Below are 72,089 nucleotides of genomic sequence, written 5' to 3' on the forward strand. Positions count from 1 at the left end.
CTGTTTTACATCACACTGTTTCCTTGCTGGTGCATGGCCGCCCATAGCCTGTGTTTGATTTCAATAATTGGCTGACTGTATAAGACACAAACAGATAGATGAGAGACACACGTCACTCCTTGACTGGTCCTTGTAGTACTTTCAGTCTGTCCTCTAGTCTATGCATTCTTTGTACTGGTGTGTGAAAACGAAATCATTGACATGTCCATTATTAATTCTGCCTCCCCCAAACTTCTCTCTTACCGGTGCTTGATGTTTATGTCCAACTGTGTCACAGCACTGGCTGGATGGTGAAGATGGTTTCCTTTTTCATACATGCCATGATTGGGGTGGTGGTGGTGGTAGTATAGTAGTAGTAGTAGACACTGGCAGGGCGGCAGCATTTCCAAAAAAAGAAAAGGAGACAGTCAATCGCCTTTGAGAGACTGTTAGAGGAGTAGTTGAATGAAGTACAGTACAGAACTTACCGAGCAACAATAATATGCTCAAATATTTGACAAAAAAACTGAATGGTGGTTAGGAGGATAGCCTACTAGACAGAGTTACAAACTATAGTTGTGTCGAGTCACTTGACTAGGCCTACAGTCTAACAGTTAGTGCTGTATATGATGAATGACAACAAACAAATCCAATCAATGCCGGCAATTCATGCTGAGGTATATGTTCCTTTGTTAAATAAAATAACCTCCGAAATATCCTACTCATGGGTGGCCAAGCAGAAGAAGATCATCGCTCTGCCTTGAAATTGAAGTAGTGTTGCTTTCACCACATCCGCCCCAGCAAGTGTGTGATTAAGTATTGGTGTACATTTAATTTAGTTACACCTCGACAATAAGTCACACAGCCCGGGGGAAGAGGGTTAGGGTTTGTTGAATGGATGGGAAGGGGGTTTTTGGGAAAGGTTTGACATAGAAAAACAGTATGCATACATAGACAAACAAACGACAATCATTGAAGACTACCATATCCATATGTTAAGGGAGAAAAAGGCAATGCATGCATGATGATGAGAGACCCGGATTACATACACTTCTAGTTCTTGTTCTGTTCCGGCCTTAATACTTTTACAGATAGCAAATAGAAATTTTAAATATTGGTAGGGAAGAAACGTAAACACAGAGCAAACCTAATGATGATAACAACTCTAAGAACACACTGTTGTAAAGATTGTATACAAGATATTAATCAAATTATTTAAAAGAAGATAAAAGTGGATACTGTTACTGTCTTATCCCGGTCAAAAATGTGGACTGGATTTGCATCTCGGCATTCCTCTTGCTCCTCTCGTCCATCAATCTTGGGTGTGTCGCCTCGCCACTGCCCGGCTGGAAAAAAAAAGGTGATGGATTGGTAAGGTAATTAATATGCATTGTAATGTTTTACAAAGTTTAGGGCAAGGCCCGGCCTGTAATTGTAGATGGAAAACCAAAGGGGATATTGAGAAAGAAAGTGAAAACAAATGCACAAGTGATGGTGCAGTGCAACAAGAACACTTTCCGAGGTGGCATGTATGCATCATCTCTACTCTAGTCTGTTTCCAGCATTGACTTTCAACAGTAACAGGAGAGAGCAGGCCCACAGTGCTTAGCATTAGCACATCCTACGTTAACACTTTAGAGTCCTTTTTTTTTCTCTCAAAGAGTTGGACAAACGCAAAGCACATTATCCATTCCAAACATAGCATTTTACAGTTTAAGTTAGTAAAATCAATGCACTGCAGTCATCCCACCGCTACACTCTATTCAACTTCTACACAGACATTTGGGTCTGCTGTGGTTGTTGTTGACATGTTTACCTTTAGGCTTTTCTGTTTTATGCCACTCCTGAAACATCCTCCTGACTTCATCATCATCTCTGATACTTTTACTGACTGACTGAAGATCGGCCTGCAGTATAAGTAAAATTTTTATGACACAACAAGAGTAGAAATATAAATATTACTGACTTGAGTCATTCTTTATTGTGTACAGAAAGATAGATTACTACTAGTACACTTTGACATCACTTTGTGCACAACACACAAACAACGCAAACACAAAGACCAATAGCTCAGAGTCAGGTGTCCAATGCATGCCATTAATTGTCATCATTCATTACCTGTTCCTTCTCATCTTAAGTTAACGGGCCGTCTCTTTCGCCATCATCATCATGGACGGTGCTGTTGTGTCACAGTAATTTGCATTGCGCAGATTGAGTGAGTCCCCTTCCTGCATTGAATTAAAAGCAATGTATCACCAAGATGCAGGAGAAGTACACATTTCTTATTTGCAAGAAGGGGAAAATTAGTGTGTTCTGTAGAAAGTTGATTAGTGGCAGTGCACAATTACATAAATTCATGCGCAACACACACAACAAAATCTACATCATTCAGTCTGCGACTCTGCGTCCAATGCATGGCATCAATCATTACCTGTTGCATCTTATTTTCAGTTAATGGCCAGTCTCTCTCGGCTCTGAAAGGAGGATAGCTATAGTAGTCATCTGATTCATGGTCCACTTGTTTTGGAAGGACGAGGAAAGTTTGAATTTGTTGTTACCATCATCCAATCATCATTCATGAGGGAAATGGAATTGAGCAGGAGATTCAGTATGATCGAGCGGAGGAGCTGGATTCGGAGGACTGTACTGTCAAATGGCAGACACCTGAAACTTGTATATTAAATTAGAAGAGTAGAAGACGGTGATAATGGATTTGTTGCGATTCACAAGTTTATAACCGGAACGACAGACACATAAACAAAGGGGGAAAAAAGGGAGGAAGACAGTAAGTGCGAGCCTAATTGTCAGGGAAGTATAGCTCGTCCTCAAACTCTGGGGGTTCTTCCAGTAGTAGGTAATCATCTGACACAATACTTCCGTCACCTGAGCCGCTGTCCTCATCTTCCTCTGTTGATTCATGTACTGTGTAATTCGGTTGTATGAAGTGCTGATTCATTTTGATCATTGTTAACCTCTCCACGTTTTTTGGAGATAGACTGGTCCTTCTCAATGTTACAATGGAACCAGCAGCACTGAAAACACGTTCGGAAGAGAGACTTGCGACAGGGCAAGCCAGATAGCTTATCGCCAGCCTGCTGAGCTGCGGCCATTCAGACCTTTTACTATACCAATACTGCAATGGGTTTTGATCAACGTACACCTCTGTTGGGTCGTCCAGATAGGCCTGGACCATCCGCTCAATGTTCAGGGTTGCTGATGGTAAGCTTTTGTGCTGTTTTTTCTGTGCATCAGCACTGTGCTTACAATAGCCCATCTTTACATACCAATCCTGTAATGATGATGATTGTACTCGGCCTAATGATCCAGTTTTTGTTTCTGTAGTCGATACTGATGGTGAGTGTTGTGATTGTGAGCCAACCACACTGCCCTCAGCCGACGAAGTTGCACTTGATTCTGCATGGCCTGCTTCAGTATCAGTACTTGTTGTGGGTTGATGTGGCGGGCTTTTAATTAGCAGCCCTTCGTTTTCAAACTTAATGGCTGCTTCAGCTATACAACTTTTGTAGCGGGCAACATCATTGTCGGAAAAAGCAAGGAATGTCTTCACTAGTCCTAATTTTGCACGTGGATCCAGAATTGTGGCACAAATGTAATGTTCTTGTGACAAAATTTTATTTTGTATCCTTACATTTTCAGTTAAGTGCCTGGATAAGCTCTCCACCAAGTCATGGGCTTGCCTTCTGTCCTCTACACCTTTGTAGGATTCAGACACATTATTCAGCTCATGCTCTAGCATTTGCAACAATGGGATAGCTTGGCCCATTGTACAGTCCTCCTTGCTGACTTCACGTGTGAAGACCTCAAAAGGAGACAGCATCTCAGTCAGGCATTTAATTAGGGTCCATTGCTCCCTCTGAAGGGTCATGCCTTTAACACTAGCATCACTGCTTCTGTATCAGACATATTCATGGAGGGACCTGTGCTGTTCGTACAGACGATCAAGCATGTAATACGTTGAGTTCCAACGTGTTGCCACCTCCTGGATGAGTGCCTTGACTGGCATCCTAAATTCACGTTGGATGATCCTCAGCTGCTTCCGAGCTTTAAAAGAATGGCTGAAATGAGTGCATATTCTTCGGCAGATGGCCAGTAAATTGCTGACTATGGGCTCTTTTTTCAGAAAGTCTTGCACTATAATGTTTATGCAGTGTGCCAAACACGGAACCCTGAAATAGGAACCAAGTTCCATGGCCTTAAGTACATTACTGCCATTGTCTGTGGCAACAAAACCAATACCAACCCTCTGGGTCGCAGCCATTCCAAAACCTTGGTGCGAAACTCTTCTAAAATGTTTTCAGCCGTATGAGATTTCTCCATGGCGAACATGGCTACAGTTGCATGTTTCCGAGTACCTTCAAAAATCGCAGCTGTGTCACCAACACCTCGTGCAGATAGTTTATCTCTAACCCCCACAAAAGAGATCCAGTGTGCAGTGATGCACATGTAATCTGTGGCTTGGCAACTGCTCCACATGTCTGTTGTCAGGTGGATATTGTGCACAGCACTCTTCTCCAAAGCTTGTCCAACCAATTCCAGCACATCATGATGTAGTGCCGGAATAGCAATTCTTGCGAAATAGGGCCGGCTGGGAACTTTCCATTTCGGGCAGATGGCAGACACAAATTCAAGGAAACCCACCCCTTCCACAAATGAAAAAGGAAGAAGGGTCAGCGCTAACATTTTAGCCAGCTTTGCATTGTACAATCGTGCCATTGGGTGGTTGCGTTGGAACTGCCCCTCCAACCTAAACATGCTCTCAATGGTAGGCTGGCTTACTTTCCTTAGTGGTGCTGTTTTCATTAACCCACTAAGGCTCAACGACACAGATTGTCTCATTGAGGTACTCGCCGGTCGCCTTGGTGTCTCACCCACACTCTGAGTATGGCTCTTACTGCGGTGCCACTCTGATGTTACTGAGGAGGATGTGGGCGTTACCACTGCAGTGACTGCACTACTGGAGACAGGGCTAGAAATGCCTCCCTGTTCTTTACCTGCCACCGCAATAATATCGCTCCCTGATTCAGAATCCTGACCAACTTCAAAGGGTTTAGTTTTTCTACTTTCTTTTAACTTAAGTAGGTGATCCTCCCATACGATAGTGTGGTGTATTCTGAGATGACTTGCTTGTCCTCCGGTACCATAGTTTGTACCAAGCTTACCACGCCAAACACCTTGCCCACAAATTGAGCATATAGCAACGTTCTCCTCCTTGGCGCTAACAGAAAAGAAGTCCCAAACTGGGGAGGAGAACTTTCTGGCACTGATGGATGTGCCACTTTCAACACCAGATGAACTTGAGGGGGTGCTTGAAAATATGTGACCCTGTCCACCTACACTGTGACTTTTACTACCACTTCCTACTGACATGGTTGAGCTGGATGTAGGTCCCTACCGGCCCTTGGAAAATATGGCAGCTGGAGGTAGTGATGGTGTAACCTGTGTTGGTGAGATCCGTGCTACATCCTGCTCAGTAGCAGCCTTTCTGGATAGGGTGAGAATGTCGGTCTCCAATCCCTTTGGGGCGGGTGTAATGTGCGTGATGACTGGCTCGTCTTCATCAACATCATCACCCCCCTCTTCTACATCTACCTCCATAAATCTAAGTTTTTCTGGGACCTTCCTTTTCAGAAGCATTGTCTTGTGGCGAATATCACTCTCAGACCGAGCTGGTGGGACCCAAGTGTCATCACGATCATCAAAAGCGGGGCTTGAAGAAGAAGATGATGGACTAAGCCTCCTTTTCCTTGCTGGTGGTCTGGAAGACAATAGATTTTCTGAAACAGTGGTTTGACTTTGCTCCACTTTGTCTGCAGGAAGCTCGATTTCCTGAAATGCCCCTACGTCAGGAGCAACAACTACTATGGTGGGCTGTTGCGGCAGCTGCTGCTGTTCTTGTTGCGGCGGCTGCTTCTGTTCTTGTTGCGGTGGCTGCTTCTGTTCTTGTTGCGGCGGCTGCTTCTGTTCTTGTTGCGGCGGCTGCTTCTGTTCTTGTTGCGGCGTCTGCTTCTGTTCTTGTTGCGGCGGCTGCTTCTGTTCTTGTTGCGGCGGCTGCTTCTATTCTTGTTGCGGTGGCTGCTGCTGTTCTTGTTGCGGCGGCTGCACACTGATCTGCTGAGTTTGCGCCTGCGTTGAACTTGATTGTGTACTACTTTGCGGTAATGACATTGCTGCTCGTTAGTAGACTGGCTACCTCTGCGACACTAAAGCCCTTGGGCCTAGGTTGGTGGGGTTGGACTGCTGTGCTGCTCCCAGCTTGGTTCCCGGACAACGCTTTGGTGCCAAAAAAAAACATTGGCCGGCACACCACCAGTCGTGGTTAATGGCACTTCCTTTTTCTGTTCCTTCTTCTCACCGGCAACTTTCTTGGTACTGGACCTGGTACCTTTCTTTGGGGCCATCTTCTTCAGATGTCAGGCAGGATGCAGATGCACAACAAGTTCTGGTCACACGTGGACGTGATGCGCAGCAGGACTTCTGTCTGGCTGGCAGTACAACAGGTAGCCGGGTGATGCTGATGACACCTCCTACTCTGTCTTTTGTGCACCTTAAAGCAAATAAGACAGGAGAAGAACATCAGTGAAATGTTGCATTTGTTGTTGTGGTTCAGTTACTTAGTACTGTACTAGTGCAAACAAAAGATAGTCTAGCCATTTATGACTTTTTTTTAAACTAGAGCTATGTTATACTACTGTGTACAGCCACACACTACACTCTCAGGAAGGATAGGAAAGTTAATAATAACCACCAAAATAAAAATGTAATGAAAGTGGGGTGGACCATTAAATTATTTGAGCATCTCAGCATCCATGGAGCTGCTGCTGGCAAAGGGGGAGGATGGATGGAAGCAGTAAGCCAAATAGCCAATAGGAAAACCATGCAGACCTATGGCAAAAGCAGGACACTAATAACTCACAGTCAAAACACCAAAAAAGGCCACCACCCACATGGACACTCACAAATCACAAACAAGCCGGGGGGCCTCGGAAACACCAGGAGCTGACAAAAGGCCTATAAAAGCCAGGTAAAGGATGCATGCTAAAGCACACTGCTCTGCCTTTTTAATGCAACAAAATGGAAATACGAACATTCACAGGCCCCAAAAAGGTCTGCAGGGTGCATGCACTGCGCACCAACACACCAGACACATGCAACAAAAGCATGTCTTTAAGACAACCAACATCAAAAAAGCCACCCCAAAAAACACACTTCCCCAACTCAATCCAATGCCATCCATGCCCTAAATGATGTCTAAATTCAACAGATCACTCAGAAAACACTTGATTAATAAAGCTGTGGCTACCTGCTCTGATCCTAGTGGATGAAAAAGCAGGCCTGTTGGCAGACAAGGCCAGGCAAGCTTGCAGGCCTAGGCTTCAAAATGGCCACCAGCCACATGGCCAGGCCCAACAACATCACAAAGGCCAGGCAAGCTTGCGACCACGCAGAAAATACCGCGAACGGGCGGGAAAAAAACTTCCGGTGATCCCCACCCTCCCAGCATCCCGGACATCCAGTCTTGGGTTTGTGTAGGCTGGGACATGGCATGGCCTTGCTTTGTGAATGGGGCATACACATGATAGTGGCATGAGCGTTGTTTTTGAGTGTGGTTGTGTTCGGTGAGGGCTTGAGGGTAGGTGAGTGCATTTGTTGTAGTTGGGGTGTGGATGCCATTACCACCATGTTACATAAGTTGTTTGTGTACTCACCAGGCTCGGCAACTCCTTCGACTCCGTGAACTCCCATCGGCGGAAGCAGGGCCATCACCTTCTCCTCCCAGGGATGGTAATGTACCGGTCTGCGGGGCAACCAACCTCCTGTGATGTTACTCTGGGCGTAGTCCTCGTTCATTTTGCGCTCAACTGCCCTCCGCAGATCGTACCACTTGGCTTGGCATTCATTCCTGGTCCTTCTGATGGGCGCAGCAGCATTCACCCGATCGACGATCCTCTGCCACAGGCGTGATTTTTCTGCTATGCTGGTCTGTCTGATCAATGTTCCAAAGAGCTGTGGCTCAACTCTAATGACTTCGTTGACAAGGATGTCCAGCTCCTCCCTTGTCAACTTTGGATTCTTGTCTGTGGGCATGGTGTGGGGTGTGGGTGTGGATGGTTGTGGGTGTGTGGGTGTGAATGTGTAGGTGTGTGTGTGAATGTGTAGAGGGGGTATGTGTGAAGGAGGTTGTGTGATGGTGTGTAAGTTAAGGTGTATGGGTGCTGTTTGTGTGTAGTGTCTGTCAGCAGTGGGTCTGTTGCAAAGGCTCATGGTTTGTGAGTGTGGGCCCTTTTTATTGGTCCATTTGTGGGTGTGGCTGGGTTTGAAATTTTGGTGGGTGTGTTATAGGAGGTGGTTGTGAGTTTGGGCCTCTGTTTGCCTGTTTGGATGTGCCAGGTCAGTCTTTTAGATGTTTTTAGTACTGTAGATGTGTTTTGTGGTGTTGTGCGATTCGAATTGACCCTCCTTGTGCTGTTTTTCAGTGTCCTGGTTCTGTACGAGTCGTTTTAGCATATGTAACGTGCGTACATACGCGATGTTGTTGTACAGTGCTCACATATGCAATGTTGTTGTACAGTTCGTACATACGGGATGCTGGGGTACGGTGGTGGGGTATGGTGCATCCAAGTATGCGGCTGGGGTACGGTGTTGGGGTACGGTGCGTACAAGTAAGGGGCTGGGGTAGGGTGGTGGGGTACGGTGCGTACATGTACGGGGCTGGGGTAAGGTGGTGGGGTACGGTGGTGGGGTACGGTGCGTCCAAGTACATGCCTGGGGTACGGTGGTGGGGTATGGTGCATACAAGTAAGGGGCTGGAGGACGGTGGTGGGGTATGGCGTACATGTACATTGCTGGGGTACGGTGGTGGGGTACGGTGGTGGGGTACGGTGCGTCGAAGTACACGGCTGGGGTACGGTGGTGGGGTACGGTGCGCACAAGTAAGGGGCTGGGGGACGGTGTTGGGGTACGTGTGTACAAGTAAGGGGCTGGGGTAGGGTGGTGGGGTACGGTGCATACATGTACGGGGCTGGGGTACGGTGGTGGGGTACGGTGGTGGGGTACGATGCGTCCAAGTACGCAGCTGGGGTACGGTGGTGGGGTACAGTGTGTACATGTAAGGGGCTGGGGACGGTGGTGGGGTACGGTTCGAACAAGTTAGGGGCTGGGGTAGGGTGGTGGGGTACGGTGCGTACATGTACGGGGCTGGGGTACGGTGGTGGGGTACGGTGCGTACACGTACGGGGCTGGGGTACAGTGCGGACATGGGGGGCTACAATGCAGACATGTGTGGGAGAGGGGGGGGGGGCTGTACGACTCTTATCCCGGGCACAAGTTTACCCAGATACGAGTGGTACGGCCATCGATCCGTACGGAGCCTTTTCCATGCGCTTGTGTTTTCGGACGGCCGGTACAGATGGTACTTGCGGATCACTGACAGAATATCGATGACAAGAATATCGACCTACAAAAATATCGAGGAAAAAATATAGAATGCCAAAATATCGACTGCCTATCTACAAACAGGTAAGTACTAAAATATCAATTCCAAAATATTGTTGTAAAAAATATAGTTAGTCAAAATATCGAATTTTTTAAATATATTAAAAGTAATGTAAAATTAATGAAATAATAAATATAATTAACTAAAACATACTTACAAATACTTAAATAACTTTACATTTAATAAATAATTAATGTAAGTTTAAAAAAAAAAAATTTAATACCTATATATATTAACGCAATATTAATAAAAAATATTCTATATTTTTAGCGTAGGATAGCGGGCGGGTCAAATTTACTATTACCACTCCAGTAAGTCCAACAGTAGGGAAAGCATTGGATAGCGGGATGGTAAAAATTACTATTCCCACTCCAGAGAGTGCAACAGTAGTGAAAGCGCTGGATAGCGCAAGGGTAAAAATTACTATTCCCACTCCACAGAGTGCAACAGTAGGGAAGACATTGGATAGCGTAGGGGTAAAAATTACTATTCCCACTCCAAAGAGTGCAACAATAGGGAAACCGTTGGATAGCGTTGGGGTAAAAATTACTATTCCCACTCCAGTGAGTGCAACAGCAGGGAAAGCGCTGGATAGCGGGAGGGTGAAAATTACTATTCCCACTCCAGAGAGGGCAACAGTAGGGAAAACATTGGATAGCGTAGAGGTAAAAATTATTATTCCCACTCCACAGAGTGCAACAGTAGGGAAATCGTTGGCTAGCGTATGGGTAAAAATGACTATTCCCACTCCAGAGAGTGCAACAGTAGGGAAAGCGTTGGAGAGCGGGCGGTTCAAATTTACTATTACCACTCCAGTAAGTCCAACAGTAGGGAAAGCATTGGATAGCGGGATGGTAAAACTTACTATTCCCACTCCAGAGAGTGCAACAGTAGGGAAAGCGCTGGATAGCGGGAGGGTAAACATTACTATTCCCACTCCAAAGAGTACAACAGTAGGGAAAACATTGGATAGCGTAGAGGTAAAAATTACTATTCCCACTCCAAAGAGTGCAACAGTAGGGAAAGCGTTGGATAGAGTAGGGGTAAAAATTACTATTCCCACTACAGAGAGTGCAACAGTAGAGAAAGCGTTGGATAGCGAAGAGGTAGAAATTACTATTCCCACTCCAGAGAGTGCAACAGTAGGGAAAGCGTTGGATAGCGGGAGGGCAAAATTTACCATTCCCACTCCAGTGAGTGCAACAGTAGGGAAAGCGTTGGATATCGTAGGGGTAAAAATTACTATTCCCACTCCAGAGAGTGCAACAGTAGGGAAAGCATTGGATAGGGGGAGGGTAAAATGTACTATTCCCACTCCAGTGAGTGCAACAGTAGGGAAAGCGTTGGATATCGTAAGGGTAAAAATTACTATTCCCACTCCAGAGAGTGCAACAGTAGGGAAAGCATTGGATAGCATAGCGGTACAAATTACTATTCCCACTCCAAAGAGTGCAACAGTAGAGAAAGTGTTGGATAGCGTAGGGGTAAAAATTACTATTCCCACTCCAGTAAGTGCAATAGTAGGGAAAGCGTTGGATAGCGTAGGGGTAACAATTACTATTCCCACTCCAGTGAGTGCAATAGTAGGAAAAATAATAATTTAATATTTTATTAAAAATACATTAATTATTAATAGTAATAAAAAATGTATTAACATTATTTACCAATCACACAACCTTTAATAATTAATTATTTATAAATACCAATAAATATTTTTTTTATTAATTACCTATTAATAATTATTTAACAACCAATTAATGTTCAATAAAAAATTTTTATTAAATACATATACAAATTTATAATTAATTCATAATAAATTAATTATCAATATACAAAAATATTTTCAACAAATTTTTTATTTACAATTAAATAACTTCCCACCATATTCCCCTATAAACCCACAACGCAGTACAAATAATAAATTAATACAATTAACATAATTATCAATTAAACAATTAATAAAAATTAATTACAAAATGATACACATTAATTACCAATTAATAATTAATCAACAACCAATTAATTTTCTATACCAAAAATTGATAAATAATAAAAAATACCAATTAATAATTAACAGTAAATTAATTATTAATACACAAAAATATATTCAAGAATTACTTAATTATAATTAAATTACTTCCCACCATATTACCCTATAAACCCACAACCCGCACCGAATAATAAATTAGTACAATTAACATAATTATCAATTAACCAATTAATACAAATTAATTACCAATTAATAAAAATTATTTACCAATTATTACAAATTAATTACCAATGATTAATTAATTACAATAAATTAGTTATTACCAATTAATAATTAATTAATAATAATTAAATTACTTCCCACCCTATTCCCCTATAAACCCACAACCCGCTACAGAAGTAAAACGCAAATTTAAATTACAAATAATTAATAATTCCTAAAAATTATTATTTATTGTACTATAATTAAATTACTTCCCACCCTAATCCCCTATAAACCCACAACCCGCTACGGAATTAAATTACAAAAAAATTAAATAACATAAAATTCATTACTTTAAAAACATTCAAACATACATTCCAAAATTAATACATACTTTTAACACATATACTAACACTTAAAACACTATAAAAAAAAAATCGATATTTTTAACTACTATATTATGACTGTCGATATTACTTACTTCGATATTATGCAAATCGATATTTCTTACCTGATTTTCGATATTCTTCACCACTATATTTTGGTATGTCGATATTCTGTCCATTCTATATTTAAAACTCGATATTCTGTCCACTCGATATTTTTTTTTCGATATTTTGGCTGTTTATCCGTACTTGCGCGCTCGGACTTCAGTTTTACAACTTATATGTAAAAATGTCCTGGGACGTCTCGTATACTTTTCCCGAAATCATTTGTATGGATTTTTCACATACGAACCGTACTTCGCCGTTTGTACGGGACTTGTACGATTCGTACGTAAAAAAATACAGATGTGAGTCGAACTGTAATTTATTTTAACGGATCGAAATCGGCACCAAAATGTTAGAAACATAATAACAATTGTAAATACATATATATATATATATATATATATATATATATATATATATATATATATATATACACATATATATATATATATATATATATATATATATATATATATATATATATATATATATATATATATATATTATCTACTGGCGGTCGCTTGTTATAGTTAGGACCGTGTTTCCATAGGAAATCCGCAACATTCTATGTGGAATAACTTTGCCGCCGGTTGACGAATCCTCGCGAAATTTTCAAAATAGGTGGGGCGCTCCACTCCGCTCCTACCCTGAAAGTCTCGGGGGGATTCGTCAAGCGGGGGCTGAGAAAAAAGGGGGTCCCAAAACGCGTTTTTCCCATGCAATTTTCCATAGGGACCTTTAGTCCAAGGTACAGCCGAACGGCTGAACAGAATTACTTGAAATTTGGCAGAGAGGTAGTCCTCAGCTCAGGGATGTGCCTTTTGCATATATGGTGTCAATCTGTTCAGTAGTTCCTGAGAAAATCAAAAGTAAAATCACATAAATATCTAGGCGGAGCCTAACGACACATCTCATCGTGAGATCTGATTGGCTTTCAGTACTTCCTCCAAGAAGTGTTGGCAGCCATCTTGGGACCAATATACATGATAGCACCTCATTAAAAAGCATTGCAGTTAATAGAAGGTTTTAAGACTTTTGTTACATTATAAATCATTTGTTGATGGTACCATACTCATTTTAGGAATTGTGGTGTGTTCTAAGGTGATTTTACCATGTGAAAAAGCCTTCTGCTGTGATATCATGAACCATGTTTGAGAGAAAACTATTTTCTCATGCTTTTCCCACAGAGGTTTGGAAGGTGATTTATAAGCTAAACTGAGAGCATATTTTCTGTAAATTCACATTATCTTTCTCAGTCATGTAAGAATGAAGTCTGACATTCTCAGTAAAACATGTACATCCAACAAGGGCAGAGACTGTCAGTTGATTCCTTTATGTTCTACTGCAGCTTCCCAGAGTGCTCTAAAGAACAACTAGAGCGCTAACAGTCTTACTTATGACAAAAGTATGGCACACCTGAAGCCATCTTGATTGGACTAAAGTGGTAACACTTAAAACATTTAATTTACAAAGGAACAAAATGAGGGGGTTCATTTTGCCATATAAATTATGATTAGTGCTGCAGAAAGAAAAACTAGGGCACATTTTGACTTCTGAAATCCTCTTTTATTTCATAAAAAAATTCTGACATGCAGACTGAAACATGCACTTTGAATACCAGCAGCAGACTTGCCTGGTGAGCAGTAGCTTTACTACAGTGATCTAATGAGCAACTAGAGTGCTAACATTCAGAATTTATGGAAAATGTGTGACACATCTGAATGTCTTCTTGATGGTATCAAAGTAAAAAACTGAAAGTATTTCCTACTGAGGAGACTGTAGTAAATGAGGAAATTAGGAAACTTCATAACAAATAAATCTCCCAAGATGGCCACCAGAGACAAAAGAGCCCAAATGTAGCCCGAATATCACCCAGATGTAGCCCAAGTATAGCCCAATGACAGAATGTCCCAGAGTGTTCTTAAGAACAACTAGAGCGCTTACTGTCTTACTTATGACAAAAGTATGGCACACCTAAAGCCATCTTGATTGGAATAAACTGGTAACACTTAAAACATTTAATTTAAAAAGGAACACAATGAGGGGGTTCATTTTGCCATAGAAATTATGATTAGTGCTGAAGAAAGAAAAATTAGGGCACATTTTGAGTGACTTCTCAAATCCTCTTCTATTTCATTAAAAGTTCTGATATGCAGACTGAAACATACACTTCCAATACTAGCAGCAGACTTCCGTGGTGAGCAGTAGCTTTACTACAGTGATCTAATGAGCAACTAGAGTGCTAACATTCAGAATTTATGGCAAATGTGTGACATATCTGAATACCTTCTTTAGGGAATCAAAGTAAAAAACTGAAAGCATTTCCTACTGAGGAGACTGCAGTAAATGAGGAAATTAGGAAACTTCATAACATATAAATCTCCTAAAATGGCCACCAGAGACAAAAGAGCCCAAATGTAGCCCAAATGTAGCCCAAATATCACCCAGATGTAGCCCAAATGTAGCCCAATGACAGAAGTGTGCAAAACACTTATTTTTTGTGTATTTGCAGTTTTATATAGTGCAGACTTGTCAGGTATTGGAGTGCTTTACATGAGCATCGGTTACATCACACAAGATCAAATTCATTTTGGTTGTAGACATGGGGAGATTAAGTGATTTGACCAGAATCACAGAATGTTGAGCTGAAGCAGAAACTCCAACCTGGTTCCCCAGTTGCAAAGTCTGCAGCTCTGGAAGTAACACCACACCCTCTCCCCTTGGATGCAACATTTAATCAAGTGGTCAACTGGATAAAAAAACTAAGATTACAAATAATTTAAAAGTTCTTTGTCGCTATTTGAAAACTCAGAAAATATGTCCTCATTTTAGTTTTTTAGAGCACTGACCATAATTTTGATGCAAATAAGACCCTCTCATATATGTAATTTCTAAAGGAAATGCTCTAGGCAATACAGTTTTGATTACATCAAGATGACGTCAGGCGTTCCACACTTTTGTAATAAATATAGAATGTTAGCAATCTAGTTGTTCATTGGGATACTGTTGAGAGGCAGGGGCCAGAGGCACGGACTCTGAAAATTGAAGGCAGGTAGGAGAGTGCAGAGGCAACAATTTGACCACACTAGGCAGGCAGGAAGGGCAGTGGCAGCACAATAGACTATGGAGGGCAGTGGAAAGGGGGGCAGGGGCAACAAACCAACAATACAGGACTGGCAAGAGAGGCTGTGGCAATATAATAGACCATTGTGGGCAGAAGGAAGAGGCAGCGGTCATACAACCATACATGCCAACAGACCCGTTTCAGCCAGGAAACGTCCAATGTTTTTAAGCTCAAATGGGCTTTACTTGATCTGTTTCCTGTCTACAATCTTCTCTTTTTCAATGTAACTCAAAGGGGAAAATCAATACCCCAGTTTTATTTCAAAATCTCCCTCTTACCAAGTTCAAAATGTTCACAAGTATGGTACATTGGATCATGGTAGGCAGGAGGAATTGGGGTAGGGACATGGACTCGGATAACAGAGGATAGGAGGGACATTGAGAGGTGCACCAAACTGACCCTACAGGGCAGGCATCAGGGTTTTCAGCAGCACAATACACCACACAGGGCATGCGGCACGGGAGTGCAGCACAACAATCCATAGAAAGCAATAAGGAGGAGACAGGACCATGCACATGGACAACAGACAACAGAGGGGAAAGAGGCAATGGTAGCTAGCTGACCATAATGGACAGACAGGAGAGAAAGCTGCAGCATAACAGACCATAAAGGGCAGGAGGGACGGATCAGGGGCATTACAATGGAACCGACAAGCCAGGAGGGAGGGAATAGGGGTCTGCACATGGAAACAGAGGGCTGGGGGCAAGGGGGCAGGGCAGGAGCAGCAAGATGACCATGGAGGTCAGGCAGGATGGGCACTAGAAACAAGACACACCATGGAGAGCAACAGTGAGACTATGATGGCATACACACAGACCATGGAGGGAAGGTGGGAGGGGGTCAGGAGCAGCTAGCTGACCACACAGGGAAGGTGGGAGGGGCCATGGCAGCACAGAAGACCATGCATGGCAAGCGGGAGGGTAAGTGGCAGCACAATGGCTTTGATGGGCAAGAAGGAGGGTGCAGGCGCATGCACAAAGGACCGTGGAGGATAGAAAGGAGGGTCAGGACCTGGGCACAGACAAGAGAGTTCAGGGGAAGGGGCCTCACAAGAGACCGCGTGGGGCAGGCAGGAGGAGCAGTTGCAGCACAACAGACCAGGGAGGGCAGAAGGGTGTGGCAGTAAAATGGACAATGGAGGACAGGAGGAAGGGGATAGGGGCATGGCATGTGGACAGGCAGGGTGGAGGTGGCAGGGACAGGTTACAGTCATCTGACAATGCTAGGCAGGTGGGAGGGGAGCTCAACAGAACACTCAGAGTAGATAGGAGTGGCAGGTCCATGGAACATGGTGGTCAAAAAGGATGGAGCAGGGGCATGCACAAAGACATCGGAGGGCAGGGGGAAGGAGAATAGGGGCAGGAAGCTAAGCACAGAGGCTAAGCAGGAGGTCAATGATGGGCCATAGAATTGGGCAATGGAGGGCAGGAGGAGTGGACTGGTACATCATGCTAAATGGAGGGCAGTGGCAGCACATCAGACCATGCATGGCAGGAGGGAGGAGGCTAGTCCATGGATTCAGACAACAGAGGATAGGGAGGAGGTGGATGGGGCAGCAAGCTAACTGTTCATAGAAGGTGGCTATTAGGAACTTTATTGTTTTTAAAATGTGTGTCTGTGCGAACTACTTAAAATATGAACAAGTATGCAGCATAATCTCACTTTTATTCAGGAAGAAGAGGACGTTTGGGACTGTGACTCCGGGCTCACTTGGCAGAAACATCCCCTGACCCTCCACCCCCCATCGCAAAATGTAATGCCCGTGAAAAGGGTAGGTGGACGCAGTGTTATATAGAACATAGTCCTGAGAGCACGATTGAAAATGAAAACTAGATATAGTATATAGTATAAACTATGCACCAAAAAGTGTGATATAAGATGAACCGGGCCTTGAAATATAATATGCAATACATTGTGCGCAATGACAAATTCATTGGAGAGCGCGAGATAGCACAGGCACTAGCGCGTGCTATGCGATGTGCACCTTGGAGTGTAATATGCACAGGGCAGTGTTGTGTAACCTAAGTAGTCTCTAAAGTTGTAATATAAAATATGTGCTGGGTAGTGTAACATTGCATATGCACTGTGACAAAGATATGGATCCCAGATTATAATATGTATGGCATAGCGCTGTGCTTTTAACATAGGCATCGAGGAAGGCACGTTAGATGGGGCAATATAACCCGTGCGAAGGCAAGTGTGGCATGACATATTCACGGGGTGGTGTTACAGTGCACATGGGCTAGAGAGTGTCAAAGCATACGCACTAGCTGGTGGAATACAACACAGAGGTGTGTGGCACTCGGCGGGCACTGGTGGGTGTAACACAGCATTGGGCTCAGCCAGGAGCACGCTGTGACTCTCAAGTGAGGTTTGTCTCCTTTCCAGAGAGTAAAATAAAAAGTATTACACATCCGGCGGTGGATGTGTGTTTTATTAACCGTGAGGGGGTTTCTTGCATAGTTTGGTCGAATTTTTGTCGAATCCCCTTTGAAAGGCTTGGTGTGCATGTGTATTAAATGTGCCCGTCAATAGCTACCCATGTTTGTATAAATAAACGACAAGGGTGTCTACTTGGAGAGTACCCACCAGCGGGGGTGCCGGGATTAGGCACGGTAGGGTGTCAGACTTGTCAGAGCTTCACTAGCGGTGTGAATACATTCTAATCTACGTGGATTCATTGTATGCATAGTCGCCTTTTAATGAATATCACACAAATCGTCATGGTGATAGGTACATACGGTTTGTCCAGCATGTCCTAGGTGTTTCTATAAATATATATTTTTTTAAAATAATAAAAATCAAAGGCCGGCCCCGGGGGATGGGGTCCCCGGGGCCATAAGTGGCCTGAGGAGGGGGGCAACACAGCCCCCCTCCTAAAGAATAAAAAAAAAAAATAGGCCATGACCCGGGGGTTGGGGTCCCTGGGGCCGATTAAGGCCTTGGGAGGGCCAAATTAATTTTTTTCAACAAAAAAAATTAGGGTGCAGGCCCTGGGGGATGGGGTCCCCAGGGCTACTAAATTCGAAAAAGAAAGGGGGCCACACAGCCCTCCTTCTAAAAAAAAAAAAAAAAAAGACATGCATCGCGCCGGTGGCCACGCCCCCTCCTTGCAGGACTCTGCAAACGCGCCCCCTGGCCAGTTGTAAGTTGAGGAATTAATTCCCCTTCAATACTGAGGGTCCCTGAGGGCCAACCAGCCCAACAGGTATCTCCAGTATGCACCAGGGAGCTGCGTTGCAGACAGGTGTTCTGAGGCCACGCCCCTTTTTACACCTCCATGCAACGCAGCTCTGTGGCACTTACTGGAGGTACCTAGTGGGCTAGTTTGACCCTAGGGACCCTTAGGATTCAAGGGGACTTAATCTCTCAACTCAGAACGGCCACAGGGCGCGTTTACACAGTGGTGAAGGGAGGGGACGGGGCCTGAGGTGACGTGTGCAAACACGCCCTGTGGCGCATTTTTAAGTTGGGGAAATAACTCCCTTTCAATCCTGAGGGACCCTGGGGTCCAACTAGCCCACCAGGTGCTTCCAGTAAGCACCACTGCTCTGCGTTGCAGAGAGGTGGTGCAGGCCGTGCCACTTTTTACACCTCTCTGCAACGCAGCTCTGTGGCGCTTACTGGAGGTACCTAGTGGTCTAGTTGGACCCTAGGGACCCTCAGGATTCAAGGGGACTTCATCTCCCAACTTGAAACAGCTACAGGGCGTGTTTACACAGTGGGGAAGGGAGGGGACGGGGCATGAGGTGACGTGTTCAAACACGCCCTGTGGTGCGTTTTAAGAGGTAGTTTTAATCCCCTGCCCTATTATATACTAGGGGCTTACAGAGGATGTCATGTTAATCACAGGGGGACCCCAACGCACAGTGTGCCCTAGTGTATGTAGGTGTTTTCACTGTATTCTGAGTGTCTTTTAACATAGCACTGGCTCTAGGACTGGTTAGTCAGACTCAGTTACCACCAGTATCCGTCTGAAAAAGTTGAGGGTACAGGATGATTTTGCAACAAGGCTTCTTTCTGCTCTTCTGTTTGTTCTTTCTGCACGTTATACTTCTTCCTGCACTTTTCTTCGTCTTTGAGGACTTCTGTTGCTTCTTTCTGCATTTCTTTTTTTTCTTTCTGTGCGTTTTTCCTTCTTTCTTCACATGTCCTATCTCTGTAGGCATAGCTAGAAATTAGCATTTAAAAAACCTTTGAAATTCACTGAAAAAACCATAGGTTTCAGGCACGTTATAGCTAGGAATTAGCATTTAAAAAACCTTAGAAATTCACTGAAAAAACCCTAGGTTTCAGGGGCGTTATAGTTAGCTGGACTTTTCACTCGTACAAAACCATAGAAATTCCCACGTTATAGTTAATTCAGCTAACTATAACTCGCGCGCCCGCAATGCACTGCTGATGACGTCACATATTACATCACTCATGACATGGTCAGTGACATCACTCATGACATCACTGATGACATCTCAAATGACAAATCCTTGTGATAGAGTGGCAGACCTCCTCTCCCCCTAATATAACCTTTGATACACACATTCAAAAATAGAGACTAAAATTTTCAAAACAATGGACATACCAATACCAGCTACAACAACCTCTTCAGTAATTCTAAGATCCACATACACATCCACTCATTCACCAACAGTCCTATACAGTCACTCATACATGTACTCACTCATCATATGTACTCATACACCTATACATCCTGTTACACAATGCCACTCATACATAGAGTTACTCACACACATAGTCACTCATGCTAATAAAGAATCAAACATACATTTACTTGCATATACAGTTATACACACACCACCACACTTACTTCTACGGAAACTTACACATACATGGGTGCCGATTCGGATCCTAGAAAAAATTTCCCCGTACGACTCGTATCCGGTCTTTTTACCGTACGAATCGTACAAGTGGCGTACAAACTGCCAAGTACGATTCGCATGGGAAAAAGTCCATACGAATCGCATTGGGAATAATTTCCCACACGTCCTCGGGTCGGAAAATGTGTCCGACACGTCCCCGGACGATTTACCATACAAATGTGAAAAGTGAAGTCCGACCGCACAAGTACGATCCATCCCGTGCGTCCGATGTTACAACCGTATGGAAAAAACACCATCCGCACCGAACTCCCATAGCAACCATGGAGACATGTACCCGCATACGCGCCGAACACCCCCCCAAGCCCCCGTATGTACGCGCCCAAACACCCACCCAGCCCTCGTATGTACGCGCCCAACCCCCACCCGTGCATGTACACCCCCGTACGTATGGACCGTACACCCACCCGTGTATATACACCCGTGTACTTACGGCCCGTACCCCTACCCGTGTATGTATGGAGCGTACCCCCACCCCACCAGTGGATGTACGGACCGTACCCTCACCCGCGTATGTATAGAGTGTACCCCCACCCCAACAGTGAATGTACGGACCGTACCCCCACCCGCGTATGTATGAAGCGTACCCCCACCCCAACAGTGAATGTACGGACCGTACCCCCACCCGCGTATGTATGGAGCGTACCCCCACCCCAACAGTGTATGTACGGACCGTTCCCTCACCCGCGTATGTATGGAGCGTACCCCCACCCCAACAGTGTATGTACGGACCGTACCCCCACCCGCGTATGTATGGAGCGTACCCCCACCCCAACAGTGTATGTACGGACCGTACCCTCACCTGCGTATGTATGGAGCGTACCCCCACCCCAACAGTGTATGTACGGACCGTACCCCCACCCGCGTATGTATGGAGCATACCCCCACCCCAACAGTGTATGTACGGACCGTACCCCCACCCGCGTATGTATGGAGCGTACCCCCACCCCAACAGTGTATGTACGGACCGTACCCTCACCCGCGTATGTATGGAGCGTACCCCCACCCCAACAGTGTATGTACGGACCGTACCCCCACCCGCGTATGTATGGAGCATACCCCCACCCCAACACTGTATGTACGGACCGTACCCCCACCCGCGTATGTATGGGGCGTACCCCCACCCCAACAGTGTATGTACAGACCGTACCCTCACCCGCGTATGTACACCAGTGTATGTACGAACCATACCCCCACCCATGTATGTATGGAGCGTACCCCCACCCCAACAGTGTATGTGCAGACCGTACCCTCACCCGTGTATGTACACCAGTGTATGTAGAACCATACCCCCAGCCGCGTATGTATGGAGCGTACCCCCACCCCAACAGTGTATGTACGGACCGTACCCTCACCCGGGTATGTATGGAGCGTACCCCCACCCCAACAGTGTATGTACGGACCGTACCCTCACCCGCGTATGTATGGAGCGTACCCCCACCCCAACAGTGTATGTACGGACCGTACCCCCACCCGTGTATATACGGAGCGAACACACACCCCACCAGTCTAAGTACGGAGCGCACCCCAGGCCCCAACACCAGCACCCTCACCCAACATCGCGCATGTACGCGTCGTACCAAGCCAGAGACAAGGACAGCACTGTACAACAAAATGGCCGATGTACGCACCGTACAGACGCTAAAAACACACGTACACAACCAGGACAAAGCAAAACAACACAAGAAGACTCCATTCGAATCGCACAAAGCCACAAAACATGTCCAACAAGCACAAATACAACCTATTCACTGACCTGCAACTGCCAAACTCCCAAACAGAGGCCCAAAACACAACCACTCCTTATAACACACCCACCCAAAGTACAAACACAGCCACACTCACCAATGGACCAATAAAAAGGCCCAACACACACAAACCATGATCCTTTGCACAGACCCACTGCTGCCAGACCACACAGAGAAACAACTGCACCATACTACAACCTCCACTACACCTTACACCTGCACACCTTCACACAACCACCTTCACAAACACACCCTCATCGCATTCACACACACACCTGCACAACCACACCCACACACCCACAACCATCCACACCCACACCCCCCACAACCATCCACACCCACACCCCTCACCATGCCCACTAACAAGAATCCAAAGTTCACTAGCCAAGAGTTGGAGGTCCTTGTCGACGAAATCATCAGAGTCGAGCCACACCTCTTTGGAACATTGGTCAGACAGAACAGCATTTCCGAAAAAACAGCCATGTGGCAGACGATTGTCGATGCTGTGAATGCTGTTGCGTCCACCAGAAGGACCAGGCATGAATGCCAAGCCAGGTGGTACGATCTGCGGAGGACGGTCCGCCGCAAAATGACCAACGACCACAACCAGGCCAACATCACTGGAGGAGGGCCGCCCCGCAGACCGGTACACCACCATCCCTGGGAGGAGAAGGTGATGGCCATACTGCCGCTGGTGGGAGTGGAGGGAGTAGAAGGACTCCGAGAGCCTGGTGAGTACACAAACAACTCACCTCACATGGGGGGGAACGTCATCCACAACCAAACTCACAATCATGCACGCAACCACCCCAAAGCTATCGCATGACTCAACCACACTCCATAAACACGCACATGCCACTAGCGCCACAATGCCCCATGCACCCAGCTAAACAATGCCAAGTCACAGTCCACAGAAAACACCAACACAAGACACGGTAACCCGGATGGCGGGAGTGTGGGCCTCAAAAATCACATAGTGCAACTCAGAAGCAGACAGCAATGCCCTCTGCCCATATGGCCTAGGTCACAGCCAGACAAACAGTGTGTCCCCACACAGGAAAGACTTGCCTGCAAATGGCGGACGCCTTGCATGAAGACATGGGGGTGAAGGCACTTTTTGCACATGACAGCAGCTAATGAACAGCCAACACTGTGAAAGAGTGGCAGCACACACCACCACAGCAGCAGAGCAGACACAGCCACTACACCCAATGGGTGCCTGGAGATCAGAAACAAACTCACATGAACAAGCCAAGGGCCAGTCAAAGATCTGCAAACAGTGTGTGCCTAGGAAGCTGGGCTGAGGTGACAGAGGGTGACACACAGAGGGAGGGAGAGGGGGAGAGAGAGGGAGGGAGACACAGGGAGACGGACAGAGGGAGGAGGCTGACACAGGGAGGGAGGGAGAGGGGGACAGAGAGGGAGTGAGAAAGGGATACACAGGGAGACCAATTCAGCCTTGGGTGGTGTGGGAATGTCTGCTCGTCAGCAGGTGGACTGCGTGCATGTAGACAAGGGTGGCCAGTGCCTGAATCCCCCTCTCTTCTCCATGGCAAAACACTGGGCCATGTGTCAACCTGTGCACGAGCACAACGCCAGCTACCTGCATTATATAAGTGTGTGGAACAACTCCATGTGCCCACGTACAGTGCAACACGGAAGGCGCCAATGCATGGCTCGCCACACCTGCTCACTCCACTGCTGACTGCAGTCACAATTGACGCAGCAAGTAAGACTGTGTCACACATAGGTAAAGTCTCAAAAGCTGTGGCCAAGGGACATACCCATGCACAAGTGCACTGTGAGTGGAATGCAAGACATATCCAAATACCCAGAGGAAATGTGCCAACTTTGAAACAAATGAAACATGGATGTTGCATGGAACAAAAATAACATTGTCTCTCTCACACACAGGTCAACGTCGTGGATCACCCCCCAACACTGGGGGGAAGACTCACAGGACCTGTCTCTGCGGGATGACGATCCCACCGGCAGCGACGACTCTCACCACTCTGTGGACGACCCCGACCAACCTGGCCCCTCTGGTGTCCAACCACCTGCAGCACCTGCGTCAGGTACAACTGGGCCAACCACCACCCCCACTCCTGCCACATCCCAGGAGACACCCAGGATCCCTGCCCCACCACCAGAATGCAGCCAGGCTGACCAGGAGGGACACGGTGTAGCGGGCACAGAGGAGGAGGCAGGCGACAATGCAAATGCCACCCCTCAGGGGTCCCGGAGACCCGATGTGCCCACAAGGGCAGGCAAGGCGCAAGTGGGCAGGGGTGGTGGGAGTGGAGGACGGCGGAGGCGCGAGCCTGACCAGTTGGCTGCGGAACCGGTATATTCCCATGTAAGAAACATCCTGGACACATACCGGCAGGACACCACGGGCATGAGCCAGGTTGTGTCCACTCTCAACGAGATGAAGGGGACCCTCGAGGAGATCAAGACCCAGCAGGGCCAGCAACATGCGGAGCAACATGCCTGTCAACCGCAACACCAAGGACGGATGGAGGACAGACAGGCTGAGCTCATGACGGTGCTCACGGGAATTAACCGTTCACTCCGTTGGATAGCCGACAACATGGGCAACCCTCCCTGTGCCACCAGGCGAAGAACATCACCACCCACAGGGAGGGATCAGGAGGAGGAGGATACATCCGACGGAGCATCCCAAACATCGTCACGGCCTGCTTCTGAGGGTTCCCGCAGGAGGGCGGGTCGTCCACGGAAAAGACCGTGAGGGTCGGCGCAACAGCACCATCTCCCAGGACACCTGGCCTGGCACCTGGCCCACTGGCCCAACAGCAGCACATCAGCAAATGACATTCTCTGCCACATGGACTTGCTGGTCACTGTCTGACCAATGTTGACAAAGACTGTGGCATCGACTCTGATGATTTCCAATGGCAAGGATACCAACTCCCCCAGTGAACTTTGGATTCCACACACCCGGAAAGCCCCTCTTGTCATACCCCCCCCCCCCAACACGTACCCCAACACAAATAAAAACTTACACGATCAAGAGATGATGCCTACATTTTGCATTATTACATTACATGTGTCTTGTAAAGTCTAACCATGCCTGAGTTCTCATATGACTTCAACCATCCATACCCTGGGGCCTGAGTCTGGCACAGGACACACATGGGTCACAATGTATTAGGCAAGACAGACATGGAGCACCATACACACCCGTGATGGGCCCAACCAGCTGAGGGGGTGGCCGCACACCCGTGCCGACAGACATATTGAGTACAGCAACAGTCATGCGCAGAGGTCAGGGATCATGTGGAGTGTCCTGGGGGGCACCCAGGTATGTGTAGACAGGTGGCAGAACCATGTCCTGCAAGCTTGAGTCAGGTGGATGCAGAGAATGGTGGCCTGGCCAACGTTGGATGCATGGGGATGGCACATGTCACAATACCCACACAGTCATGGACATCATGCACAATACAGAGTCTAATCCCGGACAAACAGCTTGCATCTTGCTACTCTACACATAGACACATAGCCACTATCACTGAGAACCATGCCAGACATGCCGTATGCACCGTGGCAACACACCAGCATTGACTGAGAAGAGGCACCTTGGAGGCATAGGGACACCTTTATTAGTCATGTATTCCGGAATGCAGAGGCAACTCGGAGTACATATACACAGGTCATGTGGAGTAACATGTGGGTCCAACACTGGCACCCCGCTTCTGCACCACAAATGCTTGATATCCATGGAACCGTCACACAAGTGTCGGGTAACAGCTAAACACCCCCTGCTGCTCACGGAGAGGCTGCCATACACCATTGATCCTCTGATGTGGAAGTCCCACACCATGTCAAGCCAATGCAAACCGTATGTATCCGAGGGCAGTGTTACACACATTGATGCCTTCATCACAATCCACTATCCCATTACAGATGACTGTCAACAAGTCTGACCATCTATTCAGGTGAATCCAGCTACATGTCATGTGTCCCATGGTGATGCGACATGTCTGCAGAGGAACCAAACATCGACAGGGGCAGTGTGCACACATCGTAAACAACTGCCACACCCAATACACCCCTGATGCATCCCTTACCCTAAGGAGACTTCCAAACTTGTCCGTGCGTGTAACGCTGAGTCAGCACACGATGACGTGTCCATGAGGAATAGCAGTGCCACAACAATGCAACCAGCAGACGGCATGCGCAAGTACCTGGGGATGAGAGACAAACAAGAAGTCAGCCACAAAAAGCTCATCCACTTGCATGTGCATGTACTCGACACATATAAGGATGACAACATGCTAGGTCACAATTATGACTGTGGAAATACCCGCGTATGTATGGAGCGTACCCCCACCCCAACAGTGTATGTACGGACCGTACCCCCACCCGCGTATGTATGGAGCATACCCCCACCCCAACACTGTATGTACGGACCGTACCCCCACCCGCGTATGTATGGGGCGTACCCCCACCCCAACAGTGTATGTACAGACCGTACCCTCACCCGCGTATGTACACCAGTGTATGTACGAACCATACCCCCACCCATGTATGTATGGAGCGTACCCCCACCCCAACAGTGTATGTGCAGACCGTACCCTCACCCGTGTATGTACACCAGTGTATGTAGAACCATACCCCCAGCCGCGTATGTATGGAGCGTACCCCCACCCCAACAGTGTATGTACGGACCGTACCCTCACCCGGGTATGTATGGAGCGTACCCCCACCCCAACAGTGTATGTACGGACCGTACCCTCACCCGCGTATGTATGGAGCGTACCCCCACCCCAACAGTGTATGTACGGACCGTACCCCCACCCGTGTATATACGGAGCGAACACACACCCCACCAGTCTAAGTACGGAGCGCACCCCAGGCCCCAACACCAGCACCCTCACCCAACATCGCGCATGTACGAGTCGTACCAAGCCAGAGACAAGGACAGCACTGTACAACAAAATGGCCGATGTACGCACCGTACAGACGCTAAAAACACACGTACACAACCAGGACAAAGCAAAACAACACAAGAAGACTCCATTCGAATCGCACAAAGCCACAAAACATGTCCAACAAGCACAAATACAACCTATTCACTGACCTGCAACTGCCAAACTCCCAAACAGAGGCCCAAAACACAACCACTCCTTATAACACACCCACCCAAAGTACAAACACAGCCACACTCACCAATGGACCAATAAAAAGGCCCAACACACACAAACCATGATCCTTTGCACAGACCCACTGCTGCCAGACCACACAGAGAAACAACTGCACCATACTACAACCTCCACTACACCTTACACCTGCACACCTTCACACAACCACCTTCACAAACACACCCTCATCGCATTCACACACACACCTGCACAACCACACCCACACACCCACAACCATCCACACCCACACCCCCCACAACCATCCACACCCACACCCCTCACCATGCCCACTAACAAGAATCCAAAGTTCACTAGCCAAGAGTTGGAGGTCCTTGTCGACGAAATCATCAGAGTCGAGCCACACCTCTTTGGAACATTGGTCAGACAGAACAGCATTTCCGAAAAAACAGCCATGTGGCAGACGATTGTCGATGCTGTGAATGCTGTTGCGTCCACCAGAAGGACCAGGCATGAATGCCAAGCCAGGTGGTACGATCTGCGGAGGACGGTCCGCCGCAAAATGACCAACGACCACAACCAGGCCAACATCACTGGAGGAGGGCCGCCCCGCAGACCGGTACACCACCATCCCTGGGAGGAGAAGGTGATGGCCATACTGCCGCTGGTGGGAGTGGAGGGAGTAGAAGGACTCCGAGAGCCTGGTGAGTACACAAACAACTCACCTCACATGGGGGGGAACGTCATCCACAACCAAACTCACAATCATGCACGCAACCACCCCAAAGCTATCGCATGACTCAACCACACTCCATAAACACGCACATGCCACTAGCGCCACAATGCCCCATGCACCCAGCTAAACAATGCCAAGTCACAGTCCACAGAAAACACCAACACAAGACACGGTAACCCGGATGGCGGGAGTGTGGGCCTCAAAAATCACATAGTGCAACTCAGAAGCAGACAGCAATGCCCTCTGCCCATATGGCCTAGGTCACAGCCAGACAAACAGTGTGTCCCCACACAGGAAAGACTTGCCTGCAAATGGCGGACGCCTTGCATGAAGACATGGGGGTGAAGGCACTTTTTGCACATGACAGCAGCTAATGAACAGCCAACACTGTGAAAGAGTGGCAGCACACACCACCACAGCAGCAGAGCAGACACAGCCACTACACCCAATGGGTGCCTGGAGATCAGAAACAAACTCACATGAACAAGCCAAGGGCCAGTCAAAGATCTGCAAACAGTGTGTGCCTAGGAAGCTGGGCTGAGGTGACAGAGGGTGACACACAGAGGGAGGGAGAGGGGGAGAGAGAGGGAGGGAGACACAGGGAGACGGACAGAGGGAGGAGGCTGACACAGGGAGGGAGGGAGAGGGGGACAGAGAGGGAGTGAGAAAGGGATACACAGGGAGACCAATTCAGCCTTGGGTGGTGTGGGAATGTCTGCTCGTCAGCAGGTGGACTGCGTGCATGTAGACAAGGGTGGCCAGTGCCTGAATCCCCCTCTCTTCTCCATGGCAAAACACTGGGCCATGTGTCAACCTGTGCACGAGCACAACGCCAGCTACCTGCATTATATAAGTGTGTGGAACAACTCCATGTGCCCACGTACAGTGCAACACGGAAGGCGCCAATGCATGGCTCGCCACACCTGCTCACTCCACTGCTGACTGCAGTCACAATTGACGCAGCAAGTAAGACTGTGTCACACATAGGTAAAGTCTCAAAAGCTGTGGCCAAGGGACATACCCATGCACAAGTGCACTGTGAGTGGAATGCAAGACATATCCAAATACCCAGAGGAAATGTGCCAACTTTGAAACAAATGAAACATGGATGTTGCATGGAACAAAAATAACATTGTCTCTCTCACACACAGGTCAACGTCGTGGATCACCCCCCAACACTGGGGGGAAGACTCACAGGACCTGTCTCTGCGGGATGACGATCCCACCGGCAGCGACGACTCTCACCACTCTGTGGACGACCCCGACCAACCTGGCCCCTCTGGTGTCCAACCACCTGCAGCACCTGCGTCAGGTACAACTGGGCCAACCACCACCCCCACTCCTGCCACATCCCAGGAGACACCCAGGATCCCTGCCCCACCACCAGAATGCAGCCAGGCTGACCAGGAGGGACACGGTGTAGCGGGCACAGAGGAGGAGGCAGGCGACAATGCAAATGCCACCCCTCAGGGGTCCCGGAGACCCGATGTGCCCACAAGGGCAGGCAAGGCGCAAGTGGGCAGGGGTGGTGGGAGTGGAGGACGGCGGAGGCGCGAGCCTGACCAGTTGGCTGCGGAACCGGTATATTCCCATGTAAGAAACATCCTGGACACATACCGGCAGGACACCACGGGCATGAGCCAGGTTGTGTCCACTCTCAACGAGATGAAGGGGACCCTCGAGAAGATCAAGACCCAGCAGGGCCAGCAACATGCGGAGCAACATGCCTGTCAACCGCAACACCAAGGACGGATGGAGGACAGACAGGCTGAGCTCATGACGGTGCTCACGGGAATTAACCGTTCACTCCGTTGGATAGCCGACAACATGGGCAACCCTCCCTGTGCCACCAGGCGAAGAACATCACCACCCACAGGGAGGGATCAGGAGGAGGAGGATACATCCGACGGAGCATCCCAAACATCGTCACGGCCTGCTTCTGAGGGTTCCCGCAGGAGGGCGGGTCGTCCACGGAAAAGACCGTGAGGGTCGGCGCAACAGCACCATCTCCCAGGACACCTGGCCTGGCACCTGGCCCACTGGCCCAACAGCAGCACATCAGCAAATGACATTCTCTGCCACATGGACTTGCTGGTCACTGTCTGACCAATGTTGACAAAGACTGTGGCATCGACTCTGATGATTTCCAATGGCAAGGATACCAACTCCCCCAGTGAACTTTGGATTCCACACACCCGGAAAGCCCCTCTTGTCATACCCCCCCCCCCAACACGTACCCCAACACAAATAAAAACTTACACGATCAAGAGATGATGCCTACATTTTGCATTATTACATTACATGTGTCTTGTAAAGTCTAACCATGCCTGAGTTCTCATATGACTTCAACCATCCATACCCTGGGGCCTGAGTCTGGCACAGGACACACATGGGTCACAATGTATTAGGCAAGACAGACATGGAGCACCATACACACCCGTGATGGGCCCAACCAGCTGAGGGGGTGGCCGCACACCCGTGCCGACAGACATATTGAGTACAGCAACAGTCATGCGCAGAGGTCAGGGATCATGTGGAGTGTCCTGGGGGGCACCCAGGTATGTGTAGACAGGTGGCAGAACCATGTCCTGCAAGCTTGAGTCAGGTGGATGCAGAGAATGGTGGCCTGGCCAACGTTGGATGCATGGGGATGGCACATGTCACAATACCCACACAGTCATGGACATCATGCACAATACAGAGTCTAATCCCGGACAAACAGCTTGCATCTTGCTACTCTACACATAGACACATAGCCACTATCACTGAGAACCATGCCAGACATGCCGTATGCACCGTGGCAACACACCAGCATTGACTGAGAAGAGGCACCTTGGAGGCATAGGGACACCTTTATTAGTCATGTATTCCGGAATGCAGAGGCAACTCGGAGTACATATACACAGGTCATGTGGAGTAACATGTGGGTCCAACACTGGCACCCCGCTTCTGCACCACAAATGCTTGATATCCATGGAACCGTCACACAAGTGTCGGGTAACAGCTAAACACCCCCTGCTGCTCACGGAGAGGCTGCCATACACCATTGATCCTCTGATGTGGAAGTCCCACACCATGTCAAGCCAATGCAAACCGTATGTATCCGAGGGCAGTGTTACACACATTGATGCCTTCATCACAATCCACTATCCCATTACAGATGACTGTCAACAAGTCTGACCATCTATTCAGGTGAATCCAGCTACATGTCATGTGTCCCATGGTGATGCGACATGTCTGCAGAGGAACCAAACATCGACAGGGGCAGTGTGCACACATCGTAAACAACTGCCACACCCAATACACCCCTGATGCATCCCTTACCCTAAGGAGACTTCCAAACTTGTCCGTGCGTGTAACGCTGAGTCAGCACACGATGACGTGTCCATGAGGAATAGCAGTGCCACAACAATGCAACCAGCAGACGGCATGCGCAAGTACCTGGGGATGAGAGACAAACAAGAAGTCAGCCACAAAAAGCTCATCCACTTGCATGTGCATGTACTCGACACATATAAGGATGACAACATGCTAGGTCACAATTATGACTGTGGAAATACACTCATCACTGGCACCATCACTCGAGTGACACATCCAAACACACCTCTGACTCACGTTGCATACATGCAGATGGACACACACATTGCAACACATGCCACACAAGGACCAATGCTTGCACACTCAGACACTGGTACTCACCACTAAGCAAAGAAGTCGCGTATGAGCCGACTCCGGATGTCCTCTTGCGGAACCACATCCTCCACATCACTAGCCCCATTGCCAAGCCCTTCGTCCTCCACGGGTGGATGGTCCTGATCATCTTGATCCAGGATGAGTGGCACAGCTTTCTCAACTGCCATGTTGTGCAGCAGACCATGAAGATTTTGCATACCTTCGCCGGGGCATATGGGAGGGCGCCGCCGGTCTTGTGTAGGCAACTGAATCGGCTCTTCAGGAGGCCAAATGTCCTCTCTATCACTCGCCTTGTCCGGCCATGGGCGGTGTTGTAGCGGAGCTGGGCCGGCGTGCTGGGGTTGTGGAGAGGTGTGATCAGCCATGGCATGTTGGGATAGCCAGCGTCCCCTACATGGAAACCACATGGACATAAGTAGGACAGGAGAAGCAGTCGGGCTGGAAGTCTACGCAAAATACAGGACAGACAGAGTGTACCCACCAACAACACATGCTCGTTCGTTGCGCAGCTGCGTCATCATTTCAGGCACCCTGCTACGCCTCATGATGTAGGCATCGTGTGCTGATCCTGGAAAACGAGCACAGACATGTGAAATCACCATGTTGGATAGACACACCACAAGGGCATTGATGGAGTGGTAGTGCTTGCGATTCCTGTACGCTACCTGCTGTGCCTGTGGTGGTACCAAAGCCACATGTGTCCCATCTATGGACCCAATGACATGGGGCATCCCTCCCAGGGCATAGAATCCACGCTTGACACCTGTCAACTGTTCAGGAGTTGGGAAATGGATAAACTCATGCAGGTGAAGCAACATGGCCTCTAAAAAATCATGCAGCACACGGCTGAACATGCTCTGGGACATGCCACCAACATGAGCTATGGTATATTGAAAGGTACCCGTGGCAAAAAAATGTAGGGCTGCCATTACCTTCAGCTTGGGTGTCAGTGCCGTAGGATACCTGTGCAGCGGTTGCAGGTGTGGTGCCAGCCTTGCCGTCAACTCCTCAATCAACGGTTGGGGGAAGCGGTAGCAGCGTATACAGTCATTCTCCCGCATGTCAGCCAAGTCCGGAATTGGTCGGGGAAGAGGTGGCGCTCTGTAGTAATTTGGAAGTGACAAGGAAGAGTGAGTGCACTACAACAACAATTTATATGTACTGAGCACATGTTAATCTGTCAATACACATATGCTACATACGGAGTCAGGTATGTGCTACATGCCCTGGACACGTATGGCTGCCAGGTGACACTCCTACCAAGACCCAGCTACACACAGGGATTGTGAACATCCACATCCCATGGCATGGGACTAGCTGTGTCCCAGTGTAAGTGAACAGCCAGACGCAATACAGGAGTGACATACATCAACATATCAGCAGATGTAGGATGTCGATTGCAGAGACAGGTAGCGGAACACTAGAGCCACAGGTCACATGACATTACACTAGGACAGCCCACACACCTTGCCATGAAGGTGTACATGTCATGACTGACCACACATACATTGAGAGGATGCAGACAGGTCCTTGTTACGCTACTCCGTGTCCCATGCATACATACACACCTTACATCCGATACCACATGTGGCCTGGTGTGCGTAACAGTGTGCCATGGCCATCTACACACAGACACATGTTGGTTGCAGCAACTGCAGATGCATTTAGGAGGGAACACCAACATCAAGCTAATGGGAACACACCACACATACATGACATAGTCACATCGTGCAATGTGGGTAGTCACATGTCAGGTGTGGCAACCCCTGTAGCGGGCATCAGGGGACACTTGCGTGTGTTGTTGACTGTGCCATGCCAGTGACGCTTCTCTCAAGTGTTCTGTACGACATGCACACATGTCAAAGGAGTGAAGGGCATGTCTGGCACATAGTGCACCATCACACATAACATCTGTACACATCTCATCATACATCTATTGCCTTCACAACTCAGGAGTAATGTGCCACATCACAGCCTTTCACACCTGTGCCCCACACATGTAGTACTGCACAGACAATGCCTTGATGTCCATCCATGGACAAGTATGTCAGCTCTATTCCTTTCTGTGTGCTGCCTGTCACCACTGTTATGTGTGAAAGGCACCATACATTCTCTCTGAGGGCGTGTGTACGTTCCCTATCACTATGGGAGTGCTGCCGTAGGCCTACCCATAGTGATAGTGAGCGTACAGGCGTGTGTACGGTGCGTATCATTATGGGTACGCATACGCGAGCACACCCATAGTGATAGTGAGCGTACACGCGTGTGTACAGTCCGTATCACTATGGGTACGCATACGCGAGCACACCCATAGTGATAGTGAGCGTACAGGCGTGTGTACGGTCCGTATCACTATGGGTACGCATACGCGAGCACACCCATAGTGATAGTGAGCGTACACGCGTGTGTACGGTCCGTATCACTATGGTTACGCATACGCGAGCACACCCATAGTGATAGTGAGCGTACACGCGTGTGCACGGTCCGTATCACTATGGGTTTGCTCGCGTATGCGTACCCATAGTGATACGGACCGTACACACGCCTGTACAGCCCGTTGCCATGCATTTGGGGTGCCCTAGGGCACCGGAACGCACAGTACCTGTGTGTGAATCTCCAAATTACATAGGGGACAGATGAGGGACAAGTATGAAGCCAGAGATGCATGCTGGTTGCCATGGAGACCGAGTTTAAACTGTGAATTTGTTGAATGAGGTGGCCTGCAAAAGTCGGTTTGAAATAATCTACTTTGTTGCAAAGTTGTTGTTGAAATGACATCATGTTGAATTCTAAAAAAATCTAACTCCCTCACAGGGGTAGGTTTAAATGGATTGGAGGAAACATAAGATGCAAATGTGAGTGACCAATCACTCTGTACTCCTGTGCATGAAACAGGCCAGCAAGGCAGATATAAGGCAGCCAGGTCCCATGAGAGAGCACTTGCCTGCACATCTTTTGATTCCACAACACTGCTGCTGTTCGTGATTCCCTGGCACCATGTCAAGGTCTGTGGAGAGGGCCCAGCCTTTTACCCTGGAGGAGAATGTGGCATTGCTGGATGTCATCCTCCCACAGTACCCCATGCTGGTTGGCCGACAAGGGTTTCAGGTGAGTGCTGAGTCCACTTGCACAGACTGTGGCCCTTTTTTGTGACTGTGACTTCTGGCATTGTGTCCAGGTGTGACACACATGCATTGTACTGTAGAGTGGGTCCCAGGGGGGGAATGCCTAATGTCTCCCAGCCAGAGCATGCTGTGGTGCATGTCTGCCATCCTCACTTGCATTGTGTTTACTGTGACAATCACTGCATGGTGCATGCCACATTCTGCCTGTCTAATCCTCCTGGGAATGTTGCTTCTACAGTCCTCATGTGATTCTGTGGTCCCCCCAGTGTGACAAGTGACTGTACCCACAGATGTGTGTTAGTTCAGTGTACCTGTGCTGAGAGTGTCCACATGATGTGTTCGTACCCTGGACATCGGTGTGTGTGTAAGTCCCCTGTCATGTGGGTGGGTGCATGTGTGGAGTGTAGCACCCCAGCTGCATGAGGGATGGATATACCCTGCCCATCTGATGTGAGCAGGGAGCAGTGCTGTGTGTCTGACGTGCAGAGCCAGCCCCACACCTGTGAGCCCCCCCCCAGTCTAGTGGCACATGTGCAGAGTGAGGTTTGTAGCTGCAGTTGGCAATGTCAGGTGAATGTCCTGTGCCTGTGTGTGTCTGTGTATTCTGCTGAGGTAGCGTCAGTGGCCTGTGGCATGTGACGGCTTTGAGGTGCTGCACAGAATCCTGGTGTACCTTCTGATGCACAGTGTGAGTCTGGATCATTTATTGTGTCGTACCCCTCATGCCACCTGTGTACTTTCAATGGCACGTGGTGCATTTGCCCTTACACAGAGGAAAATGTCCCTATGACAAAGGTGCAATGCTTTGGCTGCATACTATGCCTTGTTGAAACCAGCAAAATTGTTCTAATGTGTGTCTCTGTGACATGTGGCAGGTGTATTGATGTGGTCTCACTTTTTAAACCCCACAGGTAGGCGCCTCTGCCAAGGAACAGATCTGGAGGGACGCCGTCAGTGCCGTGAGGAGGACGGATGGTCGCAAGCGGCGCCTGGCCCAGGTGAGAAAACGCTGGCAGGATATCCGGTGCTGGATGCGGAGGATCGCACGGGTCCTGCTGGGGGACTCACCTCTGGGCCCTAAGAACCATGGGCGTCGCCGTCTGACCCACATCCACAAGCGTGTGCTGGCGGTGGTCTTTCCTGACATGGACAGGCGCTTACGGGAGAAGCAGCAGCAGGAAGGGGGTAGGTACATGTGTGTTTGTTGTGTGTCACCAGCATTTGTAAGTGCGCAGTTGCATGGATACACTGCCAGTGTTTAAATGTGCGGTGCAGGTCCTGTCACCCACAGTATAGCGGTGCTGTCCTTCCTCCCTTCCCCTCCTTGCCATGTGTTCCCTGGTCTGTGTGTAGTCACTCTTTCACAAGGTCATCTGGGCTGGCAGTTTATCCATGTGACCAATGCTTGCAGCATCATGTGTGGGGGTGGTGTGTAACAGGTTTTGGGACCTTGCCTGTGCCCTGTCCAGTTCAGTACTTGTGGGGTCATTGTCAATTGGCACTGATGCTGAGTCCAGACATAGGAGTATGTCTCTGAAGTGTAATGCCTTACAGCAAGCATGTCCTATGTTGTGGCCTGTGATATGATGTGCATGAGTGTGCGATACGCAGAGTGCAGGGATGGTGGCCTGTGTTGCAGTCATTACCATTCAGGACCATGGAATATTGTGGCCACTACCGTCCCCTGGGGCATATTTTGCTAGGTATCATGTGTGTCATCACAATATGTGGACACTCTCAGTGTCTACAGCATAGGATGTGCTCTGTGCCATTGTCCCCTGGCACCATGTATATTTACGTAACGTGTTCTACAAGTGTCCACTGTACAGCCTGACCTAATTTTCCGCGTTCATACTCACGGTGGCCAGTGCCTGTGTGCCTGTGTGTCTTGTTACAATTATCTGATTATGGCCATTTGTAAATGAGATCGTTGTACAGGCGCACATGGGGTATTTTGGGTCCAATATGGGTTTCTTGCAGCCCATGTGTATTTCTCCCAGACTAAGAGATGCAAGTGCTTCCTGTGTCTCATCATATTGTCTCATGTAGGGGGTGGTTGGTGCGGGCAAGGCCTACATGTCGACACCTGAAATCTCATTGCTCGGTCTGGCCAGTGTGTGATGTTTGTCTGGAGATACACTCAAGGTGCAGTGACCCATTCATGTTGGGCATGTCTTTAAGTATTACCTTTGCAGCATGTGCCTCAAGTTCATGGAGATGGTCCCTGCTCATCCCTAGTTACGGCAACGCTGTGTGGTGCAGATGCAGTGCTGGATTGTCCCCAGAGCCTGGCTCCTCTGTCCAAATCCATATCATGTCATTTGCAAATGTGTCATGCTCTCCATAGTTTCTCAGTGGCATGGTGGGTGAACCAACTGTGTGTTGCAGGGCCTATATATGTACCTTGTATTGTAGATGTTACTCATCTTTCTTTTGAGGCTATGCACTGTAACCTATGTAGATTTGACTCATGTGACATATGTATACAGGTGTCTGATTTTTTCCTGTTTCTTCACCTTGCCCACAGCATCGGGGGACACAGATGGAGACACCGGCACGGACCGTGCGCAGGGACCGGGCACCAGTGCCAGCAGTGACATCTTAGCTGGCACATCGAGTGGAACTGAGGCCGAGGGGAGTGAGCCGGAGGACCTGTCCACTGCCACCACAGAATATGAAGCTGACGGGTCTGAGGCTGAGCTCTCCGAGGGGGCGGAGGCTGCTCCAACAGCTGACAGCAGCACAACATCTCTCCCCGCCCCCTCCATTGCCATCAGCGGCCTCCCACTTGCTCGTGTCCCTTCCCGGCGTGCTAGGTCACCACGTGTCTCCTTCCTGCCAGGCACTGCCCCCCCTGCCCCTGTCTCCACTGCTGCCGCCAATGCCGAGTCTGTGGACATCCTGCGGCAGTTGCAGGTTGGTCAGGCTGCGATGCTTAATGTCCTCCATGGCCACAGTTGAGTGCTCAACAACATGGAGGCATACTTGGAGGGCATTTCAGCATCGCAGGCTGACCAACGCAACTTGCTGCGGTCTATTGACTCGACACTGACTGCAGCAGTGGGTCTCCTGCAGCACTTCGTCCCACCCCCTACCCATGCCCCATCCACACTTCCCACTCCTATGCCTGTCCCACGTACACCCAGATGTCAGCATGCACACACCCCACCAGACACAGGCACCACACCAGCAGGGAAGGACAAGCGCACACCTCCTGGCACGCAAACACATGGAGAAGTAGGCACACCCACTGGGTCGGGGGGCAAACGTAAGACACACAGCCAGAGTGGGAGTCCGCATTCTCCATAATCCACTCCCTCCAAATCCACTCCCCTCAGCTCTCCTGGCCACAAATCCAGCAAAGACTCCTTCATGGCCGCTCTTTACCTGAGCCCCACAGTGACACCACCCCGCAAGCGGTCAAAGGAGTCCCTGGTCAGGGTGGTTGAGTCCCCCCCCTGTCCACACCCTCCCCGGGTAGCGCTGCGACCCATCCCTGTGACCCCCCCCCCTTCCTTGGGGCCTGTGGTTCCTTCGGGTGCAGGGGAGACGCTGGCGACCTGGCAGTAGTGTGCAGCGCCGTGCTCCAATCCACCTTTGGCGCTGCCCCACCCCCTGTGTTGGAGTCGTCCATCCCTGCACCCACAACACCTACCCTTGCCCCTCCTGTCCTTGCGGTGCCTGGTCCTTCCCCCCAACATGATGCCCCCCCCCCGTGGAAGACAAAGGAGTCTGACTGTGCAGGCAAGCTAGGGGACACACGTCCCACTGTGTCCCCCATCCGGATTTGAGTCATGGACTGCCCTATGGGCCTTGTATATATTGACATTTATTAGGAATCTTACTTACATCCTGCTGAATAAAGCAATTTGTTTTTTCCATGGAACACTACTGTTTATCTGGGATTGCTGTTGGTGGACCTGCTCCATGATTTTGGGTGGTGATAATGTGTTGGGTGTGTGGGAAATGTAGTCTTGTGCTGGTCATAGGGTGGACCCTGGTATCTGTGTGCCATCACAAGCGGTTGGCTAAATTACTTTGTTCATGTAAGCAGTTACTGCATGGTGACATCGTCCCAAGGTGTGTGTCAGGTGGCGAGGACCGGTAGCTCGCCGCTCGCATCACCGCCACGCGGGGGAACTACGTTTCCCAGGACGCCCGGCAGAACATGCCCCACGTGTCCTGCGCCGAGCGCGACAGCGGTTAAAACCGCCAACAAACAACGAGCGGTGCCGATGATTCCTGCCAGTCCAGTTCGCACTCTTGTTCCGGAAGCAACGTTCCAGCCCCGCGTCCTTGGCCCCACCCTCGTCCTGGTATCCAGACTCTCTGACTCCAGCGGTGTTCCCTCGCCGCCATCTCTGTCAAGAGGAAGACCGCGGGGAGCTCCCCTGCCTCAACGTTCCAGACTCCCAGGAAACTCCATCGGTGCTCCTCTGCCCAAGGAACACTGGGTCCAGAGTAGTAGCGCGAAGGTGAAAACCTCTCCGGTGAGCCCCGACGCTGGTACGCGTCTGAAAGAACACCTTCCAAGTTCCTGTTTTCTACCCGCATCCATCTCACGCGCTCCTCTGCCCACGGAGTTCCGGGTACAGAGTAGCAGCGCGGACTGGGGCGCTCCTCTGCCCACGGAGTTCCGGGTCCAGAGTGGAAGCGCGAACTGGGGCGCTCCTCGACCCATGGAGTTCCGGGTTTAGAGTAGCAGCGCCCGCTCCTTTTTCAACACTGCACAACTGTGAGTACTGTTCTTTCTTTTAGCCTTCAGGGAGGCAAGTTCTTCGTTCTTTTGGGAGTGACCCTGATCCGGGACGCGCTCTGGGAGGCATCAAGCACTGCCGTCCAAGTGCTGGTTTTTGCTCCCAGTAGGCAGCGCCCCTCTGAACCGAACCCATCCCAAGGGTCCGCCCTGGCTCTGCGGTTGTACCTCAGTGCTAACCTCAACTGAGCTTCACGCAGGCCAGGCCAGAAAACCATCAGTCTCACGGGTTGGAAGGTACAGGTGAGGAATCACTGCGAAGTAGGGGGGAGGCAACGAGTGGGTCACTACTGACGGGTGTCTTACGGTGTGCTTGTTTCGTTTCAGGTCCCTCTCCCAGCTGTTCCTTCCCTTCCTTCCCTCGCCCACCTGTCTCCATAGTCCGCGTGTGTTACACGTTCTCCGGACTGGGGACGGATGGGAGGTGGACCCCATTAAGCATCAGCGTCATCCTGAGGAGAGAATTCCCCGGCCATCGTGACAGTGTGTTCCTTCCTCTGTGTAACCTGACATCTTCCCTGCAGGGTGTTTCCAATATGTGGTGCTGAGCTGTGTCTACATCAGCTGGGTGTGTGACGGACTCCTTCAACTTTGCACATGCATGCTGAGCGATGTCTCCACCTGCATCATTCGTGGCATCCTTGGTGGTCACTGTACTTGTGTATGTAGACTGTTGAAATGACTTCATGTGGACATGTTCTCTATTAGGCGCTATGCATGTGTGTACTCCCAGCCTCGCACACATGTGCTACATGTACTGCAGGGTCTTTGTGCACCTGACTGACATTTGTGGGCATTGTATCTGTGGGTACTCCACCCTTTGCGTTCCATGGGCACTGCTGGGAGGACTCTACACCCACCCCTCCTGCGTCTGGGCACTGCTGGGAGGACTCTACACCCACCCCTCCTGTGTCTGGGCACTACTGGGAGGACTCGGCACCCACCCCTCCTGTGTCTGGGCACTGCTGGGAGTGATAGGCACCCACCCCTCCTGTGTCTGGGCACTGCTGGGAGGACTCTGCACCCACCCCTCCTGTTTCTGGGCACTGCTGGGAGGACTCTACACCCACCCCTCCTGTGTCTGGGCACTGCTGGGAGTGATAGGCACCCACCCCTCCTGCGTCTGGGCACTGCTGGGAGGACTCTGCACCCACCCCTCCTGTGTCTGGGCACTGCTGGGAGTGATAGCCACCCACCCCTCCTGCATCTGGGCACTGCTGGGAGGACTCTGCACCCACCCCTCCTGTGTCTGGGCACTGCTGGGAGGACTCTACACCCACCCCTCCTGTGTCTCGGCACTGCTGGGAGTGATAGGCACCCACCCCTCCTGCGTCTGGGCACTGCTGGGAGGACTCTGTACCCACCCCTCCTGTGTCTGGGCACTGCTGGGAGTGATAGCCACCCACCCCTCCTGCGTCTGGGCACTGCTGGGAGGACTCTGCACCCACCCCTCCTGTGTCTGGGCACTGCTGGGAGGACTCTACACCCACCCCTCCTGTGTCTGGGCACTGCTGGGAGTGATAGTCACCCACCCCTCCTGCGTCTGGGCACTGCTGGGAGGACTCTGCACTCACCCCTCCTGTGTCTGGGCACTGCTGGGAGTGATAGCCACCCACCCCTCCTGCATCTGGGCACTGCTGGGAGGACTCTGCACCCACCCCTCCTGTGTCTGGGCTCTGCTGGGAGGACTCTACACCCACCCCTCCTGTGTCTGGGCACTGCTGGGAGTGATAGGCACCCACCCCTCCTGTGTCTGGGTACTGCTGGGAGTGATAGGCACCCACCCCTCCTGCGTCTGGGCACTGCTGGGAGGACTCTGCACCCACCCCTCCTGTGTCTGGGCACTGCTGGGAGGACTCTGCACCCACCCCTCCTGCGTCTGGCCATGTACGCTAAATACATACACGGGTGGGGGTACGGTCCGTACATTCACTGTTGGGGTGGGGGTACACTCCATACATACGCGGGTGAGGGTACGGTCCGTACATTCACTGTTGGGGTGGGGGTACGCTCCATACATACGCGGGTGAGGGTACGGTCCGTACATACACTGTTGGGGTGGGGGTACGCTCCATACATACGCGGGTGGGGGTACGGTCCGTACATACACTGTTGGGGTGGGGGTACACTCCATACATACATGGGTGGGGGTACGGTCCGCACATTCACTGTTGGGGTGGGGGTACGCTCCATACATACACGGGTGAGGGTACGGTCCGTACATACACTGTTGGGGTGGGGGTACACTCCAAACATACGCGGGTGAGGGTACGGTCCGTACATACACTGTTGGAGTGGGGGTACGCTCCATACAAACGCGGGTGGGGGTACGGTCCGTACATACACTGTTGGGGTGGGGGTACGCTCCATACATAAGCGGGTGGGGGTACGGTCCGTACATACACTGTTGGGGTGGGGGTACGCTCCATACATACGCGGGTGAGGGTACGGTCCGTACATACACTGTTGGGGTGGGGGTACGCTCCATACATACGCGGGTGGGGGTACGGTCCGTACATACACTGTTGGGGTGGGGGTACGCTCCATACATACGCGGGTGGGGGTACGGTCCCTACATTCACTGTTGGGGTGGGGGTACGCTCCATACATACGCGGGTGAGGGTACGGTCCGTACATACACTGTTGGGGTGGGGGTACGCTCCATACATACGCGGGTGGGGGTACGGTCCGTACATACACTGTTGGGGTGGGGGTACGCTCCATACATACGCGGGTGGGGGTACGGTCCGTACATTCACTGTTGGGGTGGGGGTATGCTCCATACATACGCGGGTGAGGGTACGGGCCGTACATACACTGTTGGGGTGGGGGTACGCTCCATACATACGCAGGTGGGGTACGGTCCGTACATTCACTGTTGGGGTGGGGGTACGCTCCATACATACGCGGGTGAGGGTACGGGCCGTACATACACTGTTGGGGTGGGGGTACGCTCCATACATACGCGGGTGGGGGTACGGTCCGTACATTCACTGTTGGGGTGGGGGTACGCTCCATACATACGCGGGTGAGGGTACGGGCCGCACATACACTGTTGGGGTGGGGGTACGCTCCATACATACGCGGGTGAGGGTACGGTCCGTACGTACCCGTGCCCACGCTGTGGAATGCTTGTGCGGCCCGTATCCAGGCCTTTGGCACATGGGTACGGGCCGTACCGCCATTGTTGGGGTGACGTAGGTGTGGGCGTGGTACGACTCGTACCCACGCTCTTAAGGCGTGGGTACGGTACGTACCTGTATTGTTGTGTTGCCGGTTCGCGTCGTCGCCCACTTCCGTTGTGGCGGACGCTGGCGTTGCTGGACACGCCCCCACCCCCTCGAAGTGACCACGGCCTGGAGGTCAGGTACGTCCAGGGCAAGTGAGCTGTGTGACTTGGGTGGGGGTTTTGTGTCCTGCCCCTGCCCCCCGCCTTTGCCCCTGGGTGTTGTTCTGACCTTCTGCGGCGTCTGCGTCGGTACCTGTAGAGGAGGTCGACTGCTATGAGGGCCGGGATGACACGTAGGTTCGGGTCCATGTCTGTCCGTCGCGTACAGGTGCTCCTTGTGCGCGTCGTCCTGATTTCCCGGCAGTTTTTGGCTGCCGGGAAATATTCTCCGTGCGGGATGACGTCGGTGCGAATCGTACTTCCTGGTTCGTGGAACGCAGGCTGCATGCGTCCCGACGTCACGTCGGCGCTTTTCCGGATGTCATTTGTATGGTTATTTTCCTCGGTGGTGTTTTGTACGACTCGTACGGAAATAGTGTTTCATGTTTGTAAAGTTTTACAACCGGGTACGAGTCGGACGGAGAAAACCCTCCGACCGACGGTTCGTACCCGGTTTCTCCAGGATCAGAATCGGCACCTTAGTCTTTTAAACAATCACTTATAGAAACACATACTCATTCATACAGGAACTCTTTCAATCTCTCACTCTCACATATACTCACTTATATACACCAATAGTCACATATACTAGTTTAAAACATATGTAGTTACTCATAAAGACACTATTGAGACATTCATTCACTCACTAACACACCCATACACACACTCATCCACCCATACAGTCCTGCACACATGCTGTCTTCAACACATACAAACAGTGAGTCACTCATTCATGCACCTATGCACTACGTAATACCCCCCACCGAACCATGCAGACACTCAGACTGATACTCAAAAAACCAACTAATAACCTATATACACACCCATGTAGCTACTCACCAACCCATGCAGCCACTTATACACAAAGTGAGAGACTGATACAGATATTTACATATTTAAACATTACTCACTAAGCCATGTATTCACTATGATACACTTAAACAGTCAGTTACACAATCAATTTTTCAAAAACAAATCATCCATTTAGACACTTATATACCCATTTATTCTTCCATCGACCTTGAGATATACATATATAAAACGTATTTAATTTTCAGAAAAACAGACATTCACTGGATGGTGTCATCAGTGATGTCATCAGTGATGTCATGTGAGATGCCATCAGTGATGTCATGAGTGATGTCAGTGACCATGTCATGAGTGATGTAATATGTGACGTCATCAGCAGTGCATTGCGGGCGCGCGAGTTATAGCTAGCTGAACTAACTATAACGGGGGAATTTCAATGGTTTTGTACAAGTGAAAAGTCCAGCTAACTATAACACCCCTGAAACCTATGGTTTTTTCAGTGAATTTCTGAGGTTTTTTAAATGCTAATTCCTAACTATAACGTGCCTGAAACGTATGTTTTTTTCTGTGAATTTCAAAGGTTTTTTAAATGCTAATTTCTAACTATGCCTACAGAGATAGGACATGTGAAGAAAGAAGAAAAAATGCACAGAAAGAAAAAAAAGAAGTGCAGAAAGAAGCAACAGAAGTCCTCAAAGACGAAGAAAACTGCAGGAAGAAGGATAACGTGCAGAAAGAACAAAAAGAAGAGCAGAAAGAATCCTTGTTGCAAAATCATCCTGTATCCTCAACTTTTTCAGATGGATACTGGTGGTAAATGAGTCTGACTAACCAGTCCGAGAGCCAGTGCTATGTTAAAAGACACTTAGAATACAGTGAAAACACCTACATACACTAGGGAACATTATGCGTTGGGGCCCCCCTGTGATTAGCATGACCTCCTCTGTAAGCCCCTAGTATATAATAGGGCAGGGGGATTAAAACTACCTCTTAAAACAGGCCACAGGGCGTTTTTGCACACGTTAACTCAGGCCCCGTCCCCTCCCTTCACCACTGTGTAAACACGCCCTGTGTCCGTTTTTAGTTGGGAGCTTAAGTTAATTTGAATCCTGAGGGTCCCTAGGGTCCAACTAGCCCACTAGGTACCTCCAGTAAGTGCCACAGAGCTGCGTTGCAGAGAGGTGTAAAAAGTGGCACAGCCTGGACCACTTCTCTGCAATGCAGCTCAGTGGCGCTTACTGGAAGCACTTGGTGGGCTAGTTAGCCCCCAGGGGCCCTCAGTATTGAAGGGAAATTATATCCCCAATTTAAAACGTGCCATAGTGCGTGTTTGCACACGTCACCTCAGGCCCCGTCCCCTCCCTTCACCACTGTGTAAACGTGCCCTGTGGCTGTTCTAAGTTGAGAGATTAAGTCCCCTTGAATCCTAAGGGTCCCTAGGGTCAAACTAGACCACTAGGTACCTCCAGTAAGCGCCACAGAGCTGCGTTGCGGAGAGGTGTAAAAAGGGGCTTGGCCTCAGAACACCTGTCTGCAGCGCAGCTCCCTGGCGCATACTGGAGATGCCTGTTGGGCTAGTTGGCCCTCAGGGACCCTCAGTATTGAAGAGGAATTAATTCCCCAACTTACAACTCGCCAGGGGGCGCGTTTGCAGAGTCCTGCAAGGAGGGGGCGTGGCCTCCGGCACGATGCCAGTCTTTTATTTATTTTAATTTTTTAAGAAGGGGGGCTGTGTGGTTCCCCTTCTTAGTCTAATTTATTGGCCCTGATGACCCCATCCCCCAGGGCCTTTCTCCTAATTATATTTTTTTGACCCCAATCCCCAGGGCCGGCCACTGTTTTTTATTATTTTTTAAAAATATATATTTATAGACACACCTAGGACATGCTGGACAAACCGTACGTACCTATCATCATTATGATTTGAGTGATATTCATTAAAAGGCGACTATGCATACAATGAATCCACGTGGAATGTATTTACACCACTAGTGAAGCTCTGACATGTCTGATGCCCTACCGTGCCTAATCCCGGTAGACACCCTTGTCGTTTATTTATACAAACATGGGTAGCTATTGACGGGCACATTTAATACACATGCACACCAAGCCATTCAAAGGGGATTCAACAAAAATTTGACCAAAACTATGTAAGAAACCCTCCTCACGGTTAATAAAACACACATCCACTGCCGAATGTGTAATACTTTTTATTTTACTCTCTGGAAAGGGGACGAACATCACTTGAGAGTCACAGCGCGCTCCTGGCAGCGCCCAATGCTGTGTTACACCCACCATTGCCTGCCGAGTGCCACACACCTCTGTGTTGTATTCCACCAGCTAGTGTATATGCTATGACACTCTCTAGCCCATGTGCACTGTAACACCACCCCGTGAATATGTCATGCCACACTTGTCTTTGCACGGGTTATATTGCCCCATCTAACGTGCCTTCCTCGATGCCTATGTTATAACGCACAGTGCTATGCCATACATATTACAATCTGGGATCCATATCTTTGTCACAGTGCATATGCAACGTTACACTCCCCAGCACATATTTTATATTACAACTTTAGAGACTAGTTAGGTTACACAACACTGCCCTGTGCATATTACACTCCAAGGCGCACATCGCATAGCACGCGCTAGTGCCTGTGCTATCTCGCGCTCTCCAATGAATCTGTTATTGCGCACAATGTATTGCATATTATATTTCACGCCCGGTTCATCTTATATCACACTTTTTGGTGCATAGTTTATACCATACACTATATCTAGTTTTCATTTTCAATCGTGCTCTCAGGACTATGTTCTATATAACACTGTGTTCACCTACCCTTTTCACGGGCATTACATTTTGCGATAGGGGGTGGAGGGTCAGGGGGGGTTTCTGCTAAGTGAGCCCGGAGTCACAGTCACAAACGTCCTCTTCTTCCTGAATAAAAGTGAGATTATGCTGCATACTTGTTCATATTTTAAGTAGACACACGTTTTAAAAACAATAAAGTTCCTAATACCCGCCTTCTCTGAACAGTTAGCTTGCTGCCCCATCCCCCTCCTCCCTATCCTCTGTTGTGTGAATCCATGGACTAGCCTCCTCCCTCCTGCCATGCATGGTCTGATGTGCTGCCACTGCCCTCAATTTAGTATGATGTACCAGTCCCCTCCTCCTGCCCTCCATTGCCCAATTCTATGCCCCATCATTGACCTCCTGCTTAAACTCTGTGCTTAGCTTGCTGCCCCTATTCTCGTTCTCCCTGCCCTCCGATGTCTTTGTGCATGCCCCTGCTCCATCCTTTTTGCCCACCATGTTCCATGGACCTGCCACTCCTATCTACTCTGAGTGTTGTGTTGAGCTGCCACTCCCCTCCCACCTGCCTAGCATTGTCAGATGACTGTAACCTGTCCCTGCCACCTCCACCCTGCCTGTCCACATGCCATGCCCCTATCCTCTTCCTCCTGTCCTACATGGTCCATTGTACTGCCACACCCTTCTGCCCTCCCTGGTCTGTTGTGCTGCAACTGCTCCTCCTGCCTGCCCCGTGCGGTCTGTTGTGAGGCCCCTTCCCCTGAACTTTCTTGTCTGTGCACAGGTCCTGACCCTCCCTTCTATCCTCCATCGTCCTTTGTGCATGCCCCTGCACCCTCCTTCTTGCCCATCATAGCTATTGTGCTGCCACTAACCCTCCCACTTGCCATGCATGGTCTTCTGTGCTGCCATGGCCCCTCCCACCTTACCTGTGTGGTCAGTTAGCTGCCCCTGACCCCCTCCCACCTTCCCTCCATGGTCTGTGTGTATGCCATCACAGTCTCACTGTTGCTCTTCATGGTGTGTCTTGCTTCTAGTGCCCATCCTGCCTGACCTCCATGGCTATCTTGCTGCTCCTGCCCTGCCCCCTTGCCCCCAGCCCTCTGTTTACATGTGCAGACCCCTACTCCCTCCCTTCTGACTTGTCTGTTCCATTGTAATGCCCCTGATCCGTCCCTCCTGCCCTTTATGGTCTGTTATGCTGCAGCTTTCTCTCCTGGCTGTCCATTATGGTCAGCTAGCTACCATTGCCTCTTTCCCCTCTGTTGTCTGTTGTCCATGTGCATGGTCCTGTCCCCTCCTTATTGCTTTCTATGGATTGTTGTGCTGCACTCCCGTCCCGCATGCCCTGTGTGGTGTATTGTGCTGCTGCAAACCCTGATGCCTGCACTGCAGGGTCAGTTTGGTGCACCTCTCCATGTCCCTCCTGTCCTCTGTTATCCAAGTCCATGTCCCTACCCCTTTTCCTTCCATGATCCAATGTACCATACTTGCGAACATTTTGAACTTGGTAAGAGGGAGATTTTGAAAAAAAACTGGGGTATTGATTTTCCCCTTTGAGTTACATTGAAAAAGAGGAGATTGTAGACAGGAGACAGATCAAATAAAGCCCATTTGAGCTTAAAAACATTGGACGTTTCCTGGCTGAATCGGGTCTGTTGGCATGTATGGTTGTACTACCATTGCCTCTTCCTTCTGCCCACAATGGTCTATTACATTGCCACAGCCTCTCTTGCAAGTCCTGTATTGTTGGTTTGTTACCCCTGCCCCCCTTTCCACTGCCCTCCATAGTCTGTTGTGCTGCCACGGCCCTTCCTGCATGCTCAGTGTGGTTAAATTGTTGCCTTTGCACCCTCCTACCTGCCTTCAATTTTCAGAGTCCGTGCCCCTGGCCTCTGCCTCTCAACAGTATCCTAATGAACAACTAAATTGCTAACATTCTATATTTATTACAAAATTGTGGAACGCCTGACGTCATCTTGATGTAATCAAAACTGTAATACCTAGAGCATTTCCTTTAGAAATTACATATATGAGAGGGTCTTATTGGCATCAAAATTATGGTTAGTGCTCTAAAAGACTAAAATAAGGACATATTTTCTGAGTTTTCAAATAGCGACAAAGCACTTTGAAATTATTTGTTATCTTTATGTTTTTTTATCCAGTTGACCACTTGATTAAATGTTGCACTTAGGGAGAGGATGTGGTGTTACTTCCGGAACTGCAGACTTTGCAACTGGGGAACCAGGTTGGAGTTTCTGCTTCAGCTCGACATTCTGTGATTCTGGTCAAATCACTTAATCTCCCCATGTCTACAACCAAAACGAATTTGTTCTTGTGTGATGTAACCAATGCTCATGTAAAGCACTCCAATACCTGACAAGTCTGCACTATATAACACTGCAAAAACACAAAATAATAAGGTGCCGATTACGATCCGGTAAAAATTTTCCCCGTACGACTCGTATCCGGTCTTTTTACCGTACGAATCGTACAAGTGCCGTACAAACTGCCAATTACGATTCGCATGGGAAAAAGTCCATACGAATCGCATTGGGAATTATTCCCCACATGTCCTCGTGTCGGAAAATGTGTCCGACACGTCCTCGGACGAATCACCGTACAAATGTGAAAAGTGAAGTCCGACCGCGGAATCACGCTCCATCCCGTGCGTCCGATGTTACAACCGTATGGAAAAAACACCGTCCGCACCGAACTCCCATAGCAACCATGGAGACATGTGCCCGCATACGCGCCCAACACTCCCCCCAGCCCCCGTACGTTTGAGTCATACCCCCCGTGTATGTACACCCCACCCGTGTATGTACACCCGTGTACGTGTCGTACCCCCGTGTATGTACACCCGTGTACGTGTCGTACCCCCCCTGTACGTTCGTGTCGTACCCCCCGTGTATGTACACCCGTGTACGTGTCGTACCCCCGTGTATGTACACCCGTGTACGTGTCGTACCCCCCTGTGTACGTTCGTGTCGTACCCCCCCGTATTTACACCCGTGTACGTTCGTGTCGTACGCCCGGGTATGTACAGCCGTGTACGTGTCATACCCCCCGTGCATGTACACCCGTGTACGTTAGAGTAGTACCCCCCGGGTATGTACACCCGTGTACGTTAGAGCCGTACCCCCGTGTATGTACACCCCCACCCGTGTATGTACACCCGTGTACGTGTCGTACCCCCCCGTGTATGTACACCCGTGTACGTGTCGTACCCCCGTGTTCGTTCGTGTCGTACCCCCTGTATGTACACCCGTGTACGTGTCGTACCCCCCTGTATGTATACTCGTGTACGTGTCGTACCCCCCCTGTATGTACACCCGTGTACGTGTCGTACCCCCCCGTGTACGTACGTGTCGTACCCCCGGTATTTACACCCGTGTACGTTCGTGTCGTACCCCCCGTGTATGTACACCCGTGTACGTGTCATACCCCCGTGTATGTACACCCGTGTACGTGTCATACCCCCCGTGTATGTACACCCGTGTACGTGTCGTACCCCCCCTGTACGTTCGTGTCGTACCCCCGTGTATGTACACCCATGTACCTTAGAGTCGTACCCCCACCCACGTATGCATGGAGCGTACCCCCACACCAACATTCTAAGTACGGAGCGCACCCCAGGCCCCAACATCACCACCTTCACACAACATCGCGCATGTACGAGTCGTACCAAGCCACACACAAGGACAGCACTGTACAACAAAATGGCCCATGTACACACCGTACACATGCTAAAAACGCACGTACACAACCAGGACAAACCAAAACGACACAAGAATACACCATTCGAATGGCACAAAGCCACAAAACATGTCCAACAACCACTAAAACAACACATTCACTGACCTGCAACTGCCAAAAACAAACAGAGGCCAAAAACACAACCACTCCTTATAACACACCCACCCAAAGTTCAAACACAGCCACACCCACCAATGGACCAATAAAAAGGGCCCACACACACAAACCATGAGCCTTTGCAACAGACTCACTGCTGCCAGACCCCACAGACAACCTACAGCACCATACTAGAAGCTTTACCACACCTTACACTTGCAAACCTTCACACACACACCTTCACAAACACCCCCTCATCACATTCACACACACACCTGCACAACCACACCCACACACCCACAACCATCCACACACCCCCCCCCACCATCCACACCCACACCCCTCACCATGCCCACTAACAAGAATCCAAAGTTCACTAGCCGAGAGTTGGAGGTCCTTGTCGATGAAATCCTCAGAGTCGAGCCACACCTCTTTGGAACATTGGTCAGACAGACCAGCACTTCAGCAAAAAGAGACATGTGGCAGACCATCGTCGATGCTGTGAATGCTGTTGCGGACACCAGAAGGAACAAGCAGGAATGCCAAGCCAGGTGGCACGATCTGCGGAGGAGGGTCCGAGCCAAGATGACCGATGAACACAACCAGGCCAACGTCACTGGAGGAGGGCCGGCCCGCAGACCCGTACACTACCATCCCTGGGAGGAGAGGGGGATGGCCATACTGCCGGTGGTGGCAGTGGACGGAGTAGATGGACTCTGAGAGCCGGGTGAGTACACAAACAACTCACCTCACATGGGGGGAACGTCATCCACAACCAAACTCACAAACAGGCACGCAACCCAAGCAATCGCATGACTCAACCACACTCCATGAACACGCACATGCCACTAGCGCCACCATGCCCCATGCACCCAGCTGGACAATGTCAAGTCACAGGCCACAGAAGACACCAACACATGACACGGTAAGCCGGATGGCGGGAGGGTGGTCCCAAAAAATCACATAGTGCAACTCAGAAGCAGACAACAATGCCCCCTGCCCATATGGCCTAGGTCACAGCCAGACAAACAGTGTGTCCCAACACAGGAATGACTTGCCAGCAAATGGCGGACGCCTTGCATTAACACATGGGGGTGACGGCACGTTTTTGCACATGACAGCAGCTAATGAACAGCCAACATTGTGAAAGAGTGGCAGCACACACCACCACAGCAGCAGTGCAGACACACACACTACACCCAATGGGTGCCTGGAGAACAGAAACAAACTCACATCAACAATCCAAGGGCCATTCAAAGATCTGCTAACAGTGTGTGCACAGTAAGCTGGGCTGAGGTGACAGAGGGTGACACACAGAGGGAGGGAGAGGGGGACAGAGAGGGAGGGAGACACAGGGAGACGGACAGAGGGAGGAGGCTGACACACAGAGGGAGGGAGAGGTTGACAGAGAGGGAGGGAGACACAGGGATACGGACAGAGGGAGGAGGCTGACACACAGAGGGAGGGAGAGGGGGAGAGAGAGGGAGCGAGAAAGGGACACACAGGGAGAGCAAATCAGCCTTGTGGTGTGTGGGAATGTCTGCTCATCAGCAGGTGGACTGCGTGCATGTAGACAAGGGTGGCCAGTGCCAGAACCCCCCTCTCCTCCATGGCAAAACACAGGGCCATGTCACAACCTGTGCACGAGCACAACGTCAGCTACCTGCATCATATAAGTGTGTGGAACAACGTCATGTGCCCACGTACAGTGCTACACGGAAGGCGCCAATGCACGGATCGCCACACCTGCCCACTCCACTGCTGACTGCAGTCACACTTGACGCAGCAAGTAAGACTGTGCCACACATAGGTAAAGTCGCCATAGCTGTGCCCAAGGGACATACCCATGCACAAGTGCACTGTGAGTGGAATGCAAGACATAACCTAATTCCCAGAGGAAATGTTCCAACTTTGAAACGAATGAAACATGGATGTTGCATGGAACAAAATTAACATTGTCTCTCTCACACACAGGTCAACGTCGTGGATCACCCCCCAACACTGGGGGGGAAGACTCACAGGACCCGGCTTGGCGGGATGAAGGAGCCACCGGCAGCGACGACTCTCACCACTCTGTGGACGAACCCGACCCCGACCAACCTGGCCCCTCTGGTGTCCAACGACCTGCAGCACCTGCGTCAGGTACAACCAGGCCAACCACCACCCCCACTCCTGCCACATCCCAGGAGACACCCAGGCGCCCTGCCCCACCACCACAAAGCAGCCAGGCTGGCCAGAAGGGACACGGTGTCCCGGGCACCCAGGAGGAGGCAGGCGACAACGCCAATGCCACCACTCAGGGGTCCCGGAGACCCGATGTGCCCACAAGGGCATGCCAGGTGTAAGTAAGCAGGGGTGGTGGGAGTGGAGGACGGCGGAGGCACCAGCCTGACCAGTTGGCTGGGGAACCGGTATATTCCCATGTCCGAAACATCCTGGACACATACCGGCAGGACACCATGGGCATGGCCAAGGTTGTGTCCATCCTCGAGGAGATCAAGACCCAGCAGGCCCAGCAACATGCGGAGCAACATGCCTGTCTACAGCAACACCAACGGCGGATGGAGGACAGACAGGCTGAGCTCGTGACGGTGTTCACGGGAATTCACAGTACACTCCGTCGGATGGCCGACAACATGGGCAACCCTCCCTGTGCCAGCAGGCGTAGAACATCACCACCCACAGGGAGGGATCAGGAGGAGGAGGAGGAAACATCCGATGGAGCATCCCAAACATAGTCACGGCCTGCTTCTGAGGGTCCCCGCAGGAGGGCGGGTCGTCCACATAAAAGACCGTGAGGGTCGGCGCTACAGCACCATCTCCCAGGACACCTGGCCTGGCACCTGGCCCACTGGAGCAACAGCAGCACAGCATCAAAAGACATTCCCTCCACATGGCCTTGCTGGTCACTGTCTGACCAATGTTGACAAAGACTGTGGCATGGACTCTGAGGATTTCAAATGGCAAGGACACCAACTCCCCTAGTGAACTTTGGAGTCCACACACCCGGAAAGCCCCTCATGTCAACCCCCCCCCCCCACTAAAATAAAAAGTCACACCATGAAGAGAAGATGCCTGCTGGTTGCATTATTACCTTGCATGTGTCTTGTAAAGTCTAACCATGCCTGAGTTCACATTTGACTTCAACCATCCACACCCTGGGGCCTGAGTCTGGCACAGGACACATGGGTCACAGTGTATTAGGCAAGACAGACATGGAGCACCATACACACCCGTGTTCGGCCCAACCAGCTGAGGGGGGGGGACGCACAACCGTGCCGACAGACATATTGAGTACAGCGACAGCCATGCGCAGAGGTCAGGGATCATGTGGAGTGTCCTGGGGGGCACCCAGGTATGTGTGGACAGGTGGCAGAACCATGTCCTGCAAGCTTGAGTCAGGTGGATGCAGAGAATGGTGGCCTGGCCAACGTTGGATGCATGGGGATGGCACATGTCACAATACCCACACAGTCATGGACATCATGCACAATACACAGTCTAATCACACACAAACAGCTTGCATCTTGCTACTCTAAACATGGACACATAGCCACTATCACGGTAAACCATGCCAGACATGCCGTATGCCCCATGGCAACACACCAGCATTGACTGAGAAGAGGCACCTTGGAGGCATAGGGACACCTTTATTAGTCATTTATTCGGGATTGCAGAGGCAACTCGGAGTACACATGAACAGGTCATGTGGAGTAACATGTGGGTCCAACACTGGCACCCCCCCTTCTGCACCACAAATGCGTGATATCCATGGAACTGGCACACAAGTGTCGGCTAACAGCTAAACACCCCCTGCTGCTCACGGAGAGCCTGCCATACACCATAGAACCGCTGATGTGGAAGTCCCACACCATGTCAAGCCAATGCAAACCGTATGTGTCCGAGGGCAGTGTAACACACATTGATGCCATCATCACATTCCACAATCCCATCACTGATGACTGTCAACAAGTCTGACCATCTATTCAGGTGTACCCAGCTGCATGTAATGTGTACCATGGTGATGCGACATGTCTGCAGAGGAACCAAACATCGACTGGGGCAGTGTGCATACATCGTAAACAACTGCCACACCCAATACACCCCTGATGCATCCCTTACCCTACGGAGACTTCCAAACTTGTCCGTGCGTGTAACGCTGAGTCAGCACACGATGACGTGTCCATGAGGAATAGCAGTGCCAGAACAATGCAAGCAGCAGACGGCATGCGCAAGTACCTGGGGAAGAGAGACACACAAGAAGTCAGCCACAAAAAGCACAGCCACTTGCATGTGCATGTACTCGACACATGTATGGATGACAACATGCTAGGTCACAATTATGACTGGGGAAATACACTCATCACTGGCACCATCACTCCAGTGACACATCCACACACACCTCTGACTCACGTGGCATACATGCAGATGGACACACACATCGCAACACATGCCACACGGGGACCAATGCGTGCACACTCAGACACTGGTACTCACCACTAAGCAAAGAAGTCGCATATGAGCCGAGTCCGGATGTCCTCTTGCGGCTCCACATCCTCCACATCACTAGCCCCATTGCCAAGCCCTTCGTCCTCCACGGGTGGATGGTCCTGATCATCTTGATCCAGGATGAGTGGCACAGCTTTCTCAACTGCCATGTTGTGCAGCATGCAGCAGACCATGAAGATTTTGCAGACCTTCGCCGGGGCATATGGGAGGACGCCGCCGGTCTTGTGGAGGCATCAGAATCGGCTCTTCAGGAGGCCAAATGTCCTCTCTATCACTTGCCTTGTCCGGCCATGGGCGTTGTTGTAGCGGAGCTGGGCTGGCGTGATGGGGTTGCGGAGAGGTGTGATCAGCCATGGCATGTTGGGATAGCCAGCGTCCCCTACATGGAAAGCACATGGACATAAGTAGGACAGGAGAAGCGGTCGTGCTGGAAGTCTACGCAAAATACAGGACATACAGAGTGTACCCACCAACAACACATGCTCGTTCGTTGCGCAGCTGCGTCATCATTTCAGGCACCCTGCTACGCCTCATGATGTAGGCATCGTGTGCTGATCCTGGAAAATGAGCACAGACATGTGAAATCACCATGTTGGATAGACACACCACAAGGGCATTGATGGAGTGGTAGTGCTTGCGATTCCTGTACGCTACCTCCTGTGCCTGTGGTGGTACCAAAGCCACATGTGTCCCATCTATGGACCCAATGACATGGGGCATCCCTCCCAGGGCATAGAATCCACGCTTGACCCCAGTCATCATTTCAGGGGTTGGGAAATGGATGAAGTCATCCAGGTGAAGCAACATGGCCTCTAAGAAATCATGCAGCACACGGCAGAACATGCTCTGGGACATGCCACCAACATGAGCTATGGTATTTTGAAAGGTACCCGTGGCAAGAAAATGTAGGGCTGCCATTACCTTCAGCTTGGGTGTCAGTGCCGTAGGATACCTGTGCAGCGGTTGCAGGTGTGGTGCCAGTCTCGCCGTCAACTCCAGAATCAACCGTTGGGGGAAGCGGTAGCACCGGATACAGTCATTCTCCCACATGGCAGCCAAGTCCGGAATTGGTCGGGGAAGAGGCAGCGCTCTGCAGTAATTTGGAAGTGACAAGGAAGAGTGAGTGCACCACAACAACAATTTATTTGTACTGAGCACATGTTCATCTGTCAATACACACATGCTACATACGGAGTCAGGTATGTGCCACATGCCCTGGATACGTATGGCTGCCAGGTGACACTCCTACCAAGACCCAGCTACACACGGAGATTGGGAACCTCCACATGCCATGCCATGGGATTAGCTGTGTCCCAGTGTAAGTGAACAGCCAGACTCAACACAGGAGTGACATACATCCACACATCAGCAGAAGTAGGATGTCGATTGCAGAGACTGGTAGCGGAACACTAGAGCCACAGGTCACATGACATTACACTAGGACAGCCCACACACCTTGCCATGAAGGTGTACATGTGATGACTCACCACACATTCATAGAGAGGATGCAGACATGTCCTTGTTACGCTACTCCGTGTCCCATGCATACATATGCACCTCACATCCGATACCACATGTGGCATGGTGTGCGGAACAGTGTGCCATGTCAATCTACACACAGACACATGTTGGTTGCTGCAACAGCTGCAGCTTTTGAGGGAGCTCCAACATCAAGCTAATGGGAATCCCCCACACATACATGACATAGTCACATCGTGCACCGTGGGTAGTGACATGTCAGGTGTGATAACCCCTGTACCGGGCCTCAGGGGACACTTCCGTGTGTTGTTGTCCGTGCCATGCCAGTGACGCTCATCCCAAGTGTGCAGTACGACATGCACACATGTCTAAGGAGTCAAGGGCATGCCTGGCACACATTGCACCGTCACACATTACATGTGTACACATCTCATCATACATCTGGTGCCTTCTCGACTCAGGAGTAACGTGCCACATCACAGCCTTTCACACCTGTGCCCCACACATGTAGTACTGCCCAGACAATGCCTTGATGTCCATCCATGGACAAGTATGTCAGCCCTATTCCTTCCTGTGTGCTGCCTGTCACCACTGTGATGTGTGAAAACCACCGTACTTTCGCAAAGAGGGCCTGTGTACGTTCCCGTATCACTATGGGAGTGCTGCCGTATGTGTACCCATAATGATGGTGAGCGTACAGGCGTGTGTACGGTCCGTACCACCATGAGTACGCATACGCAAGAACACCCATAGTGGTACGGACCGTACACGCGTGCGTACGCTCACTATCACTATGGGTGTTATCGCGTATGCGTACTCATAGTGATAGTGAGCGTACAGGCGTGTGTACGCTCCGTACCACCATGAGTACGCATACGCGAGAACACCCATAGTGATAGTGAACGTACGCACGCGTGTACGGTCCGTACCACTATGGGTGTGCTTGCGTATGCGTACTCATGGTGGTACGGAGCGTACACACGCCTGTACGCTCACTATCCCTATGGGTACGCATACGCGAGCACACCCATAGTGGTACGAACCGTACACACATGCGTACGTTCACTATCACTATGGGTGTTCTCGCGTATGCGTACTCATGGTGGTACGGAGCGTACACACGCCTGTGCGCTCACTATCACTATGAGTACGCATACGCGAGAACACCCATAGTGATAGTGAACGTACGCACGCGTGTATGGTCCGTACCACTATGGGTGTGCTCACGTATGCGTACCCATAGTGATAGTGAGTGTAAAGGCGTGTGTACGCTCCGTACCACCATGAGTACGCATACGCGAGAACAGCCATAGTGGTACGGAGCGTACACACGCCTGTACGGGCCGTTGATATGCATTTGGGGTGCCCTAGGGCCCCAGAACGCACCGTACCTGTGTGTGAAGCTCCAAATTACATAGGGGACACATGAGGGACAAGTATAAAAGCCTACATGCATGCTGGTTGTCATGGAGACCAAGTTTAAAGTTAGAATTTGCTCTGGAAGGTGCACAGCAGAAGTCAGTTGGAATGAATCTACTTTGTTGCAATGTGTTTGTGGGGTTGACATCATGCTGAAGAAAAAAACACAATTAGAACCCACTGACTGTGCTAGGTTTGAAGGGATTGGAGGAAACATAGGATGCAAATGTGAGTGACCAATCACTCTGTACTCCTGTGCATGAAACAGGCCAGCAAGGCAGATATAAGGCAGCCAGGTCCCATGAGAGAGCACTTGCCTGCACATCTTTGTATTCCACGACCCAGCTGCTGCTACTGATTCCCTGGAACCATGTCAAGGTCTGTGGAGAGGTCACAGCCCTTCCCCCTGGAGGAGAACCTGGCTTTGCTGGATGTGATCCTCCCACAGTACCCCATGCTGTATGGGCGACCAGGGTATCAGGTGAGTGCAGAGTCCACCAGCACAGACTGTGTCCCTTTTTTGTGAGTGTGACTTCTGGCATTGTGTCCAGGTGTGGCACACATGCTATGTACTGTAGGGGGGGTCCCGGGGGGGAATGCCTGATGCCTCCCAGCCAGTGCATGCTGTGGTGCATGTCTGCCGTCCTCACTTGCATTGTGTTTACTGTGACAATCACTGCATGGTGCATGCAACATTCTGCCTGTCTTGTCCTCCTGGGAATGTAGCCTTTACAGTCCTCATGTGATTCTGTGCTCACACCAGTGTGACAGGTGACTGTACCCACAGATGTGTGTTAGTTCTGTGTACCTGTGCTGAGAGTGTCCACATGATGTGTTCGTACCCTGGACATCGGTGTGTGTGTAAGTCCCCTGTCATGTGGGTGGGTGCATATGTGGAGTGTGGCACCCGGGCTGCATGAGGGATGGATATACCCTGCCCATGTGATGTGAGCAGGGAGCAGTGCTGTGTGTCTGACGTGCAGAGCCAGCCCCACACCTGTGAGCCCCCCCAGTCTAGTGGCACATGTGCAGAGTGAGGTATGTCACTGTATTTGGCAATGTCAGGTGAATGTCCTGTGCCTGTGTGTGTCTGTGTACTCTGCTGCGGTAGCGTCAGTGGCCTGTGGCATGTGACTGCTTAGAGGTGCTGCACATTATCCTGGTGTAGCTTGTGATGCACAGTGTGAGCCTGGATCATTGATTGTGTAGTTGCCCTCATTCCACCTGTGTCCTTTCAATGGCACGTACTGCTTTTGCCCTTCCCCAGAGGATCATGTCCCTATGACAAAGGTGCAATGCGTTGGATGCATACTATGCCTTGTTGTAAACAGCAAATGTGTTCTAATATGTGTCCCTGTGACATGTGCCAGGTGTATTGATGTAGTGTCACTTGTTCATCCTCACAGGTAGGCGCCTCTGCCAAGGAGCAGATATGGCTGACCGCCGTCAGTGCCGTGAGGAGTGCGGATGGTCGGAAGCGGCGCCTGTCCCAGGGGAGGAAACGCTGGCAGGATATCCGGTGCTGGACGCGGAGGATCGCACGGGTCCTGCTGGGGGACTCACCTGAGAGCCATAAGAACCGCGGGCGCCGCCGACTGACCCACATCCACAAGCGTGTGCTGCCGGTGGTATTTCCTGACTTGGAGAGGCGCTTACAGGAGAAGCAGCAGCAGGAAGGGGGTAGGTACATGTGTGCTTGTTGTGTTTCACCAGCATTTGTAAGTGCACAGTTGCATGGATACACTGCCAGGGTTTTAAGGTGCTCTGCAGATCCAGTTACCCATGGTATAGCTGTGCTCTCCTGCCTCCCTTCCCCTCCTTGCAATGTGGTCCCTGGTCTGTGTGTAGTCACTCCTTCCCAAGGTAATGTAGGCTGGCGCTTTCTCCACGTGAACTATGCCTGTCGCATCATGTGTGGGGGTGGTGTGTGACAGGTTTGGGGACCTTGCCTGTGCCCTGTCCAGTTCAGTACATGTGGGTTCCATGTCAGTTGGCACTGATGCAGAGTCCAGACATGGGAGTTAGTCTCACAAGTGTCATGCCTTACAGCGCGCATGTCCTATGTTGTGGCCTGTGACATGATGTGCATGAGTGTGCGATACGCATAGTGCAGGGATGGTGGCGTGTGTTGCAGTCATTCCCATTCAGGACCATGGAGTTGTGTGGCCACTACTGTCCCCTGGGGCATATTTTCATAGGTGTCATGTGTGTCATGACAAAACGTGGACACTCTCTGTGTCTACAGCATAGGTTGTGCTCTGTGCCATTGTCCCCTGGCACCATGTATATTGACGTGAAATGTAGTACAAGTGTCCACTGTACAGCCTGACCTGATTTTCCTTGTTCATAGTCACAGTGGCCAGTGCCTGTGTGTCTTCTTACAATCATCTGATGATGGCCATTTGTACATGATTATTTGGACAGGCGCACCTCGGGTATTTGCCGTCCAATCTTGCATTTATGCATCCCCTGTGTATTTCACCCAGACTAAGAGATGTAAGTGCCACCTGTGTCTCAACAAATTGTCTCATGTAGGGGGTGGTTGGTGCGGGCAAAGCCTACATGTCAAAACCTGAAATCTCCTTGCTAGGTCTGGCCAGTGTGTGATGTTTGTCTGGACATACACTCAAGGTGCAGTGAGCCAGTCATGTTGGGCATGTTTTCAGTATTACCTATGCAGCATGTGCCTCAAGCTCATGGATTTGGTCCCTCCTCATCCCTATTGTCGGCACCGCTGTGTGGTGCAGATGCAGTGCTGGATTGTCCCCAGGGCCTGGCTCCTATGTCAAACTCCTTTTCATGTAATTTGCTATTGTGTCATGCTCTCCATGGATTTTCTGTGGCATGGTGGGTCAACCAACTGTGTGTTGCATGCCCTACATCTGTACCTTGTTTTGTAGATGTTACTTAACTTTCTTTGCAGGCTATGCACTGTAACCTATGTAGATTGGACTCATGTGACATATGTATACAGGTGTGTGATTAATTGCTGTCTCTTCACCTTGCCCACAGCATCGTCGGGGGACACGGAGGGAGACATGAGCACAGACGGAGCGGAGGGACCGAGCACCAGTGCCAGCGTTGACATCGTGGCTGGCACATTGAGTGGTACAGAGGCGGAGGAGAGTGAGGCCGAGGACCTGTCCACTGGCACCACCGAATATGAAGCCGACGGGTCCGAGGATGATCTCTCCGAGTGGGCGGAGGCTGCACCAGCAGCTGACAGCGGAACAACATCGCACCCCGCCCCCTCCATTGCCATCAGCCGCCTCCCACTTGCTCGTGTCCCTTCCCAACGTCCACGGTCACCACATGTCTCCTTCCTGCCAGGCACCGCACCCCCTGCCCCGGTCTCCACTGCTGCCGCCAATGCCGAGTCTGTGGACATCCAGCGGCAGTTGCAGGTTGGTCAGGCTGCGATCCTTAATGTCCTCCATGGCCACAGCCAAGTGCTGCACAACATGGAGGCATACTTGGAGGGCATTTTTTCATCGCAGGCTGACCAACGCCAGTTGCTGAGGTCCATAGACTCGACACTGACTGCAGCAGTGGGTCTCCTGCAGCACTACGTCCCACCCCCTACCCCTGCCCCATCCACACTTCCCACTCCCATGCCTGTCCCACGTACACCCAGACGTCAGCATGCACCCACCACAACAGACACAGGCACCACACCAGCAGGGAAGGTCATACGCACACCTCCTGGCACGCACACACAGGGTGAGGTAGGCACACCCACTGGGTCGGGGGGCAAACGTAAGACACGCAGCCAGAGTGGGAGTCCGCATTCCACCCAATCCACTCCCTCCAAATCCCCTCCCCTCAGCTCTCCTGGCCACATATCTGGCAAGGACTCCTTCATGGCCGCTCTGTCCCTGAGCCCCACTGTGACACCACCCCGCAAGCGGTCAAGGGAGTCCCCGGTCAGGGTGGTTGAGTCCCCCCCCTGTCCACACCCTCCCCCAGTGGCGCTGCGAACCATCCCTCCGCCCCCCCCCCCCTCCTTGGGGACTGTGGTTCCTTCGGGTGCAGGGGAGACGCTGGAGGACCTTGCTAAGGTGTGCAGCGAGATCCTGGCCTCTGCCTTTGGCCCTGCCCCACCCCCTGTGGTGGAGTCCTCCATCCCTGCACCCACGACGCCTACCCTTCGCCCTCCTGTCCCTGCGGTGCCTGGTCCTTCCCCCCAACATGATGCCCTCCCCGCTGTGGAAGACGAAGGAGTCTGACTGTGCAGGCAAGCTAGGGGACACGCGTCCCACTGTGTCCCCCGTCCAGCTGTGACTCATGGACTGCCCTATGGGCTTTGTAAATATTCAACTTTCTACGAACACACTATTTAAGATCATGCTGATTAAAGCCATTTTTGTTTCCTTTGAACACTACTGCTTTTCTGATGTTGCTGTTGGTGGGGCTGCTACATGATTTTGGGTGGTAATCATGTGTTGGGTGTGTGGGAAATGTAGTAGTCTGCTGGTCATAGGGGGGACCCTGGTATCTGTGTGCCATCACACGGTGTTAGCTAGGTTTCTCTGTTCATGTAAGCAGTTACTGCATGGTGAAATTGTCCCAAGGTGTATTCCTTCCTCTGTGTACCCTGACATCTTCCCTGCAGGGTGTTCCCAATTTTTAGCAACAACCGCAATGGAGCGCACACCGCTACCTCCTCCTCCGGGTCGCCCCATGGGAAGCTGGTGCATGAAGTTCTTAAGTGGCTCACCCCAGTGGGTGCAAGTAAGTACTTGTTGATAATCTCTAGACCCGATACATGTCCCGGGTTTTAAAATATCGCCCGAGACATGGCTCGGGTTTCGGGATAACTTCCCTCCTCAGTAGAGAAAATAGTTAGGGGTGGAAGAGAGGGCCGCCAAGCAACCGTCAAGGGCCTCAGTGCCCACACAGGCACGCAGGTGCGTCGTCCAGGAGCTCGTCAGCTCAAAGCTCGAGGGAGCCATTTTTATAAACAACCGCAATGGAGCGCACACCGCTACCTCCTCCTCCGGGTCGCCCCATGGGAAGCTGGTGCATGAAGTTCTTAAGTGGCTCACCCCCCTCCCCTCAGCTCTCCTGGCCACATATCTGGCAAGGACTCCTTCATGGCCGCTCTGTCCCTGAGCCCCACTGTGACACCACCCCGCAAGCGGTCAAGGGAGTCCCCGGTCAGGGTGGTTGAGTCCCCCCCCTGTCCACACCCTCCCCCAGTGGCGCTGCGACCCATCCCTCCGCCCCCCCCCCTCCTTGGGGACTGTGGTTCCTTCGGGTGCAGGGGAGACGCTGGAGGACCTTGCTAAGGTGTGCAGCGAGATCCTGGCCTCCGCCTTTGGCCCTGCCCCACCCCCTGTGGTGGAGTCCTCCATCCCTGCACCCACGACGCCTACCCTTCGCCCTCCTGTCCCTGCGGTGCCTGGTCCTTCCCCCCAACATGATGCCCTCCCCGCTGTGGAAGACGAAGGAGTCTGACTGTGCAGGCAAGCTAGGGGACACGCGTCCCACTGTGTCCCCCGTCCAGCTGTGACTCATGGACTGCCCTATGGGCTTTGTAAATATTCAACTTTCTACGAACACACTATTTAAGATCATGCTGATTAAAGCCATTTTTGTTTCCTTTGAACACTACTGCTTTTCTGATGTTGCTGTTGGTGGGGCTGCTACATGATTTTGGGTGGTAATCATGTGTTGGGTGTGTGGGAAATGTAGTAGTCTGCTGGTCATAGGGGGGACCCTGGTATCTGTGTGCCATCACACGGTGTTAGCTAGGTTTCTCTGTTCATGTAAGCAGTTACTGCATGGTGAAATTGTCCCAAGGTGTATTCCTTCCTCTGTGTACCCTGACATCTTCCCTGCAGGGTGTTCCCAATTTTTAGCACTGAGCTGTGTGTACATTAGCTGGGTGTGTGACTGACTCCTTCAACTTTGCACATGCATGCTGAGCGATGTCTCCACCTGCATTATTCGTGGCATCCTTGGTAGTCATTGTACTTGTGTATGTGGACTATTGACATGACTTCATGTGGACATGTTTTCTTTTCGGCGCTATGCATGCGTATACTCCCAGCCTCGCACACATGTGGTACATGTACTGCAGGGTCTTTGTGCACCTGACTGACATTTGTGGGCATGGTATCTGTGGCTACTCCACCCTTTGCGTTCCATGGGCACTGCTGTGAGTGTTAGGCACCCACCCCTCCTGTGTCTGGGCACTGCTGGGAGGACTCTGCACACACCCCTCCTGTCTCTGGGCACTGCTGGGAGTGATAGGCACACACCCCTCCAGTGTCTGGGCACTGCTGGGAGGACTCTGCACACACCCCTCCTGTCTCTGGGCACTGCTGGGAGTGATAGGCACACACCCCTCCTGTGTCTGGGCACTGCTGGGAGGACTCTGCACCCACCCCTCCTATGTTTGGGCACTGCTGGGAGGACTCTGCACACACCCCTCCTGTGTCTGGGCACTGCTGGGAGTGATAGGCACACACCCCTCCTGTGTCTGGGCACTGCTGGGAGGACTCTGCACACACCCCTCCTGTGTCTGGGCACTGCTGGGAGTGATAGGCACACACCCCTCCTGTGTCTGGGCACTGCTGGGAGTGATAGGCACACAACCCTCCTGTGTCTGGGCACTGCTGGGAGGACTCTGCACACACCCCTCCTGTCTCTGGGCACTGCTGGGAGTGATAGGCACACACCCCTCCTGTGTCTGGGCACTGCTGGGAGGACTCTGCACACACCCCTCCTGTGTCTGGGCACTGCTGGGAGGACTCTGCACACACCCCTCCTGTCTCTGGGCACTGCTGGGAGGACTCTGCACATATCCCTCCTATTTAACAATATGTACGCTTAGAACATACACGTGTGTGGGTTCGCTCCATGCAGACGAGGTGGGGGTACGTGTCGTACATACACTGTTGGGGTGGGGGGTACGCTCCATACGTCCGCGGGTGGGGTACGGGTTGTACTTACACTGTTGGGGTGGGGGGTACGCTCCATACGTCCGCGGGTGAGGGTACGGGTCGTACTTACACTGTTGGGGTGGGGGGTACGCTCCATACGTCCGTGGGTGGGGTTACGGGTCGTACTTACACAGTTGGGGTGGGGGGTGCGCTCCATATGTATGCGGGTGGGGTATGGTTCGTACTTACACTGTTGGGGTGGGGGGTACGCTCCATGCATACGGGGTGGGGGTACGGTTCGTACGTACACTATTGGCATGGGGGGTACGCTCCATACGTACGCGGGTGAGGGTACGGGTCGTACTTACACTGTTGGGGTGGGGAGTACGCTCCATGCATACGGGGTGGGGGTACGGTCCATACGTACACTTTTGGCATGGGGGTACGCTCCATATGTACGCGGGAGAGGGTACGGGTTTGTACTTACACTGTTGGGGTGGGGGGTACGCTCCATAAGTCCGCGGGTGGGGTACGGGTCGTACTTACACTGTTGGGGTGGGGGGTATGCTCCATACATCTGCGGGTGAGGGTACGGGTCATACTTACACTGTTGGGGTGGGGGGTACGCTCCATACGTCCGCGGGTGGGGTTACGGGTCGTACTTACACAGTTGGGGTGGGGGGTATGCTCCATACGTACGTGGGTGGGGTACGGTTCGTACTTACACTGTTGGGGTGGGGGTTACGCTCCATGCATACGGGGTGGGGGTACGGTCCGTACGTACACTATTGGCATGGGGGGTACGCTCCATACGTACCCGGGTGAGGGTACGGGTCGTACTTACACTGTTGGGGTGGGGGGTACGCTCCATGCATACGGGATGGGGGTACGGTCTGTACGTACACTATTGGCATGGGGGTACGCTCCATACGTACGCGGGTGAGGGTACGGGTCGTACTTACACTGTTGGGGTGGGGGGTACGCTCCATACGTCCGCGGGTGAGGGTACGGGTCGTACTTACACTGTTGGGGTGGGGGTACGCTCCATGCATACGGGGGTGGGGGTACGGTCCGTACATATCCGTCCCCACGCTATGTGATGCTTGTGCGGGCCGTACCCAGGCCTTTTGCCATGTGGGTACAGCCTTCCCGCCATTGTTGGGATGACGTAGGTGTGGGCGGGGTACAACTCGTACCCACGCTCTTAAGGCGTGGGTACGGGACGTACCTGTATTGTTGTGTTGCCGGTTCGCGTCGTCAAGCACTTCCGTTGTGGTGGACGCTGGCTTTGCTGGACACGCCCCCACCCCCTCGTAGTGACCAGGGCCTGGGGGTCAGGTATGTCCAGGGCATGTGTGCTGTGTGAGTTTGGTGGGGGTTTTGTGGCCTGCCCCTGGTCCTGCCCCCCCCTTTCCCCCCTCCCTTTGTTGTTCTGACCTTCTGCGGCGTCTGCGTCCGAACCTGTAGAGGAGGTCGACTGCTATGAGGGCCAGGATGACACGTAAGTTCGGGTCCATGTCTGTCCGTCACGTGCAGGTAATCCTTGTTTGCGTCGTCCTGATTTCCCGGCAGTTTTTGGCAGCCGGAAAATATTCACCGTGCGGGATGACGTCGGTGCGAATCGTAATTCCTGGTTCGTGAATGGCAGGCTGCGTGCGTCCCGACGTCACGTCGGCGCTTTCCCGGATCGCATTTGTATGTTTATTTTCGTCGGTCGGGGTTTTGTACGAATCGTACGGAAATGGAGTTTCCGTGCGATTCGTAATTCCATGTTTGTAAGTTTTGACGACCGGGTACGCGTCGGACGGAGAATATGCTCCGTCTGACGGTTCGTACCCGGTTTTTACAGGATCGTGATCGGCACCTAAGTGTTTTGCACACTTCTGTCATTGGGCTATATTTGGGCTACATCTGGGTGATTTTGGGCTACATTTGGGCTCTTTTGTCTCCGGTGGCCATCTTGGGAGATTTATTTGTTATGAAGTTTCCTAATTTCCTCATGTACTGCAGTCTCCTCAGTAGGAAATGCTTTCAGTTTTTTACTTTGATTCCATCATGAAGGTATTCAGATATGTCACACATTTGCCATAAATTCTGAAAGTTAGCACTCTAGTTGCTCATTAGATCACTGTAGTAAAACTACTGTTCACCATGGAAGTCTGCTCCTGGTATTAAAAGTGCATGTTTCAGTCTGCATGTCAGAATTTTTTAATGAAATAGAAGAGGATTTGAGAAGTCACTCAAAATGTGCCCTCATTTTCTTTCTTCAGCATTAATCATAATTTCTATGGCAAAATGAACCCCCTCATTGTGTTCCTTTTTAAATTAAATGTTTTAAGTGTTACCAGTTTATTCCAATCAAGATTGTTTCAGGTTTGCCATACTTTTGTCATAATGAAGACAGTAAGCGCTCTAGTTGTTTTTAAGAACACTCTGGGACATTCTATCATTGGGCTATACTTGGGCTACATCTGGGTGATATTTGGGCTACATTTGGGCTCTTTTGTCTCTGGTGGCCATCTTGGGAGACTTATTTGTTATGAAGTTTCCTAATTTCCTCATTTACTGCAGTCTCCTCAGTAGGAAATACTTTCAGTTTTTTACTTTGATTCCATCAAGAAGGCATTCAGATGTGTCACACATTTGCCATAAATTCAGAATGTTAGCACTCTTTTTGCTCATTAGATCACTGTTGTAAAGCTACTGCTCACCAGGGAAAACTGCTGCTGGTATTGAAAGTGCATGTTTCAGTCTGCATGTCAGAATTTTTTAATGAAATAAAAGAGTATTTCAGAAGCCAAAATGTGCCCTAGTTTTTCTTTCTGCAGCACTAATCATACTTGTTATGGAAAAATGAACCCCCTCATTTTGTTCCTTTTTAAATTAAATGTTTTAAGAGTTACCACTTTAATCCAAGCAAGATGGCTTCAGGTGTGCCATACGTTTATCATAAGTAGGACTGTTAGCGCTCTAGTTGTTCTTTGGAACACTCTGGGAAGCTGCAGTAGAACACAAAGGAATCAACTGACAGTCTCTGCCCTTGTTGGATGTACATGTTTTACTGAGAATGTCAGACTTCATTCTCACATGACTGAGAAAGATAATGTGAATTTACAGAAAATAAGCTCTCAGTTTAGCTTATAGATCACCTTCCAAACCTCTGTGGGAAAAGCATGAGAAAATATTTTTCTCTCAATCATGATATCCCAGCAGAAGGCTTTTTCACATGGTGAAATCACCTTAGAACATACCACAATTCCTAAAATGAGTATGGTACCATCAACAAATGATTTATAATGTAACTAAAGTCTTAAAACCTTCTATTAACTGCAATGCTTTTTAATGAGGTGCTATCATGTATATTGGTCCCAAGATGGCTGCCAACACTTCTTGGATGAAGTGCTGACAGCCAATCAGATCTCAGGATGAGATGTGTGGTTAGGCTCCGCCCACATATATATGATTTTACTTTAGATTTTCTCAGGAACTACTGAACAGATTGACACCAGACCTGCAAAAGGCACTTCCCTGAGCTGAGGACTACCTCTCTGCCAAATTTCAAGTAATTCTGTTCAGCCGTTCGGGCTGTACCTTGGACTAAAGGTCCCTATGGAAAATTGCATGGGGAAAACGCGTTTTGGGACCCCCCTTTTTTCTCAGCCCCCGCTTGACGAATCCCCCCGAGACTTTTAGGGTAGGAGCGGAGCGCCCCACCTATTTTGAAAATTTCACGAGGATTCGTCAACCGGCGCCAAAGTTATTCCAAATAGAATGTTGCGGATTTCCTATGGAAACACGGTCCTAACTATAACTATCTACTGGCGACCGCCAGTAGATAATATATATATATATATATATATATATATATATATATATATATATTATCTACTGGCGGTCGCCAGTAGATAGTTATAGTTAGGACCCTGTTTCCATAGGAAATCCGCAACATTCTATTTGGAATAACTTTGGCGCCGGTCGATGAATCCTCGCGAAATTTTCAAAATAGGTGGGGCGCTACGCTCCGCTCCTACCCTAAACGTCTCGGGGGGATTCGTCAAGCGGGGGCTGAGAAAAAAGGGGGGTCCCAAAACGCGTTTTTCCCATGCATTTTTCCATAGGACCTTTAGACACAGCTACAGCCCGAACGGCTGAACAGAGTTACTTGAAATTTGGCAGAGAGGTAGTCCTCAGGTCAAGGAAGTGCCTTTTGTAGGTCTGGTGTAAATCTGTTCAGTAGTTCCTGAGAAAATAGCATTTAAATCAATATATATATGTGGGCGGAGCCTAACCACACATCTCATCCTGAGATCTGATTGGCTGTCAGCACTTCATCCAAGAAGTGTTGGCAGCCATCTTGGGACCAATATACATGATAGCACCTCATTAAAAAGCATTGCAGTTAATAGAAGATTTTAAGACTTTAGTTACATTATAAATCATTTGTTGATGGTACCATACTCATTTTAGGAATTGTGGTATGTTCTAAGGTGATTTCACCATGTGAAAAAGCCTTCTGCTGGGATATCATGATTGAGAGAAAAATATTTTCTCATGCTTTTACCACAGAGGTTTGGAAGGTGATCTATAAGCTAAACTGAGAGCTTATTTTCTGTAAATTCACATTATCTTTCTCAGTCATGTGAGAATGAAGTCTGACATTCTCAGTAAAACATGTACATCCAACAAGGGCAGAGACTGTCAGTTGATTCCTTTGTGTTCTACTGCAGCTTTCCAGAGTGTTCCAAAGAACTACTAGAGCGCTAACCGTCCTACTTATGATAAATGTATGGCACACCTGAAGCCATCTTGCTTGGATTAAAGTGGTAACTCTTAAAAGATTTAATTTAAAAAGGAACAAAATGAGGGGGTTCATTTTTCCATAAAAAGTATGATTAGTGCTGCAGAAAGAAAAATTAGGGCACATTTTGAGTGACTTCTCAAATCCTGACATGCAGACTGAAACATGCACTTTCAATACCAGCAGCAGTTTTCCCTGGTGAGCAGTAGCTTTACTACAGTGATCTAATGAGCAAAAAGAGTGCTAACATTCTGATTTTATGGCAAATGTGTGACACATTTGAATGCCTTCTTGATGGAATCAAAGTAAAAAACTGAAAGTATTTCCTACTGAGGAGACTGCAGTAAATGAGGAAATTAGGAAACTTCATAACAAATAAGTCTCCCAAGATGGCCACCAGAGACAAAAGAGCCCAAATGTAGCCCAAATATCACCCAGATGTAGCCCAAGTATAGCCCAATGACAGAATGTCCAAGAATGTTCTTAAAAACAACTAGAGCACTTACTGTCTTCATTATGACAAAAGTATGGCACACCTGAAGCCATCTTGATTGGAATAAACTGGTAACACTTAAAACATTTAATTTAAAAAGGAACACAATGAGGGGGTTCATTATGCCATAGAAATTATGATTAATGCTGAAGAAAGAAAATGAGGGCACATTTTGAGTGACTTCTCAAATCCTCTTCTATTTCATTAAAAAATTCTGACATGCAGACTGAAACATGCACTTTTAATACCAGGAGCAGACTTCCATGGTGAACAGTAGTTTTACTACAGTGATCTAATGAGCAACTAGAGTGCTAACATTCAGAATTCATGGCAAATGTGTGACATATCTGAATACCTTCATGATGGAATCAAAGTAAAAAACTGAAAGCATTTCCGACTGAGGAGGCTGCAGTACATGAGGAAATTAGGAAACTTCATAACAAATAAATCTCCCAAGATGGCCACCGGAGACAAAAGAGCCCAAATGTAGCCCAAAATCACCCAGATATAGCCCAAATATAGCCCAATGACAGAAGTGTGCAAAACACTTATTATTTTGTGTTTTTGCAGTGTTATATAGTGCAGACTTGTCAGGTATTGGAGTGCTTTACATGAGCATTGGTTACATCACACAAGAACAAATTCATTTTGGTTGTAGACATGGGGAGACTAAGTGATTTGACCAGAATCACAGAATGCCGAGCTGAAGCAGAAACTTCAACCTGGTTCCCCAGTTGCAAAGTCTGCAGTTCTGGAAGTAACACCACATCCTCTCCCCTAACTGCAACATTTAATCAAGTTGTCAACTAGATAAAAAAACATAAAGATAACAAATAATTTAAAAGTGCTTTGTCGCTATTTGAAAACTCAGAAAATATGTCCTTATTTTAGTCTTTTAGAGCACTAACCATAATTTTGATGCCAATAAGACCCTCTCATATATGTAATTTCTAAAGGAATGCTCTAGGTATTACAGTTTTGATTACATCAAGATGATGTCAGGCGTTCCACACTTTTGTAATAAATATAGAATGTTAGCAATCTAGTTGTTCATTAGGATACTGTTGAGAGGCAGAGGCCAGGGGCACGGACTCTGAAAATTGAAGGCAGGTAGGAGGGTGCAAAGGCAACAATTTAACCACACTGAGCAGGCAGGAAGGGCCGTGGAAGCACAACAGACTATGGAGGGCAGTGGAAAGGGGGGCAGGGGCAACAAACCAACAATACAGGACTTGCAAGAGAGGCTGTTGGAGGGAAGATCTATTACGGGTCAAGGAAGCTAGGGGCGGTCCCCAGAGCCCCGGGAGCCACCACAGAACTGAGCAGGAGAGTGAGTCAGGGACAAAAGGGGCACCTTAATTTGAGCCGGGGTGCCTAGGAACGCTTGCTCCAAAAATGAAGAAAACAGACATATGAGACATGGAATTGGAGGCAGAATACGATGGCAGTTTAATGAGAAGATGCAACTTCAAAGAAACCGCAGAATAGAGACATAAAGTACAAAATACAGAATCCAGATAATCATACAGCTGTCATGATATTCTCTGTATCTCAATTAATGGACTGACAGAGAGAGAGAGAAAACACATCTATAAATGCATCATGAGAAACAAGTTACACCAAGGAAAATGTTACCTAGGGACACTCACATTTACTCTTAGAGCAAGCATTCCTGCAATTACAATACAACATCTTTTAAATGCAAAAGTAAAGAGAACAATGGTTAAACATAACATGACATTTCATATAGGTAAAATAGAATAAGATACTTCAAGCAAAGCAGAGCAAGACATTTTAAGCAAAGGAAGACAAGAGCTCCCAGTTCTTGGGGAAAACCTGCACAGCCTGTTAACCTACATACAGACGGCGAGGTTGTCCGTCGATATCTGTGGGTGCTCCCTTTTTATATCATTTTGTGGGCTCCTTAGCACGCTACATCTACGTACGTATGCTACCCAAAAGCTTCGTCTGCAGATTTTACCAGACATTTCGTCATTTACCCACTTAATGCTGACAATGGACTGGGTGAAAAGGTCAGTCTCTCAGGCCAATCGCTTATCGTAAGTTCCATAGAGCAAGCAGAAAATAATGGGTATTGTACAGGAATTCAATATATTCATGTATAAAATCTCCTCAGTTCTCCTAACTTGACGCTCTGCGGTTGCCACTTCCTTAAAAGCGGGAAACCTGCCCAGGAAGCAAGTACCAGTCCAGGATGCAGCCTACTGTATGTCGACAGCTTCAGGGGGATGTTGAACTTTGATACC

This window comes from Triturus cristatus, chromosome 11 (assembly GCF_964204655.1).
Source record: "Triturus cristatus chromosome 11, aTriCri1.1, whole genome shotgun sequence".
NCBI lineage: Eukaryota > Metazoa > Chordata > Amphibia > Caudata > Salamandridae > Triturus > Triturus cristatus.